Here is a 72,089-nt window from a genome sequence, read left to right as displayed (position 1 = left end):
GCAAAGTTGTTTGAAAATTAGTAAAACTCTGGAATTATACTTTAAATATGTTCTACTTCATGTGAAAATCGGGGTGTGGAGGCATGTTGAGCTGTTTATCTAACTTTCGTTAGTCAACCACTTTTCGAGATGAGCAACAAAAGATTTTTAAACAAATCGATCTTTACCTGTTGTTCTGTTTTGACAGATTTCTGCCACTATTTGCATTTGTCTCTTAATCTCTTTCTTTTTGAGTTCTTTTGATCAAAGAGCTTTTTAAAGAGTTTCTACAGTAGATAATTCTTTAATATATGTTTGATATATTTTAGAACTGAACCCAAGTGGATTTTTTATTTTGATTGTACTAATGCTGCTAATAAAGAATTGTGTGAAGTTTTGTATGAAGGAAGTTTTCAAGTGTAGGGAGAGAAGAATGATGTGATGAGATGAAGAATGGACAAAAGCTCAAGCCTGGGGATGCCCCTACACCCCAAGAAATATCCAAGAGGTACAAGCGTCAAAGCTTGGGGATTCCCAAGGCATCCCCTCTTCATCAACAAAGCAACATGTCATCTTTCTATGCGGTATATTTTTAATGCTACATACGCTATGTGTTGTGGAGCGTCTTTATTTTTGTTTTTAGTTTAGTTTAGTTTTGTTTGTTGTAGCATATGGTTGGATCCTGGCATATTTGTTTTGGAGAGAGACACGCTCCATTTTAATTGAATAGAACGCTCTAGTTTTCGCTGTTATTGTTCTGCGAGTGTTCTAGTTTTCTGGTACTGTGTTTAGCTCTTGTTCTTTCACTTGAATTTTGTTCAGAGCTTGTTGGTATTCTTTATTTATGTATGATTATCTTCGTGGTCCATATTGATTTTCATCTTTGAGAGTTATTTCAAATAAGTTGATTGGTGTTGGATACAAGTAAAATATTTCATGACTATAGTGATGCAAAAGGAAGCTTGTCTAGACTGTGGCATAGACTTTGGCATGTCATGTTGGATGTTATTCTTGTCATATGCTTAGTATTTATTGTTGTAGCATGGCTTGTCTCAAATAGCTAGAGTGCATAATATTCTATTGAAAGAATCATACGTTGTTTCCATCATAAACGCATAATATTGTGGTATTCTCCTTTGATGCTGATAGGGCTAAGGTGTCCGATCTTTCGATGAGATGGAGATAAATCGATTTGTTGGTGGAGTTCGTGCTTGACGATCCGACTACACGTGCAAAGCTCGTGCGCCAATGCAATCGCTAGGACAATCTCCGGGAGTTACTGATCTTGCGGGAGCACGATCAGCCTGACCAGCGAGGGTCTTAATTCCTACCTGAAATCGAGAACAAGTAAGAACTAATATTGCAATCAGAATATTGCGGATATAGATGAAAGCTTTATTGAAAAGATGGGATTCCGAATAGTCGGTCTTGTTCTGGGCGTTGGCCTCAAAAGAAGTACACGAAGTTGCAGCAATTGGCTAACTTTTAATCTAATCAAAATCCGAGTCTAAACGTGACGGCTATGGGGGTATTTAAAGGAGGAAAAGGTGGGGTTTCGGCCAACCATACGTATGGTGGTCGAACCAAACCCTAGAAGGCCTTTCCCCCTTCAATACGGACTCTAAAAAGTGGCTGACTTAATTCCTGCGAAAATGACATGGGCCTGGCCCAAAACTAAAGGTGACGCAGCACCATAACATGCTATGGACGAAATTATGAAGTGGGAAACTCTATATTTCGTCCATGTCTTCATCTCTTCTTATGGTGGCTTCAAAGTTCTGAAATCTCCACTTGCGGCGTCATCTTCAATCCTCAAACGCTTGCTGCCATCTCCTCCATGCGTGATCATGCTCCAATGCTTGTCCTCCTCATCCATGCTTGGTCCATCATTCCTAAGAGTAACAAACATATCTGATTTAGGCAGCATCATATTCTCATGTATGTGAGGAATAGTTCCAAGAAACGAAAGTACCTGATAGTTAAGTTGTTTGGCACGAGCTCGAGTGATTGGTCCTTGTAATTGTGTGGCTGTAGGTACAGCGGCTGTATCAAGAGATGGGATGTCCTCATCATGCCCCCCTTCTTGAATTGAAGTCGTCCTCGACGAAAGCTCCTCTTCTTCACCAAAGTAAGGCTTCAAATCTGCAATGTTAAATGTAGGACTAACCGGACCCAATTCTGCAGGAAGCTCAAGTTTATATGCATTATCATTTATTTTCTCTAACACCTTAAAAGGACCAGCAGCGCGGGGCATTAGTTTAGACTTGCGCAATTCAGGAAAACGATCTTTGCGCAAATGCAACCAAACAAGATCACCAACATCAAACACAACATGCTTTCTTCCTCTATCCCCAGCAATTTTATACTTAGCATTCATGCGTGCTATGTTGTCTTTAGTAGTCTCATGCAATTTTAGTATCAATTCAGCACGGTCTGTAGCATCCAAATTATTTTGCACAGAAGATGGTAAAGGCAACAAATCAATAGGTGCACGTGGTACAAAACCATAAACAATCTCAAATGGGCACATCTTAGTGGTAGAATGCAGCGAACGATTGTAAGCAAATTCAACATGAGGTAAACATTCTTCCCACAATTTTAAGTTCTTTTTCAAAACAGCCCATAGCATAGTAGACAAAGTTCTATTTACTACTTCAGTTTGTCCATCAGTTTGGGGATGACATGTAGTACTAAACAGCAATTTAGTCCCCAACTTAGCCCATAAACATCTCCAAAAGTGGCTAAGAAATTTAGTATCACGATCAGAAACAATAGTATTTGGCACACCATGTAAACGCACAATTTCGCGAAAGAATAAATCAGCAACATGTGTAGCATCATCAGTTTTGTGACATGGAATAAAGTGTGCCATCTTAGAAAACCTATCCACAACAACAAAGATACTATCCCTCCCCTTCTGTGTACGAGGCAAACCCAAAACGAAATCCATAGAAATATCCTCCCACGGTACACTAGGAACAGGAAGAGGCATATATAAACCATGTGGATTAAGTCGAGACTTAGCTTTTTGACATGTAGTGCAGCGTGCCACAAATCTCTCAACATCTCGACGCATACGTGGCCAAAAGAAGTGTGCAGCAAGTACATCCTCCGTCTTCTTCACACCGAAGTGACCCATCAATCCTCCTCCATGCGCCTCCTGTAACAACAAAAGACGAACGGAACCATCTGGGATGCATAGCTTGTTAGCACGGAACACAAATCCATCATTGAGGACGAATTTGTTCCATGTTCTACCATCTTTACAATTCAGCAACACATCTTTAAAATCAGCATCAAGCAAGTATTGTTCCTTTATGGTTTCTAATCCAAAAATCTTGTAGTCAAGTTGAGATAGCATAGTATAACGGCGCGACAAAGCATCAGCAATAATATTATCTTTACCCTTTTTGTGTTTGATAACATAAGGAAAAGACTCTATAAATTCAACCCACTTTGCATGGCGACGATTCAACTTAGCTTGACTACGAATATGCTTCAAAGATTCATGATCAGAATGTATAACAAATTCTTTAGGCCATAAATAATGTTGCCAAGTTTCTAATGTCCGAAACAGCGCATATAATTCTTTATCATAAGTAGAATAGTTCAGACTAGGCCCACTCAATTTTTCACTAAAATATGCAACAGGTTTGCCCTCTTGTAATAACACACCTCCCAAACCAATTCCACTAGCATCACATTCAAGCTCAAAAGTCTTATTGAAATCAGGAAGTTGGAGTAATGGAGCATGTGTTAACTTATCTTTCAGAATCATGAAGGCGTCTTGTTGTGCATCGCCCCACACAAAGGGCACATCCTTCTTTGTAAGCTCATTCAGCGGCGCAGCAATGGATCCAAAATCTTTCACAAAGCGCCTATAGAAGCCAGCGAGGCCAAGAAAACTCCTCACTTGTGTGACCGTCTTTGGCTGCGGCCAACTCTCAATTGCCTCAATCTTGGCTGGATCAACTTCAATTCCCTGCGCAGTAACAACATAGCCAAGAAACGCAACTCGATTGGTGCAAAAGGTGCACTTCTCAAGATTACCATACAAACGTGCATCACGTAACGCATTGAAAACAGCACGTAAATGATCCAAATGTTCCTCCAAAGATTTGCTATAAATCAGAATATCATCAAAGTATACCACCACAAAACGTCCAATAAAAGCACGTAAAACTTCGTTCATCAGTCTCATGAAAGTACTAGGAGCATTAGTTAAACCAAAGGGCATTACTAACCACTCATATAAGCCGAACTTAGTTTTAAACGCTGTTTTCCATTCATCTCCTAATTTCATACGAATCTGGTGGTAACCACTACGCAAATCAACTTTAGAGAACATAACAGAACCACTCAATTCATCAAGCATATCATCTAACCGAGGTATTGGATGACGGTATCGAATGGTAATATTATTAATAGTTCTACAATCAGTACACATGCGTGAAGAACCATCCTTCTTAGGTACCAAGATAATAGGAACAGCACATGGACTAAGAGACTCACGAATGTAACCTTTATCTTGGAGAACCTGAATTTGTCGCTGAATCTCTTTCGTCTCTTCAGGATTGGTACGGTATGGTGCACGGTTGGGCAGCGACGCTCCTGGAATCAAGTCAATCTGGTGTTCTATGCCACGGATAGGTGGTAGTCCAGGGGGAACATCTTGTGGAAACACATCAATGAATTCCTGCAAAAGGTTAGCAACCGCAGGTGGAAAAGAAGGAGGCATATCCTCAAATGAAAACAGAACCTCTTTGCAAATGATAGCATAGCATTGAGTAGTGTCCACATCAAGTTCAGCAATATCAGATTTGCTAGCAAGCAAACAAGGATTTTTCAAACGAATTTCAGTAGCATGGTTCGAATCAGATTTAGTATTAGTCTTATGTGGAACAAAATCTGCAGCAACAATCTGATTCTCACTCTTAAGTTTCTCCTCGTTTTTTACTCTACTAGCTCTAGCAAGATGATCTTTTAGTATTTGTTCAGGAGTCATAGGTTTGAGACCAATTTTCTTTCCATCATGCATAAGAGAATACTGATTAGTTTTACCATTATGAACAGATTCTCTATCAAATTGCCAAGGTCTACCAAGTAACAAAGAACAAGCTTGCATAGGTACAACATCACAATCCACAAAATTAGAATATGTACCAATAGTAAAATGCACACGTGTAGTTCTTGTTACCTTGAGCTTCCGAGAGCTCTCAAACCATTGAATGTAGTATGGATGTGTGCGCTGTCTTGTAGGGAGAGAAAGCTTCTCCACCATATCAACGCTAGCCAGATTATTGCAGCTCCCTCCATCAATGATGATCCTTATAGCTCGCTCTTTTACAACGCCTCTTGTTTGGAACAGATTGTGGCGTTGATCATGCTCAGCTTTGCTCAATTGCACGCTCAACACACGCTGTGCAACTAAGCTCCCGTACCGATCAGCAGTGTCGCCTTCCATTACCTCCATCTCTCTCTCAGAATCAGAGTTGGCACCATCACGTGCAGCAATAAGGGCCAATGTATCTTCATCAAAGTCACTTGCAGAATCATATTCTCCATCTTCTCGCACCAACATCACACGCTTGGTTCTGCATTCTCGCTCTATGTGACCAAATCCCAAGCATTTGCGACATTGAATGTCGCGCGTCTTCCCCGTGGAGGCCATGGAAGATGAACTCCGAGGAGGACCAGCCGATGGTGTTGGTGTAGTGGCAGGAGGTGCTCGTGATGCAGGCGCGGTGTACTTGGAGGTAGTAGGTGCTGGTGCAGTACCACGAGATTGTGGCGCTGATTGTCGCGGAGACCATGACGATGTACGACCTGCAGAAACATTAGCTCTTCTCCATGGTGGTTGGCGATCCTGCACTTCACGTTCAGCTTTGCAAGCAAGATGAAACAAGCGAGTAATAGTGTTGTACTCCTTATAATCTAAAATATGCTGAATCTCTTTATTCAAACCACCAAAGAAACGTGCAAGCATAGCCTCATTATCCTCTACAATGCCACAGCGAATCATGCCAGTTTGCAATTCTTGATAATAGTCTTCTACAGAATTTTTTCCTTGTTCTAAGCGAGACAATTTTTTCAGCAAATCACGTTGATAATGTGGAGGAACAAAACGAGTACGCATAGCAAGTTTTAACCCAACCCAGGTAGCAGGAATATTTGCGGCATGTGTTCTACAATATTCAGACCACCAAATAGATGCAAAATCTGTGAACTCACAAGTAGCAGCACTAACACGCAAGTGATCAGGGTATTTTAAACATGCAAAGCGTTGTTCTACTTCCAATTCCCATGTAAGATATGCATCAGGATTATATCTACCCTCAAATAGCGGAATATTCAGTTTCAGTTTAGCAATATGATCATCATCATTACGTACCGGCCGTGGAGGTGGTCGAGCATTGCGGTTCAGCTGCCGTGGACGACCAGGTGCAGGTTGTTGGACTTCTTCGCCGTCCAGTACGTTCTCATCTACCTGCTCGTCTGCGTCCCCTTCATAATCTTCGTAGCCTTCATCAGAAGGCGTGTCATGTGCGGCTGCAGCCGCAGGAGCGGTACCCGCAGGAACGTCCGCACGAGGAACGCGGCGTGCGCGGCGTTGCACGTTGGCGCGAGGCGGCGGTAACCGAGTCAAAAGCTCCTGGAACTTGGCGTCGAGCTTGGAGTTGAAAGCTGCCTCGAGGCCATCCAGCTTGTCCAGCGCGTCGGTGAGTTTGGCATCCACGTCACCAATACGCGCATCGGTGTCACGTGCATGCCCGCCCAAAAGGTGGGTGAAATGTGCATGCAACTGCTCAGACGTCATCTTGGCCGGGTCAACAGCGGTCGAATCAACTGGTCCTGACATGGTTAGTACAGAAAAAGCACAAATGTATATGCCTACAAACTACGGAATATGGTGGCTCACGCGCAATTCGTCAAGCAAAATACAAAGCTCTTACAAGTTCTTACCAAACAGGAGGAAGGCGATGTAACAACCAGCAAGGATCAGCGTCGCCAAAGATTGCCAAAGCGATTACCAGGTGTCGACACAGTGCACGTGGAGACAATATGTAGAGCTGTAGGAAGGCTAGTATGGTAGCAAAACAGCAATTGTCAAAACAGCAATGCAATATTGAAAGTATGCTCAACAACGGTACTGTGCTGGTCCTAGGCTAGACCGTACTAGAGACGCGAGCCTAGTTCACCAACGATGTCACGACGCGGCACACAAGCAACGAGCAGCTATGGAGTGATATATGGTGGTGGTTGGCTCCAAAAAGCACAAAGGAAAAGCTCAAAAGCAAGATATAAGTGAAGAACACAGGAATTTCCGGGTAATAAACTTAAACGTCAAAAATCTCAACCTTCCCGACGTTTTTTGGCAATTCTGTGAGTTCCGTAAGCCACACAACGACGAAGTGGTTGTGGCTGGATAGAACTTTTTCTCCCGGTGATTTTGACTGGTAAAACGTCGAAAACGGAGTTCGTATGCAAAAGTTATGGTCGGTCAAAGTTTGGGGTCGAAAACTGCCCAATTCGGACTAAAATCGACCTGACTAGTGGAAATCGGGTCAAACCCGACTGGGATGCGGATTTGACTTTTTTTTTTTTTTTTTTTTTGCGATTTTTTTTTTTCGCAACTTTTTTTTTTTTTTTTTTTGCTCTTCTACTCACAAACGGAAGGCGAAGATTATCTGGACACGACTATGGACACAATAATGGTGGTGCGTGTATACGGAAGTGTATGGTGATGGCGGAATTGTATGGCAGGTGTATATGACAATGGCGGAAGTATGTGGCAGGTGTATATGGCGATGATGGCGGTGATCTGCGTAACGTGCGAGTGGCGGCGGCGGCGTAACCAATATGACCAGAACTCGAAACTCTAAAGGAACTAGACGCTAAGACCAGCAACTCGACACGAAGATGCAGACACAAATTCAACTATGCAAAACTGAAAAGACAATGCAAGGCGTGGCAGGGGTTTATGGGACGATATGATCGAAACCCTAACTGTATTTTTGGCTTTTTCGTGGTTTAATGGGTATGATGGCAGATGCAATCTACACTAGGAAAACAGTAAAATCTCACCGAGCAACCTGAAATCTGATACCACTTGATAGGGCTAAGGTGTCCGATCTTTCGATGAGATGGGGATAAATCGATTTGTTGGTGGAGTTCGTGCTTGACGATCCGACTACACGTGCAAAGCTCGTGCGCCAATGCAATCGCTAGGACAATCTCCGGGAGTTACTGATCTTGCGGGAGCACGATCAGCCTGACCAGCGAGGGTCTTAATTCCTACCTGAAATCGAGAACAAGTAAGAACTAATATTGCAATCAGAATATTGCGGATATAGATGAAAGCTTTATTGAAAAGATGGGATTCCGAATAGTCGGTCTTGTTCTGGGCGTTGGCCTCAAAAGAAGTACACGAAGTTGCAGCAATTGGCTAACTTTTAATCTAATCAAAATCCGAGTCTAAACGTGATGGCTATGGGGGTATTTAAAGGAGGAAAAGGTGGGGTTTCGGCCAACCATACGTATGGTGGTCGAACCAAACCCTAGAAGGCCTTTCCCCCTTCAATACGGACTCTAAAAAGTGGCTGACTTAATTCCTGCGAAAATGACATGGGCCTGGCCCAAAACTAAAGGTGACGCAGCACCATAACATGCTATGGACGAAATTATGAAGTGGGAAACTCTATATTTCGTCCATGTCTTCATCTCTTCTTATGGTGGCTTCAAAGTTCTGAAATCTCCACTTGCGGCGTCATCTTCAATCCTCAAACGCTTGCTGCCATCTCCTCCATGCGTGATCATGCTCCAATGCTTGTCCTCCTCATCCATGCTTGGTCCATCATTCCTAAGAGTAACAAACATATCTGATTTAGGCAGCATCATATTCTCATGTATGTGAGGAATAGTTCCAAGAAACGAAAGTACCTGATAGTTAAGTTGTTTGGCACGAGCTCGAGTGATTGGTCCTTGTAATTGTGTGGCTGTAGGTACAGCGGCTGTATCAAGAGATGGGATGTCCTCATCAGATGCTTTATTTGGTTGACTTGGCACATGCTTATACCATGTTATGACTATAACCAGTCAACTAAAGCCTCTATGATCATTTAGTTTTTGACTTGTAATATCACTTTATGCTTTGATTGATAATGTTTTGTCGCTATGCACGATTATGGCCATTATTGCTCTCTTAGTTGGTCGCTCCCAATCTTTTGCTAGCCTTCGCCTGTACTGAGTGAACTCTACTCGTGCATCCAACTACTAATAACCAAAGTTTGCCAATTGTGTCCACCATATCTACCTACTAGCGTTATTGCTATTCCAAGTCTCTTCATCATGTCTTTATTTATCTTCCAAATTAAATTTTGGCATGAGAAAATTAGTCAGTAAAGCTCTCACGAACTTGATGGCACATTAACTTTCTTGCACTTAATAAACTTGATCATTGTGACTATCTTATGAATTTTATATGTTGCAAATTGTGAGTTGGGAGTTAGCTTTTCAATATTGCACTTATTCATATTTAGTTGATGTCATGTTCTTTTGCTTATGGATGCCTAGCAGTGCGAAATAAAATGGAAAGTTGTAAGTCCATGGAGTTTGTATATGAGTTAGAGAAAATCATGGGCCACTAATCTAAGCCATGCATCATTCATGGTGGAAATTTACAGAGAACCATAGTGAGCATTCTATGAAGCATTTTCAATAAAAAGCTATACCCATAGTAAATAAAAAATTGCTGAGATGCTTATTGTCTGTTTGTCTTGCAATTTTGGCATGGGATTGCTCTTACAAGAGTACTTCCATATCATTGGGAAAGAGGTACCCCGTTGGCGGTTCTCGATGATACAAGTATACTTACGATGACAAGAACTTATTTGGGATCTAAGTTGAGTATCATGAGGTTTAGGTACTCGTATTCAAGGGGCATGAGATTTTTAACTTGTGATTTGTCAATAATATAGGTCACATTTGCCATCACATTAACTTTAACCATTCAAGATGCTTATGATACACTACAAGAAAAGTTCTGATAGACAACGTCCCAAAATCGTCCGCTAAGGGGTATTTTTCGTTGCCTATGGGCCTAACCCCACGATATGGGTTCTGTTGTCAAAACTGCGTCAGGCAAAGTCCTATCACGTTTTTTTCGGTCCGTCGCGCTTGGGCGCCCTTCCGCCATGGAAAATCGGACCGTTGCAGAAGTGTTTCCGGGAGCCCGTTGACTGCTGACGTCATGCAAACTGACACATGGCAGACGCCGTTAACTGGCAGTTAACGGCGTTAACCGGCTGAAACCACGTGGTAGATGGTAGGCCCACACGAGGCCTGCCCAATGTTGAGGAAATCGCTTATCGGGGTCAACTCGGTCGACTAACGATTTGCGATTAATAGGCAAATCGGTCGATTAATCCTGCGATAAATTAGTTAATCAGGCGATAAATGAGTTTATAGGCTAATCGGTGACCACTGAATAGGGATTAATCGGGCGATGAATCGTTGAATCGGACGATTTTTTGAACAGTGGGCCTGCCACGTCTTAAGCGGGCCGGCCCATTAAGTTTGCGGGCCGGGCCAACTGACTTAGTTTGACCGGTCAACTATATAGCTGGGCTGGTCCATTAGTTACGTGGGCTGGGCCTAACCTCTCAGGTTGACTGGTCAAAACTTTAATGGGTCGGCCCACTAAGCATGTGGGCCGGGCCGAATGCACTCGTTTGACCGGTCAACATGCAAAAGGGCCGGCCCACAAGACATGTGGGACCCACTTTCCTGTTATCGGGCCGGCCCATTTACAAAGTGGGGTCCACCTTAAAGCAAGTGGGCCGGCCCAAGAAGTTATTGGGCCAGCCCAATTAGCATGTGGGTCCCACTTTCCTGCTATCGGGCCGGCCCATTTAGTACGTGGGGTCCACAATAGATCAAATGGGCTGGCCCAACAAGCCAGTGGGCCGGGCCAAAAACACAGGTGGGTCCCACTTTCCTGTTAAAGGCCCGGCACATTTAGTATGTGGGGTCCACCATATAGAAAGTGGGCCAGCCCAAGAAGATAGTGGGCCGGGCCAAAAACACAGGTGGGTCACATAGGTGGGTCCCACTTTCCTGTTAAAGGGCCGGCCCATTTAGTATGTGGGGTCCACCGTATAGCAAGTGGGCCGGCCCAACAAGATAGTGGGCCGAGCCAAAAACACAGGTGGGTCCCACTTTCCTGTTAAAGGGCCGACCCATTTAGTATGTGGGGTCCACCATATAGCAAGTGGGCCGGCCCAACAAGATGGTGGGCCGGGCCAAAAAGGCAGGTGGGTTCCACTATCCTGTTAAAGGGCCGGCCCATTTAGTGTGTGGGGTCCAGCACAAAAGCTTTTGGGCTGGCCCAACAAGTTAGTGGGCCGTCCCAATTAGTATGTGGGGTCCACGGTAAATCAGGTGGGCTGGCCCGACGAGTTAGCGGGCCGGCCCAATAAGCTTGTGGGGTCCACTTTTCTGTTACTGGGTCGGCCCAGTAGTGGGTGGGGTCCACCTTAAAGCAAGTGGGCTGGCCCAATAAGTAAGTGGGCCAGCCCGTTTAGTTGGTGTTTATATGCCGACATAATAGGCGCTTTAGGATTTTGCGGGCCGGCACATATGTGATTTCGCTTAATTGGGCCGTTTAAGTGATGGGAATTTGTGATTTAGATACTGAGAATATTTACGCAGCACATGATTTCTGTCGGATAGCCTCACTTACCACAAGCACCAAAGAAAAAATGCGCGAAAGAACTATAAAAACTAACTAAATATTACATCAGCTGCAAGGCTTTGAAAAAATATTACAGAACCCAGAGAAATTGAATGGTAATTAAACCTAGCAATACAATGAAGTGATCCAGCAATCTTTTAAGTTGTCCATGCAGCACCTATATCTGAAACAAAGACATTACAAGTCAAGACAGCAACAACAGAAATGCAAAGACACTACAATATTGTTTGCCAAAGAATTTGGAACTCATCATTTCGTCGTTATAACAAGATCATTGTAATGCACAAAATAAGCAAACAAAGAGTGCATGCCGCATACCAATAGCCAATATAACAGAGCATGTTAGAATGAAACAACAGACTTACTACTGTCGAGTCCCATGCAAACCAACATGTTCAGGGAGTACAAGATTGGCATGAACAACATAGTAGCAGTCTATAAATTTTGTAACAACGACTGAGCAAGATGAAGTTATGATGGCTACATCTACAGAGCAGGGAATGTAAACCAAAAATAGAAGTTACGATGGCAAAAGCTAAAGAGGAGGGAATGTGAACCAACATGTGCCAAGTGCAATTACATCATTTTGGTCGTGAACTAAATAATACTCCTGAACTTATAGTGAAGGGAATGCAAATCAAGATGTTTCGGGATATAAACTTGTAATGAGCAACACATAGAGAATAGTTAATGCTGGAGCTTAGGATGGACCAGATACAGAATATAGTGGGATCACGTGCAAACTTGTATAAGAGGGAATTCAAACCAATATGTTCAGCATTCCATATGTGAGGGTCATGCCAAGTCAGAGAAACAAGTCAATAATGCAGCTTTTGAAGAACAAGATGGCACGCAAAATTATTATCTAGTAGTATGACAAGTTTATTTGTACTACAGGCTAGATAGCAGAGTGATAGCATGCCAAACTAAGTCCTTACTTTGTTAGCTTTCAATGAACTAGATACAAAACAATGGCATCACCTGTAGTACAGGGAATGCAAGCCAACATGTTCATGGAGTATAAAATTGGCACAAACAACATAGTAGCAGGCCATAATTTTTGTAACAACGACTGAGCAAGATAAAGTTATGATGGCTAGATCTACAGAGCAGGGAATGTAAACCACATATAGAAGTTACGATGCCAAAAGCTATAGAGCAGGGAATGCGAACCAACATTTGCAATTACTTAAAATTGGCCATGAACTAAATAATAGCAGGTAGTTACTATAATAGCCAGGAATAAAACAGATAGGAGTTATAATGGTATCACTCATAAACTTGTAGATAAGGGAAACAAATCAATTTGTTTCGGGATATAAAGTTGTAATGAGCAACACATATAGGATAGTTAATGCTACGGCTTAGGATGGACCAGAAACGGAATATAGTGGGATCACCTGTGAACTTGTAGAAGAGGGAATGCACACCAATATGTTCACCATTCTATATGTGAGCGCCATGCCAATTAAGAGAAACAAGTTAATATTGCAGCTTTTGAAGAATCATATGGCAGACAAAATTATGATGGAAGTAGCTGCTGTGACGAGTTCAAATAAATTTGTACTGCAGGATGGAAGAGCGATAGCATGCAGGAACTAATAGCAGGCAGTTACTTTGTTAGCTTACGACGAAGTGGATAGAAATAACAATGGCATCACCTGTAGTACAGGGAATGCAAACCAACATGTTCAGGGAGAACAAGATTGGCATGAACAAAATAGTAGCAGCCTATAATTTTTGTAACGACGACTGAGCAAGATAGAAGTTATGATGGCTACATCTACAGAGCAGGGAATGCAAACCAAAAAGTTCAATCGCTTAAAGTTAGCAATGAACTAGAAAATAGCAAGGTGTTACGGTCATATCTAGGAATGAACTAAAAGAGCTTCAGACAAACAAGCATCTGAACCCAGAACATGGCGCTAAAACAAGGGACTTACATTAGGAGAAGCACTCTATGGGAGTCACAGCAGATCTTCCTGGGGTTGATAGATCCGGTGATGAAGTACGCTACATGTGCTACTTGGGGTTGGAGAGACGGCCATTACAATTCATGGTTACTCATCTCATCTACAAAAAACGTAACGACGCGTCGTTAGCACAAACAGGTTCCCCCAAGATTAAACAAGAACTTGCAGGCAAGCAATAGAAAAGAGACAGTAGAAGAGTTTAGATCATGCACGGCGCCGGTGAAGCAGATCCGGTTCATGCACAGCGGTGTCGGTGAGCAAGATCCGATGCGGTGGACGACGGATCCGGCGAAGCGGCTCCGGTGAGGTGGACGATACCGCAACTGAAGCGACTGCGGTAGACTGCTGGATGAGCATATGGTTTCGAGGTTCGGCGGGGATGATCCGGTCCGGTTGATGACGGCGTCGATGAAGCGGCTCCAGCAGGCAGCCGGATGACGAGGATCGCGAGGCCTCGGGTAGGCCTGGGAAGTCCGGCGGGGATGTTCCGGTGCGGTGGTCGTGGAGGTGGGAGAGAGACGGACTTGGGAAGTTCCGGTGGGTGGTCTGAGGAAAATGAATTTTTTTGGGAGGGTTTCCGGGCTAGGGAGGTGGTGATCCAAAAAATGACGGGTAGACCCCCCCACCAACCGACTTTGCTGCCATCTCCACAGGGTTAGAATGGGAATTTGGAAGCGTGTGAAATTTTTGTATTTTGTGGGCGGGAAGTTTTGCCGCTATGAGATTTTGAATTTGGCTACCGTCCAACTACAATGATAAAAAATTGTGAGACCGTACTAGTACCTCTGTTCAAGGCCGAGTGCAAAATCAAATCATCATCACCTTGAATATCGGTCACTACCATGATCATGATCTATCTCTGAAATTAGTGTATCCGCTAGATCTTGCAAAGTATAATGACAAAAAGAATTGTGAGACCGTACTAGTACTTCTCTTCTAGGCCAAGTGCAACATTAAATCATCATCACGTTGAAAATTTGTTACTACCATGATCATGATCTATCTCTGAAATTGTTGCATCTGTTGCAAAGTATAATGCTAAAATTTTGAGTGACCGTACTAGTACTTCTGTTCAAGCCCGAGTGCAACATCAAATCATCATCACGTTGAAAATTTGTTACCATGATCATGATCTACCTCTGAAAATGGGCGCATCCGCTAAAACTTGCAAAGTATAATGATACAAATTTGTGAGACCGTACTAGTACTTATGTTCAAGGTCGAGTGAAACATCAAATCATCATTACATTGAAAATTGTGTTACCATGATCATGATATTTCTCTGAATTTGGCGCATCCTGTAAATCTCGCAAAGGATAATGATAAAAAAATTGTGAGATTGTACTAGTTCTTATGTTCAAGGCCGAGTGCAAGATCAAATCATCATCACGTTGAAATTTGTTACAATGATCATGACATATCTCTAAAATTGGTGCATCCGCTAAATCTTGCACGTGGCGCATCTCGGTGCGGAGCAACAGGTTGGTGCTATCAAGGTTGAGGCGTCGGTAGCGTCATCGGGCTCTCCTCTCTTGATAGATCTTCTACATGGCGCGGCGCACCACCCGCCGAGAAGCAGTCACATGTGAGACCAAGGTGGAGACGTCCCCGGCATCCTCGAGGCGCGGCCGCCCTTCTACGAGCCAGCATCGACTCAAGGTATGAATCCATGTGGTGTCACGCCCCTTCTGCCAATGAAGTGGGTGCCTTAGATTTATTGTTCTTCTCTTATGATTATTTCGAGCCGAACATGTGTGCTCTTTCTCTGAATATATTGCTTGAAAAGCTTACCAAGTTACTTAAATTCACTTCGTTCTTTATCTTGCGTGCTAATATTGTTATTTTTGCTGATGGTGGTGCGCGCAAGGAGAATTATTTGTGGGTGTGTTGAGCTGTTAGGCATAAGTCGAAATCCTCAGCTAAACGAGGCCTCAGCTTAACACATAAAAAAGGTGTTCAATCTCGCCCAGAATGCCCTCTTCTTTCCTCTCCCTTTATTGGAACTTGTTTTGCAGACAAGGAAAGTTGCACGTGTAATGTGAGTAAAACCCTCTTAGCCAAAATCATCTACGAGCAAGATTTTCTGTATTCTAGATGCCCCAATTGACTCTCATCCCTAAAGTAGTTTTTTTATGTCAGTATAGACTTCTTTACTGGATGTATACTATCATACATGGCATGCATTTGCCTAATGAGCAGCATTGTATTGCTATTCTAGCCAACCTGATCGATCTGTCAAGCTTCAAGCACGAGATGCCATGTTTAATTTACTCCCTCGCTCTGATCCATATTTCTTGGTGTGAAATGAATGTGAATCGGAGGGAGTACTTTTCTTAGATAGTACTATATCATTTCAAAAGAAGTACTACTACGTCACAAATGCATCCAAAGAGTACTACATCACTAGACCACCACAGTTGTACTGGTAGAGTTTAATACTGAACTTCCAAAGGGATTAAGATTACACATATGAACTTTAAACATGACCAGGAGCATGAGGGCCAGCAGAAGGGGCGTTGACGTGGAACAAGTTAGGCAAGACGTAATTCTGGAGGAAGAGGCCATATGATGCGTGCTTGGCCTTGGTTGCAAGGCGGTGCTTCCCCCGATGTGCTTAGGCCTACACCCATCGCATGTTGGATCAGGTTGCGGATGTCCTTCTGGAGAATTTTGCCACATAATGGGCAAAATAGCTCCCCGCGCATGCAGAAACGAATTTCACCACCCTTCAGCCGCTTCAGAACATAGCGGCTTTTCTGGTCCCTGCGCACCTTGTTGTCGTCCATGTCATCAGAATACTCCTATGAATTATTAAGTACTACATAATCAGGTGTTTAATGACAGATCGAATAAATACTCCACTAACATAATCAAACCTCAGAAACCCTAAAATTAAATGTGTAGAACAAGTAAATGGCAGAAGAAATCATACTAAATCATGAGAAACCTTATGAACAACCATGAACATAAGCCACAACAATTGCAAGTCCACTAAGTATGAACACATAAATTGATTATATGACTACATGGCAGATTAGTCAAAATTAAACTAGAATCTGATCTTACGAATCGTAGAATCAATTACATCTACAAGAACAAGGTAGGATATCAAATCAATCAAGAACCAGGCTCGTGCAAACCATGTGAACAATAATATGACACAAAGAGGATTGGAAAAGTTTCGGTAAAAGAGCAGTACCTCCTCGTCATCACCCTCAACAACCTCCTGGAACTGAACGTTTGTGCCGAAATCGTCGAAGGGGTCGAGGTCCGCATCCAGCACCGGGCCTAGGAAGACCTCGCCGTGGTGGCCTGCAACGCTGTGCACATCTTCGGCGGGAGCAACAACGTTGGTATCCACCTTCTGCTCGACGTCCAGGACGCCCGTTTCGACCGAGGTCAAAGAATCAGACAAGCAGAGGAGACGAGCGGCCTGGGTGCCCGGTGAAGCCTCACCCGCCGTGACGGCCAGGACGCCCATTTCGACCGAGGTCGAAGAATCAGACAAGCAGAGGAGACGAGCGGCTTGGGTTCCCGGTGAAGCCTCACCCACCGCGAAGGCCACTACCGTAGAGCATCCTCTGCGCGGGCGACCGCCGATTGCTCCGCCTCGTATGCAATACCTGTCTTCATGCTGCTGCGGTTGGAAACGTGGAAGTCGATGCCTCAGAGGTGCGGTGAGTGGATGGGGGTTTTTCACAGTGTGGGGAGGCAAGTTGGGGGAGTGGAGAGGACGAGCTTGCGAGAGATGATGAGGCCGATTATTTTATAGCCTCTGACTCTCTGTATCCAGTAGTGGACGCGTGAAGTCGTGCATGTACTCGACTTTCCACTTTCTGGGAAACGTGTACGAAACCTTTTTTTTCTTGGACCATTTAACTTCATGTGGGGCTCATGTATACCAATACTTCCAAACGTCATAAGTAATTCAAAATCATTCAGAATAATATGAGACCTTAACATTTTAGTTTTTGTGTCAGATATTGTCTATGAAAAATAACATCCTTCAAAAAATAAATCCCCTATGCCAATCCGATCATGCCCATCTACTCCAACTAGGTTCCTCGAGTAATTTGTCACCTTACATTCTTAAAATGAACCAAATTTTGGCACAGGGGTGCATCATCACATGGGAAATGATGTTACCATTCTGTCTTCCCATTTTTGTTTGAATTTTTCAAAATTGTCATGCCCTAACGGAAAAAATGTACTCCTTCTAAGAAGCATGTATCAGAATGGCATTACCAAAACCTGGGGGTGGGGTGGGGGGGAGGGGGCACATGGTGGTGTGATGATACATCACATTTGGAGCACACAACACCATTTGGACCAACCAAAAAAAAAACTACCCTACACAAACCCTGGTCAAAACTAGTTTGACCAATATTACAAAAGTTGTACGGAGTACATAATTCAGAAACCGTCAGAAATATACGAAGCATTCAGGAGTCCCCAAAGTCAGTGACTTTGAGTCACTTACAACTGTGGTCCACATATCAGTCACCCAAAGTCATGGCAAAGTCACCGACAGACAAAACAAGCAGTGAACAGACAACTCCGTAGCACTGAAAAGACATCTCACTGAAAAGGCTAGTACTACCTTTTCTTCCGGGATAAGCAAAAATAGTTGATCGGTACTGACGAAATGCACCAGGTCCGCAATGTACTCCAGCTATAAGTGAAGCATGCCTACCACTGAAGAGGAAATTCAAGATTCCACCAGATCCCCATATCACTCTTTTGCATAAAACACGGACATATCTTTTGCACAATTCACCACTTGTTGGTCTAATCTATCACAGCTTCCATCAGTTGGTCATCTAATTAACGATTTAACGGATTAGAAAAATAAGCGGTGGAATTAGAAGTACTAGTAGCGAAATGTGCAAAATATACTGTCCTTCCCGAGGGGGTTTGTCCAGAAGAGGGCCGGATGACAATGTCCCGGGTGCATCCAGAAAGGAGAGGGGTAGTTTCTAATACATGTAAGAAATTATTTTACAAAAAGGTACATACTAAGTAGTACAACTATTAGTACAGTACTACTATTTCGAGGGAAAATGCCATGTCGTGCGACCTCTAATCAATGAGTAGAAGTTGTAGGTGCGCATAACATGCATTGCTGAAAGCTGGTTCCGCTGGAATTTGAGCTCAGCCCGGGCGGATTCTGCGAAGTTTGCCCGACGTCACTCATGTATCCCACCAAACTGCTCACTTCTTTCAATGTCTCTTCTCTTTCACTGTAGCTCTCCAACATCAGGTGCATCAACTTTTCTTGTGCCTTCTTCCTCTCGAGAAGGGCAAGGATGGCGATGTCAGCATATTCAAGGTTCAACCTTTGGAGCTCTACTTTATCCTGAAGAAGGAATTTGTACTTTATATCAGACTTGTCTTTTTCGAGGCACACAGTCTTGAGTATGCTGCTGGCTTTCTCCGCTGATGCAATGTTCCTCTCTTTCTGCTTATTCAGCTCGTTCTTCAACATGTCGCGCTCATTGCGAAGGCTGCAAATGAGCTCCACAAGAGTTTTTTGAATTCTTCTTCTTGGCAGCCAAATCGTCTCGGAGGCGATCACACTCTAAGCTGAGCTCCTTGTTTTTTTTCCATCAAGATGGCGACAGTGGTGTCGATAGTCGGTGCCGCTTCTTTCAGGGAGAAATCATCGGTAGCAAGTAAGCGCAAAGGAAGAAGAAGAAGATAACTACACAGTGCTTGGTGCTACCTCATTTCGCCGGGGTAGGGCCGGGTTGAAATCATCGGACGACGATGATTCCTTGGTCGTGGAAGTTGGTGCAGTACGGGCGTCGTTGGAACTTCCAACCCTTTAATATGTATAACCATAGAGACTCTTAAAGAGCTTGAGCCCGGGCAAGAAGAAACGAAAGTACATGGCGAAGGAAACTAACCCGGTGAGCACAGCACGGACGCGTTTCGGCGGCGGTGACGGCGAGCCCACTTGGTTTCTGGAACCGGCTCTCGAAATTTCGAGCCGGCGTTTTTTATCCGCGTACTTGACCGCCAACGACCTGAAGTTTGAACACATTAATTGCTGGAGGAGAGAGCGACGAAAGAAACGAAAGTACATGGCGAAGGAAACTAACCCGGTGAGCACAACACGGACGCATTTCGGTGGCGGCGGCGGCGACGGCGAGCCCACTTGGTTTCTGGAAGCGTCTCTCGAAATTTCGAGCCGGCGTTTTTTCTCCGCGTACTTGACCGCCAACGACCTGAATTTTGAAGGCATTGCTGGAGGAGAGAGCGACGAACAAATGTTTGTTTGAGCTGGAGAGAGGAAGAAAGTGAATGGAACGAGAGAGTTTAGCGTTTTGCCCTTATAGTCAGAGTCGCTAACTGACAAGGGATTAACTTGTCAATGCCTACGGGTTGTAGACTAGGGTTTTGTTGGAAGTAGAGGGCAAGTAGATCTCGAAGGTTTCAGCCGAAAAGTACTCGACGATTATGAAAACTAGGGTTTGAGAGACAATGATTCGATGCTTTCTTTGTCCCTCGACTCCCCCTTATATAGGAGGTGGAGCCGAGGGATTCGTGTTGTATAAGTTACAGAGTCCGGGAAGGTTTACAACTCATCCCGCAAGATTACAAACACCACCTCTATTACAATTCTAACTTTCCTTAATATTAACTTGGGCTTCCGAATCTTCATATTCTTCAGGTCGTGGGCCTTCAGTAAACCCAGGGTACTATCTTCGGTAGGCCCATTGGGGATGCCTATGTCAGTAGCCCCCGAGATTTTGCTTGAATCGCAGAGTCAGGGAAAATCTCCACTGTTTATTTTTACTCGACAACTTAAAACTTCTCTATATTTCTTTATATGAATTTATATATTGTACAAGGATAATGGTAGTTGGGGCTAGTTCATCTGACGGATCAGGTACTAGTTAACTGCTCTAGTGGCAATCCGCAAAAACCTACTTCAAGATCACGTCCCTGGACATGATCTCGGGATACTGGTGTAAACTTCGACAGGTGCCGCTTAAGGTTTTACCATTCTGTCGAGTCCCAGTCATATTTATCGGGTACCTAACGCATCCGTTAGGATTTTTCTTCGTATCTGCTGATACGGATAAAAGTAGCAAACCGACGTCAGAGACGGCGCCACGCCACACAGAACGGATCTGGGGTCTTACCTTCGCAAAGTTTTGCGGCATTCAGAAATTGTTCGCAACTTTGGCGTTCTGAGAATATATTGTCGAGTGCTTATTCGGCTGTTGGAATAGCACATTTTATTGAGTCAACAGATGACTTTATATTGCTCTCCCGATGGGAGTATATGTAGAGTTAGTTATAACTCGAAGTATACTCTTTTGCTCTTCTATCTTTCCTCTTCTTTTTTTTTTATAATTTCATCGGGCACGCGGACAGCGTTCCCGATGGGAGTAGCCCCCGAGGCTACAGCCAAGGACTTGTGCTTGGGTGTAGGCTCCACGCCTTATGCTGCTATATTTTCTTTCTCTCCCGAAGTTTTCAAATTTCTCGGGTGCGCGAACAGCGCTCCCGATGGGAGTAGCCCCCGAGGCTATGAGCAAATATTTGTATTTGATCATAGGCTCACGCCATTTCTATTTTGTCTTTCTTGATCTTTTCATTTTTTCAAAGTAGCCCCCGAGCATTTGATCAAAAACTTGTATTTGATCAAAGGCTCTCCAATATTTTTCCATGTCGCCTTTTGATGAAGCTGCTGAGTCGAATTTTTCTCCTGCTAAAGTGACGTTATTGCTGACGATAGCCACGATTGCAAGTCCGAAAATCGCGAGAAGTCTTCTCCCGCTGCCTTGCGGGCCCAAATTATCCATTATCTTGACACGTCGTGCAAGTGGGGGACACACGTCCTCCGCTTTTCCTGGCGCACGTACTGTAACTTCCCCAAGGTTAAAATACTTTTTTACCCCTGTTCCACATGGTTATCATCTGCCGCACACTTTTTCCATCCAACGGTCCGCCGCTTCGCCGCACCTCTATATAAGATCCCCTTCTTCTTCCTCGAGCACTTCCGCTCGCGCCGTTCTCCTGCTCTCCTCTGCAAAACTTCCTCCTGCGCCCCACAACTCCTTGAGCTCATCTTCTCCAAGCTGCATTCATGCGCCATTGTTAATGCCACCGCGTAGGTTGACCAGACACAGCATGCCGGAATCGTCGATGGCTGCCATAGATCTGGGAAGCGCGGAGTGGGAGAGGTCCAAGATCTCCACCCAGGACATCAACCTCTTGAAAAAACTGGGGATCAGCAAGAAGCCCAAGGCGCTGTGCTTCCCTAGTGAAGAAAGCTACCCAACCCCTCCAATGGGGTATCGGGTAAGTTTTATCGACCATCTCTCCGCGGCCTTTCTGCCCCCATTCATCCTTTCCTTCGAGGATTGCTTTTCGTTTATGGTCTGCAACTTCACCACCTCACGCCCAATTCTATCCTCCACATTTCCATTTTCATCACGCTCTGCGAGGCCTTCCTTGGCGTCCAGCCTAACTGGGCGCTATGGAAGCGCATTTTCTTTTGTCGCCGCAATGGCTCTCCCAATATCGCCTATAATATAGGCGGCGTTGTTATCTCCGTTCGCCCCGAAGTCAATTACTTTGACGTCAACTTCCCTGACTCAGTTCAAGGGTGGCGCAAGAAGTGGCTGTACATTCAGGAGGAGAACCATGGATGCGCTGAAGACAACATTCCTCCTTTCGACGGTGCCGAGAAAATCTATCACCGCCGCTCCTGGGATGCAGAGGCTACCGAGGAAGAAAAAATATCGACAGAGGCACTGATGACTCGCATCCACGAGTTGCAAAACACTCGCGGCAAAGAACTGTCAGGTATCCAAATCACAGCGTATTTCCTTAGAATCAGAGTGCAGCCCCTTGAGGCTCGCAAATACCCTCTCTGGAAGTATGCTGGCGACAAGGATGCGGATCGGTTGTCTGCGGATTTAGAGGTCAAGGACTTAGAAAAGCTTGTCCGCAAAATCTCCTCCATCAGCAAAAAAGATCCTGTCCCTTCTTCTTGTCGCGTAAAACCATTCAGCGCCACCAATGCGCTCCCCGAGGTAACCTTTTGTCGACTTTACTCATTTTGATTTGCCATCCTTTGCATATCTCTTTTGTTGACATCTCCCCTTGTTTTCATATAGAACCATCCAGATCTTGTCTCGCTTCCTCCCCTTCCTGAAGGTGGGGAAGTCGAAGAACGTGCTGTTGTCAATGAAGACAACCAAGATGCTCCTGTCCCTGCTAGTGAACCCACATATTCTCGAAAATATGCGGGTTCTTCTGAAAAGGAAGCTGAATCGGAGGGTACCACGTCGGCACAGTCTCCTCCTCCTGCTGTTTCTCCAAGGAACAAAAGGAAAAGGGCTGATGTCGAAGATTCCGGCACCTCAAAAGCCGAAGAAGCTGCTCCTTCACGTCAGAAGGCAGCTTATGATCCATACCTTGAGGCCCTCATCAGCTCGTAAGTCACCTTTTATTTCCCTTTATTTTTGTACTCGAAGATTTTTGTCTATCTTGCTTTTTATGCTGCCGCCATTTAATCTTAGTGATGACGAGGAAGAAGTACCAGCTTTTGATGCGACTGCTCGAACGAGTACGTCGCACACTCTGGTTGTTTCTGAGGTGCATGTTAAAGGAGAAGAATCTTCGCCTCCTCAACAAAACCTCGACGCTCCTACTCCTCCTTCAAGCCCCCTTGTCCCTTCACCAAAAAGGACAAGGGTTGAAACAATCACGGAGCCTACCCTGCAATTGGGTAGCTCCTCGAGTCCTCTTTTGGACGATGTAAGTCCGTAATTTCTTTCTTGTCATTATCTATATTTTCTTTATTTGCTCCTTTGTGCCGTCGTGTTTTTTCTCATACCTATGCCTCTTTTTTTTTCCTTTTTCCTTTTTTGACAGCCCATGATCAAAGAACTTATTCGCATCGGTGCCCAATTCATTGGGTATCGCGAGTACGCCAGCAAGACCAAAGGTAATGACTCCCTGCTTGCTTTTGTTCGTGGCTTCTTGCTCCTGTGTTATCGATATGTTGACTATTTTTGACTATTTTGGCAGAAAAACTTGCAGAGGCCAACAAACTTGCCGGAACGCTTGCTCAGAAATTAGAGCAAAGTGAGGCGGCTCGCAAGAAGGCCGAACTTGATGCTGGCAAAGCTAAAGCGGAGGCTGATAAAGCCAAGGCAGAAGCTGCTGGTGTCGAAGATCTGCAGAAAAGGCTTCATGCTGCCGAAACTTCTTTGAACGAGTACAAGGCCGCACAGGCTGCTCATGAAAAATCGATCATCAAGCGCCTGAACTCGCAGAATCGGCACTTTGTCGGTAAGTTTGTCGATCTATTCTGTCCTCTTTAGACTTACTTTTCTTTACTTGCTTGTCGACCAACATATATTTTCTTCGACAGGTAAAACAAACCAAGAATTTGAGCTTGAAGATCCCGACAATGATCCTCTTCTCGACGCACTCTCTGTCCTTGAGTTTCATGGAACAGAAACTCGTGAAGGTATTGAACAGGCTGACGCAGGATTGTCACGGCTGTTCCCCTACTTCTTCCCGAAGAAAACGGAACCCAAGACTTTTCTTGCTCTTGCCAAGGACTTCAATCCACCAGAAGATCTTGGACTGAAGATGCGCCAAGAAAACATGAAGATTGCTGTCAAAAGCACTGTCACCTCGGTCGCTGACAGCCAGCAAACTATCGACTGGACGAAAGTAGGCGACATAGAACAGATGGAGACCACAAAATGGCGATCGCTGATCAGGGCGGCAAAGCCCAACACGAAGAAGATCTTGGCCTATCTCGGGATCAAGCCAACTTCGACTCCTAGCTCGTCGAAGCCGGAGGTCTAGTTGAATGCCCCTTCTTTTTTTATTTTCTGTTTCTTTAGATCTTGTCGCCACAGCAGTTTTGGCGACAATAGTCGTAGTAATCCTTTTGAAGAACTCCTCCTGTAATATCCTTGTAAATTTCCTGAAGCTCAATGAAATTCTATTTTGCCTTATCATTGATACCGATACTTTCTTTTCCAGTTGATATTTGATAACTACTCCGCCAGTCCTTGTTCTGCCGATACTTCGCATGCTTCTTCCTTCTCGAAGAAAACCTTTGTCGATAATAGCCTTATCGAAGGTTCTTCAAGTAAACACTTGTCGCAAGATTTGCAAGAACTTCGGCAACAACTTCAATCCATGAAAAAACAAATGCTTGTGCTAATGGAACAGTCTCGAAGATCTTCGGAGAGGGAAAAAATTGCTCTTCAACAGGCTCAAGATGCCATTGCTGCAAAGGATGCCGCGGTTGCTGAGGCTACCGAAGCTTCTTCTCGAGAAAATTATATGCTTCAACTAATGAGTGACGCCATTCTGGACATGACAGGTATGCTTCCTATGTATAACCATACTTGATGTAATTCTTGCGATTTTCCCTTAATATTTCCTCTGCTGAACCAGGTTCTTTTTTGGATACTGCTGCCGAAGATCAACGCGTTGAAGCTCGAGCCAGTGTTCTACTCAGACTTGCTGCACAACATGGTTCTAACTTTTGGGTTACCCCTGAGCGTACCCGCCAAATTGTCAGGTTCCAAGATCGCGCGGCTCAGGTCCGTGATTTCCTCGACTTCTGTACAAAGACCTTGTTTTTAGTGTATGGAACCATGTTCCCGCGCAACAAGATGCCAGAAACTCTTCCTGCTTTGATGGAGAAATTTCGAGATGCTCCTCGAATCCATGGCTTTGTGCGAGCTCAACTCTCTGATGGCGCAAGATTTGCTACGATGATGATAAAGATTTGCTATCCAAAATTGCCCATGAATCAAATTGTTTCCAAGTGCCTGGCTAAGATGTCAAAAAAGAAGAGAAACATGGGCCAGATTGATGATCTTGTGACTCCTGTAGCCGAAGATATGATGGATGAACTTCCTCGGATGGATGCTGAGTTCTTTGTGAAGGGTAGCTATGCCGAGCATAGTACTCATCCTTCCAATGAGCGAATAACCATAGACCATGTGCTAGGTATCCGCTGAGGGTTTTTTCCTTTTTCTTGCTGTATTTTCTCCATTGATGCGTCTTTGTGTATTTGTAAACATGATCTATATTGTAAAGCTGCCAACTATATATATTTATATTTTGTCTGGTTTTGATCGTCAAGCCCCCGAGTGTCTTGGTGGCGACGTTCTATATTTTTGTTGCGAGGTTTTCAGGTCAAAGCAATAGAATTTTGATGAGTATACTATTTTTATGGGTGTTAGCCCCTGATTGTCTATTTGGCGAGGTATTCTGTACCAAGGCGAAATATTTTTGTAAGTCTAGTTTATCTATATTGTGTATATCTTGTAACCTTGAAGGCATTTAGCCCCCGAGCATGTCGAAAAACAAGAAGTATGTCTCCACTATCTTTATTATATTGCAGCACCGTGAGCCCGCCTCATTAAAAACCTTTCCAGCCCCACTCGGTGCCCTGAAAAGGAAAAGAGTGCGTCTGAAAACTCGCGGGCGTTTCAGTACATTGTATTTTTACAGAGTAGGACTATATTTCGACTCTAGGCGTAGAATCGCCTGAGCTGCGCCACGTTCTAGGGGTTTTTCTCGGGAACCCCTGTCTTCTTGTCCTTGATCCTGTATGCACCTCGTTCGATTACTTCTGTGACGATGTAAGGGCCTAGCCATGGCGACTCGAGCTTTTCAGTACTTTTTTGATTTAGCCGTAGGACCAAATCTCCCACCTGGAAAGATCTTGGCCTCAACCGTCGACTGTGGTAGTTTTTGAGGTCCTGCTGGTACTTGGTAACTCGTGAAAGTACTTCATCTCGAGCTTCATCGAGTGCATCTACGTCGTCCTCCAAAGCCTTTCTTGAAGTTTCCTCGTCATACTCTGTCACTCTTGGAGAATCATGCTCTATCTCAATTGGTAGTACTGCCTCAGCTCCGTGGACAAGGAAGAACGGAGTTTCTTGTGTCGCCGTATTTGGTGTTTTTCGGATGCTCCATAAAACACTTGGCAATTCTTCTGGCCAGGTATGTCGAGCCTTTTCAAGCGGTCCTAGCAAGCGCTTTTTGATACCGTTGCAGATGATGCCATTGGATTTCTTGACCTGGCCATTGGTTTGCGGGTGCCCAACTGACGCAAAGTGCAATTTAATGCCTACTTCTGCGCAGTACTCCTTGAATTCCTTGGACGTAAAGTTACTGCCATTGTCTGTGACGATGCTGTGAGGTACCCCAAACTGGAAAACGATGCCCTTTACGAATTTGACTGCTGATTCTCCATCTGGTGAATTTATCGGCTTTGCTTCTATCCACTTGGTGAACTTATCAGCAGCAACCAACATGTACTCGTATCCTCCTGGCGAAGCTTTATGCAATTTTCCCACCATATCGAGTCCCCATTGGGCAAACGGCCAAGACAATGGTATTGGCATCAGCTCTGCCGCCGGAGAGTGGGGTTTTGCGGCAAATCTTTGGCACGCATCGTAGGTTCGTACGATCTCTTTTGCGTCCTCAATCGTTGACAACCAGTAAAATCCAGCCCGAAAAACCTTAGCTGCGATAGCTCGACTGCTTGCGGGGTGACCGCATATTCCTTCGTGTACGTCTTTTAGGATTTTCCTTCCTTCTTCGGGTGTAACGCATCTTTGCAACACGCCCGAAATACTTCGCTTGTATAGTTCCCCTTTGACCACTGTGAAGGCTTTGGATCGTCGAATAACTCGCCTTGCTTCAACTGGATCTTCGGGTATTTCTTTCCTTAGGATATACGATATGTATGCTTGCATCCATGGAACTTCTACCATCATCACCAGCTCTTGGTCCTCTTCTTCGTCTGGAACTTCTTTGAGAGGCGCCGACGTTTTCTCCTCCCTCGTTTTCTTCTGCGCCTTCTTTGGCTTTGTGGATATCTCAGCTATTTCTTCCCAAAACACTCCTGGTGGTATTGCAAGGCACTGCGACCCGATGTTTGCAAGAACATCGGCTTCGTCGTTGCTTAGCCTGCTGATGTGATTTACTTCGCATCCATCAAACAGCTTCTCGAGTTCATTGTATACCTCCTTGTATGCCACCATACTATCGTTGATTGCGTCACATTGGTTCATAACCTGCTGAGCTACCAATTGTGAGTCGCCGAAGATCTTTAGTCGAGTTGCGCCGCAAGCTTTCGCCATCTTCATCCCGTGTATAAGGGCTTCATATTCTGCTTCATTGCTAGATGCGTTTGGGAACGTCATCCGTAGGACGTACTTTAATTTGTCGCCTTCAGGTGATATAAGTATCACCCCTGCACCAGCTCCTTCTACTCTCTTCGATCCATCGAAGTTCATGGTCCAGGTTCTCGATAAATCTGGGGGTCCTTTATTTTGTAGTTCCATCCACTCTGCAGTGAAATCTGGCAAAATTTGCGACTTGATTGCTTTTCTTTTTTCATACGTGATGTCCCGAGGAGAGAGTTATATTCCCCAAAGGGAGACACGTCTTGTGGCTTCTAGATTGTTCAGTATATGCGATAGAGGTGCTTCATTGACCACTATGATCGGGTGTGCCAAAAAATAGTGGCGCAATTTTCTTGCTGTCGTGAATACTCCATATGCTAATTTCTGGTACTGCGGGTACCGCTGTTTTGAAGGAGATAAGACTTCACTAATAAAATATACCGGCCTTTGCACTCCATGGAGTTTTCCTTCTTCTTCTCTTTCAACGACTAACACCGTGCTAACCACCTGGGGTGTGGCTGCGATGTATAGCAGGAGAGGTTCCTTCTCTTTCGGCGCCACCAGGATGGGTGGTGTCGAAATTGTACGCTTCAAATCCTCGAAGGCTCTATCAGCCTCTTCGTTCCACTGGAATTTCTCCCCTTGCTTGATTAGAGCATAGAACGGTAATGCTTTTTCTCCCAGCCTGGCGACAAATCTGCTTAAAGCTGTGACTCGCCCCGTTAGCTGCTGTATTTCTTTCAACTTTGCTGGCTTCCTCATTGTTACGATAGCTTGTATTTTATCGGGATTTGCTTCAATCCCTCTTGCCGAAACTAGAAATCCAAGAAGTTCTCCTGCTGGGACGCCAAAGGAACACTTCGTCGGGTTCAATTTGAGGCAGAATTTATCGAGGTTGTCGAAAGTTTCCTTCAAATCCTCGATTAGCATTGTCCCCTTCTTTGATGTTATGATGACATCATCGATGTACACTTGTACGTTTTTCCCAATCTGTGTCGCCAAGCACTTCTGCATCATCCTCTGGTAAGTTGCTCCCGCGTTATTCAGACCAAAGGGCATTGTTCTATAGCAAAACACGCCGTAAGGTGTGATGAACGCTGTTTTGACTTCATCTTCTTCTTTCAATCTGATCTGGTTATAACCAGAATATGCGTCCAAGAAGCAAAGACGTTCACATCCTGCCGTGGAGTCGATAATTTGGTCGATCCTCGGGAGGGGAAAGTGATCCTTTGGACAATGTTTGTTGAGACACGTAAAGTCGACGCACATGCGAAGGACTTTAGTGTTTTTCTTCGGCACCAACACTGGGTTTGCTACCCATGTGGCCTCCGTATGCAGCTCTTTTATAAAACCAGCTTCTCGTAGTCGATCTATTTCTGACAGCATAGCTTTGCGGTTTGGCTCCGAAAAACGCCGCAAAGGTTGTTTGATTGGTCTCGCTAGTGGATCCAAATTTAGGTGGTGCTCGGCAAGTTCCCTGGGTACTCCTGGCATGTTAGCTGGACACCATGCGAAGATTTTCCAGTTCTCACGGAGGAACTCGACGAGCGCGCTTTCCTATGCGAGGTCCATGTCGTTTGCGATGGATGTCGTCTTTTTCGGGTCTGTCGGGTGAATCTGCACCTCCTTAGAATTTTTCTCAGTGTTGAAAGTCGATTCTTTATTTGGCCTTCCAACATCTGGTAGCACGTCGTAGTCAGTCGTGAGTCTTGATGCCATATACTCTACTTGCATCCCGAAAGTTTCTGACAGTCGATGAAAATCCTTATCACACTTATCGGCTAGGGCAAAGCTTCCTTTGACTGTGATTGGTCCCTTAGGTCCAGGCATTCTCCACAACAGGTACGTGTAATGTGGTACCGCCATAAACCTAGCATATGCTGGTCGTCCCAACAAAGCGTGATACTGTGATGGGAAATCTACGACTTCAAACTCCAGCCTCTCGATTCTGTAGTTTTCTCGGGTCCCAAACTGAACATCGAGATTAATCTTCCCCAACGGGTAACTTGGCTTCTCTGGTGTGATACCGTGGAACCTCGTGTCTGTTGGTTTCAGGTTTGCTAAGGATATGTTCATCTTCCTTAATGTATCTGCATACATAAGGTTTAAACTACTGCCGCCGTCTATGAACACTCGAGATACGTCAAATCCTGCAATTACTGCTGGTAAGATGAGTGCTGATTTCCCTGGTCGAGGAACTTGCTGTGGATGATCCGCGATTGTGAAGCCAATATCTTGTCCTGGCCAATTAAGATACTCGACTGTTGGTGGAGGCATCTTCTCTGCCATGAACACCTGTCGCGAGATTACTTTCTGAGCTCTATTGGATGGCCTGCCTTTCTGAATCATCGAGACCGCTCCATTGGAATTTGGATCTACATAAGGCGGTGGTGCAGGTGCTGCCGCAATTCTGAGCTGGTGTCGATTATCGTCCGTAATTGCGGGAGGGGGTGGTAGGTGAATCTCACTCCTGGGTTCTCGAGGATTTCTATGTGCTGCCTGAGCATTGGCATGCCCTGCCCACCTTAGCATTGCCTGGAAATTTCGACAATCCTTCTGCAGATGTCCTGACTGTCTTTTTCCGTTGCTATCGAGGAAAAAATGCATCTGACACGGCCCGTTCATCATCTCTTCGGGAGACACGAAAGGCCTCTGGAACCTTGGCCCGCTATTTTGCCTATTATTTCGAGAGTCATCTCTATTGTCGCCTCGTTGCTCATTGCTTCTTTGGTAATCATCTCTGTTGTTTCCTCCGGCGCTTGCTCGGAAGCCAGCCGAGATTTGTCCTGGAGCATCATAGCTCGAGTACTGTCGAGGAAATCGTCGCCTTGGTTGATAATTTCGACCGCGGTCTTCCTCTGGTGACCTATGCCGTTTGTTGTGAACAGCATCTTCTCCATCTGCCCATCTGTTTGCTATTTCCATTAGTGCGGATACTGTCTTTGGATGCCTATGTCACTAACCGTGACGCGGGAAGGTTGGTCGTCGGCGTTTAATGGTCTCCCGCGTGGAAACCGAGGCGGCCACGAGGCAGCGGCTGGCCACGCGGCGTCGAGTCGCCTACGCCGCCGTAAATGAGGGTAGTTGCCTACCACCACCAGGTGACATGCACCTTTTGCATGTCACCGTGTGACATGCGGCCTAAATTCAAATTTAAACATTGCGAAAAAAATCATGCATCCGGTGACATGCCCATGGCATGCCACCGATGAAGAGTTCCGTGCCATGCACTCTGGCACTCTGCGCCGTCTTGGATCAGAAAATGAGCGAAGAATGAGGACGAGGCACTAGTTTAAATTTAGGATGAAGTTTAAGTTTTATTTTGGTTTAAATTAGATTAGAGGGAGTAGTACTCTTACTTTATTATATTAGTCGTACTTGTGTTAATGTAGTAGTATTATTATGGTGGTGTACTTGCGTTCATGTACTTGTTTCAGCTGTTTTGGTGAAGGAGACATGCATCACCTTTTTTGGTATGTATCTAGTCGTCCTGTAGCCCTTGTCAAATTCCTCTGATATACAGATGGGAGGGCTTGTTCACGCCATACTGATGGGAGCCCTTGTCAAATCGTAATCATAGCTTTAAGTTTCGAAACCAATGAAAAATATCCTGCTAGGTGCAAAATCTCAATGTGAAAATCTTAGTATATATTGTAGACTGCACAAAAATTAAGAAAATATGGCAGGTAAAATTATACTCCGTATTGAAATTGTGCACTAGTCCCTCCGTCTCACTACTTACGACGCATTTTTTTCCCGATATTACTTGATGCTTAAGGGGCGGGTGGTTGTGGTTCAGTTATCTCCCTAATTTGCACCTGCTTTCCCGTTTTCACTACTCGAAAGTCGAAACCTGGCCACATTAAAAACTGTTGGTCTATCCCGAGAAACGAGGAGGTTTAAGGAAACGAGGAGTCCAGCGCGTGCGGAAGGTGCTTTAATCGTGCGAGCATGCAGGGGCAAAATAAGGAAACTAGCGATTAGTTTCTCTCCTACCAGTCTTATACCTTAATAAATGGGCAAACTGAGCATGTTGTAGCTAATCCTTTTATTAATTAAGCAGCTATATTAGTCAATAAGATTGCCTTATGTTTTTCCTCAGTTTTCGCCAAGCCCTTATTTGTAACCCGCAGAAGGAGCTCAGACGGGAGGATTCCCGTTTAGTTGACCGTTCCGTGCTGACGTGTGGGGCTAGTAGAAAGGGACCGCGTGGGACATGACGAGACCGCGTTTGGTTGTACGTGAGCAGGAGCTGGGTTCTATCTCTCTCGGCGCGAATTGGCATTTTTAAGAGCACCTTTTCCCCCCTCTGTCTCTTTGTCTTTTTTAACCAAATTAGTATCAAATCTAGAGAAGCTTGCATTTCTGTCTTTCTTCAATTATTTGTGCCTTTTGGCCCTCGTTGTTTGCCCAATATGGCATCAAATCTAGTACTCCCTCTGGTCCATATGTATGTAGTTAAATCTAGAAGCAAATCTCCAGGGTAATGTACACAAATTCACAGTCATAGTAAATCGAGAAAACAAAGTAGGGCCAACAAAATATAGTAGAATAGGGATAGATAATAGGGATCCCTCCCTAGATAATAAGCTGCATACACAGCAGCCAACATAGTAACAGGTTCGAGGTTCTTCACAACACCATCATACTAACAACATAACAACAAGGGATCCCTAGCTAACAACAAAATAGAAGCTGCTTTGCAGCAGCAGCACACGTCCAGGACTCCGCCTACCCCATCTGCCTCTACCTCCACTTGTTGCTCCCCTTGGGAGCCTTGGGCTTGAGCGGAGGCATGAGCCCGGCGGAGATCTCCACCCGCTGGATGCTGCGGAGGTGCATGCCGAGCGCCATGTGCTTGGCGCGGAAGGAGTGGGGGTTCACCGACGCGACAACCTTGGGGTTGGTGTTGCCGATGTTCTCGGCATGCGTAAGGAGGCAGTTGAATTCAGTGCCGCCGAGCCTCCTAGTGCAGAAGGGGCATCTGTAGACACCCTTGGCGAAGTAGGAGACGTACTGGCCGACCTGCAGCCTCCGCAGCACCTGGCGAGTCTTGATGTCATGGTGCTCGTCATCGCTGCCGACGTCGCTGCCAGACAGCTGATCCATATCAAACAGGAACTATTAGTGAATGAGATGCAACGATGACTAACGTGCATGATAACAAAGTAAGGAAAAACAGAGCCAGCCTCAGTTAGAGTGGACACGATTATATGTCTACAGGGATGGTGTTAACGAACCAAAGCTCATGCACAACAGAATTGTACACAGCAATGGTTCGCTGAACCCACCCTGTAAAAATCTGTGCCCAACGATTCATCATAGGCAAAGAAACAGATTCCAGATCTGAATTTGAACAGATTCCAGAATATTTGCAAAATTAAACGGTTGAAATCTTTTGATTCGTGCATAAAATAACTGACTGAGATCCCATAAATTAACGGATTGAGATCCCATTATTACTTGCATAAATTAACCGAACGGCCGAACTCCAAATCTTAAACGAAATCAAGAAGGGATCAAAGCAAAATGGAATAAAATCGGCGCAAATATTAACCCAATACTCATCCAAATCTACAGATCGGCACTAATAGTAACTAGGGAACCAGCAAAAATAGGGTTCAAAGAGGAATGGGGAACAAAAAAGGGAGCAAACCATAGTTACCTCGTTCCATGGGTCGTCCATGCAGGTGTCGTAGGGGTTCGGAGGCGAGATGTACGGCACCTCCTCATAGGGGTCCCATCTCGGCGGGATCTGATACGTCCATTTTGCATCACTATTTTATATCATAATTTACTGTTATTCATTGATATATTTCATATTTAGAGGAGATACTTATGTTATTTCATCTATTTTGCATGTTTCATGATTATTGGAGGATCGCGCACCGGAGTCAGGATTCTGCTGGAAAAAACACCGTCAGAATGCAATATTTCGGAAGATCAACAATTGACGGAAATTATATGAAAAATCCTATTTTTCCAGAAGATGAAGGGAGCCAGAAGGGGAAGCCGAGGAGGGCCGCCATGGGCCTACCTCATAGGCCGGCGCGGGCCAAGGCCTGGCCGCGCCGCCTTGTGAGGAGGGGGCCCACAGCCCCCTCTGGCCTCCTCTCCTTCGCGTACATCTTCGTCCCAAAAACCTAAGCTCGAGGGGATAGTCGCGAAGAGTCACAGCCGCCTCTGCGGGGCGGAAAACACCAGAGAGAAAAGAGCTCTCCGGCAGGCTGAAATCTGCCGGGGAAATTCCCTCCCGGAGGGGGAAATCGACGCCATCGTCACCGTCATCGAGCTGGACATCATCTCCATCACCATCACCATCATCTCCATCATCATCACCGCCGTCTCCACCGCTGCACCTCGTCACCTCTGTAACAATTTGGGTTGGATCTTGATTGTTTGATTGGGGAAACTCTCCCGGTATTGATTTCTACTTGTTATTGATGCTATTGAGTGAAACCATTGAACCAAGGTTTATGTTCAGATTGTTATTCATCATCATATCACCTCTGATCATGTTCCATATAATGTCTCGTGAGTAGTTCATTTAGTTCTTGAGGACATGGGTGAAGTCTAAATGTTAGTAGTGAATCATGGTTGAGTAATATTCAATGTTATGATATTTAAGTTGTGGTGTTATTCTTCTAGTGTTGTCATGTGAACGTCGACTACATGATACTTCACCTTTATTGGCCTAGGGGAATACATCTTGTACTCGTTTGCCATTTGCGGGGTTGCCGAAGTGATAGAAACCTAAACCCCCGTTGGTATATCGATGCAGGAGGGATAGCAGGATCTCAGAGTTTAAGGCTATGGTTAGATTTATCTTAATTACTTTCTTGTAGTTGCGGATGCTTGCAAGGGGTATAATCACAAGTATGTATTAGTCCTAGGAAGGGCGGTGCATTAGCATAGGTTCACCCACACAACACTTATCAAAACAATGAAGATTAATCGGCTATATGAAGCGAAAGCACTAGACTAAATTCCCGTGTGTCCTCAAGAACGTTTGGTCATTATAAGTAAACAAACTGGCTTGTCCTTTGTGCTAAAAAGGATTGGGCCACTCGCTGCAATTGTTACTCTCGCATTTTACTTACTCGTACTTTATTCATCTGCTACATCAAAACCCCCTGAATACTTGTCTGTGAGCATTTACAGTGAATCCTTCATCGAAACTGCTTGTCAACATGTTCTGCTCCTCGTTGGGATCGACATTCTTACTTATCGAAAATACTACGATACACCCCCTATACTTGTGGGTCATCAAGACTATTTTCTGGCGCCGTTGCCGGGGAGTGAAGCGCTATTGGTAAGTGGAATTGGTAAGGGAAACTTTTACTGTTAGTGCTGATTTTATTCCCGCCTGCTGCTATAATTCATTATGGAGAGATCTTCTCTTGAATTTTTATTTGGAAAATCTACTACTACTGCAAAGGTAGTGGATGAGGCGCCAGGTGAGGAAGAAGTTCCATACAAAATACCTATGAAAATTATTGAACGTGTTGTGGATAACCGTTATACAGGGGATGGAACTGTCCATCCTGGAGATCATTTACTGTTCTTACATGAATTATGCGGTTTATTCAAGTGTGCAGGTATTGCTATGGATGAAGTGAGGAAGAAGTTATTCTCTATATCGCTGTCTGGTAAAGCGGCGCATTGGTATAAATTACTGGATAATGGGGATTCTCTTGAATGGAATGATATTGTGCCCCGATTTTATTCTAAGTTCTATCCTCCAAGTGAAATTCACAAAGACCGGAAACGCATATATAATTTTTGGCCTCATGATGGAGAGAGTATTGCCCAAGCGTGGGGGAGATTGAAGTCTTTAATGCTCAAATGCCCCATTCATGAGCTTCCTGGTAATATTATCATTGATAATTTCTATGCAAGACTTTCTTTTCAAGACAAGACCTTGCTGGATACTTCTTGTTCTGGATCATTTACACGCAACAAAGAAGAGTTTAAAAGGGACCTTCTTAATCGGATCCAGGAGAATACTGAAGGATGGGAGAACGACAAAGATAGAGAGTCAGGTATAAAATATGATTATAAATGCATTGAAGCTTTTATGGATACTGATAAATTTCGTAATATGAGTGCTACTTATGGTCTTGATTCTCAAGTTGCTGCAAATCTTTATAAAGCTTTTGCCTCTCATTATGAATTTCCTAAGAAGAACTTTGATAAGTATCATGAACCGTATAAAGATAAAATTGATTCATCTATAAATAAATGTGTTGTAGTTGAAACTGTTGATCATGTTATTCCTGAAGCTTATATTGAAAAAACTCCTTTCCCTGCTAAAATGAAGGAGTACTCTGTTATAAATAGTGCGGTTAATAAAAGTGAAAAGAAACCTATAGAACCTGAAGAGCAAATAAAAGTTGAACCTGCTGTTGCAATAGTTAAAGATCTTGTGACTGAAAATGTGGAGGATGGTCATATTATTTTCTGTGAAGATGCTTCTAATATTGTTTCACATCCTAATAAGTCTAGAAAGACTAGTGTTCCTATGCTATCTGTTAGAATTGGTGATCATTGTTATTATGGTTTATGCGATATTGGTGCAAGTATTAGTGCTATTCCTTATGAGCTCTACACGGAGATTATGCACAAAATTGGTTCTTGTGAACTTGAAGATATTTATGTGGTTATTCGGCTGGCTAATAGAGAAACTATCTCTCCAATTGGTATTGTTCGAGACGTGGAAGTTCTATGCGGTAAGATTAAATATCCTGCTGACTTTTTGGTACTTGGTTCTGCTGCTAGTAAGTATTGTCCTATCATTTTTGGTAGACCTTTTCTAAATACTTGTGGAGCTGTTATAGATTGCAAGAAAGAGAAAATTTTGACTAAATTTGCTGGTGAATCTGAGTTTAATTTCTCTAAATTTGCCAAAACTCCTTATAAAGCTGATTTGCCTAATAATGATTTTAGAGTTGAACAGTGTGCATCTATTGCTCTTGCTCCTAATAATCCTTTGCAGCAACATTTGGAGAATAGTGAGAGTGAAGTTTTTAGGGAAGAAAGAAATGAGCTTGATGAAATTTTCCTTCGTCAACCTATTCTTAAACATGACTTGCATGTAGAAGATCTAGGTACAACATTACCACCTAAGGAAGATCCTGTTTTTGATTTAAAACCATTGCCTGATAATCTTAAATATGCTCATATTGATGATAAGAAAATATATCCTGTTATTATTAGCTCTAAGCTTTCAGAGTTTGAAGAAGAAAGGTTATTGGAAATATTGAAGAAACACCGAGGAGCTATTGGCTACACTCTTGATGACTTGAAGTGGATTTCTCCCTCTATTTTCCAACATGCCATTAATATGGAAGATGATGCAAAGCCTGTTGTTGAACATCAGCGTCATCTAATTCCTAAGATGAAGGATGTGGTAAGAAATGATGTATTAAAACTTCTTGAAGCTGGTATTATATATCCTATTGCTGATAGTAGATGGGTTAGTCCTGTGCATTGTGTTCCTAAGAAAGGATGAATGACTGTTGTACCTAATGATAATGATGAGCTCATCCCTCAAAGAGTAGTTGTAGGGTATAGAATGTGCATTGATTATCGAAAAGTTAATAAGGTTACTAAGAAAGATCATTACCCCTTACCTTTTATTGATCAAATGTTAGAAAGGTTATCTAAAAATACTCATTTTTGCTTTCTTGATGGTTATTCTGGGTTTTCACAAATTGCTGTTAAAACTAAGGATCAAGAGAAAACCACTTTCACTTGTCCCTATGGAACCTATGCTTATAGACGCATGCCTTTTGGTTTATGTAATGCTCCTGCTACTTTTCAAAGATGCATGTCTGCTATTTTTCATGGCTTTTGCGAGAATATTGTGGAGGTATTCATGGATGATTTTTCTGTCTATGGGAATTCTTTTGACAATTGCTTGCGAAACCTCGATAAAGTTTTGCAGAGATGTGAAGAAACTAACCTTGTTCTTAATTGGGAGAAATGCCACTTTATGGTTAATGAAGGAATTGTATTGGGACATAAAATTTCCAAGAGAGGTATTGAAGTTGATCGAGCTAAAGTTGAAGCAATTGAGAAGATGCCCTATCCTAGGGATGTTAAAGGTATTCGTAGTGTTCTTGGTCATGCTGGGTTTTATAGGAGGTTTATTAAAGACTTTTCCAAGATTTCAAAACCTCTTACTAATCTTCTTCAAAAAGATGTACCTTTTGTTTTTGATAATGATTGTAAGGAAGCTTTTGAAACTCTAAAGAAAGCCTTAACAACTGCTCCTATAGTTGAACCTCCTGATTGGAACTTACATTTTGAAATTATGTGTGATGCTAGTGATTTTGCTGTAGGCGCTGTTCTTGGACAGCGAGTAGATAAAAATTTGAATGTTATTCATTGGCTAGTAAAACTCTTGATGTTGCTCAAAGAAATTATGCTACAACTGAAAAGGAATTGTTAGCTGTAGTCTTTGCTTGTGATAAGTTTAGATCTTATATTGTTGATTCAAAAGTTACAATTCATACTGATCATGCTGCAATCAGATACCCTATGCAAAAGAAAGATGCTAAGCCAAGGCTTATTAGATGGGTGCTTCTGTTGCAAGAATTTGATTTGCATATTGTAGATAGGAAAGGTGCTGATAATCCTGTTACTGATAATTTGTCTAGATTGGAAAATATTGTTTATGATCCTGTTCCTGTTAATGATAGTTTTCCAAATGAACAATTGGCTATAATAAAGGTGAGCTCGCGAGATAGCCCTTGGTATGCTGATTATGCTAACTTTATTGTTTCCAAGTACTTGCCTCCAACCTTTTCAAATTTGACAAAGGAGGAAATTCTTTTATGACTTGAGGCATTATTTCTGGGATGACCCACACTTATATAAAGAAGGAGTGGATGGTATTCTGTGAAGATGTGTTCCCGAATATGAACAACAAGAGATATTGAGTAAATTTCATGGTAGTGCTTATGGAGGACATCACGCCGGAGATAGAACCGCGCAAAAGGTTCTACAATCAGGTTTTTATTGGCCAACTCTCTTCAAGGATGCAAGGAAGTTTATTTTATCTTGTGATGAATGTCAAAGGGTTGGTAATATCTCCAGACGCAATGAAATGCCTATGAATTATACTCTTGTTATTGAACCATTTGATTGTTGGGGATTTGACTTCATGGGACCTTTTCCCTCTTCAGAAGGTAACACTCATATACTTGTCGCTGTTGATTATGTTACTAAATGGGTAGAAGCCATACCCACAAAAAGTGCTGATGGTGAGACCTCTTTAAGAATGCTTTTAGATATTATTTTTCCTCGATATGGAGTTCCTAGATATATTATGACTGATGGAGGTTCTCATTTTATTCATGGTGGTTTTAGAAAAACTCTTGCTAAATATGGTATTAATCATAGAATTGCTTCTGCTTATCATCCTCAAACTAGTGGGCAAGTAGAACTATCAAATAGAGAGATTAAATCTATCTTGCAAAAGACTGTTAATAAATCGAGAAAGAATTGGGCTAGTAAATTGAAGGAAGCACTATGGGCTTATAGAACTGCTTATAAAAATCCCATGGGTATGTCACCGTATAAAATGGTCTATGGAAAAGCTTGTCATTTACCTTTAGAACTAGAGCACAAAGCTTATTGGGCTGTAAGAGAACTAAATAAAGATCCTAAACTTGCCGGTAAGAAGAGATTGCTACAATTGAGTTCTCTAGATGAATGGAGAAGTGAAGCTTATGAAAATGCTAAACTCTTTAAAGAGAAAGTTAAGAAATGGCATGATAAAAGAATTATCAAAAGAGAATTCAATATTGGAGATAAAGTCCTATTGTATCGGTCTCGTCTCAGATTCTTTGCAGGGAAATTACTCTCAAAATGGGAAGGACCATATGTCGTTGAGGAGGTATATCGCTCAGGAGCGATTAAAATTAGTTCTCTCCAAGGCGATGCCACACAAGTGGTGAATGGACAAAGACTCAAGCATTATATCTCAGGTGGTTCTTATAATGAAGATGTTGATGTTATTTGAGTGGAAACTCCGGAAGCTTTCATCAAAGGACAAATTGACAGTCCGGCGGAGTTCGACTTTGAATAGGTAACAGTACTGGTAATAAAAAGTTCGTGTTTTACTTTCCAAACAATGTTTTTGCTGTTTTTGGAAAATATGAAAAATTACGAGATCGAAACGGAGTGGAGGAGACGCACGAGGGTGTGCCCCCATAGGCCGGCGTGGGCCCCAGCCTGGCCGCGCCGCCCTATGAGGTGGGTCCCTCGTGGCCCCTCTCCGACTCTGGTTCGACCTGGTACTTTCCTTTTGTCGTAAAAATTCCTGCTATATAATCCCCCGGACCCCTGGAGGTACGTATATCATTTTCTCGACGTGTTTTGTTTCGAGCTGTTTTCTGCCAGGATCTGCTTTGGATCTAGAGCCATCATGTCCTCGTCGGGAACTCCGAAGGATAGTTTTCTTGAGGACGTCGTCAACCCGTACATGAACGAGCTGAAGATGCACCCCAAGGAGTTGCTGCTCGTAGATGGGGAGTTGCAGATCAAAGATGTTCAGGGTCCTAAAGGAGAAGGAAGCTTGGAAGACAGGATGGAGAAGCTAGAGAAAAAGGTCTTCAACTACAAGAAGATGGCTGAGCGTGAGGTGGACATCTTCCACAAGATTGTGTCTGAACTTATTGATGGACACAAGAAGGAGACTTCAAAGCTGTGGGACGACATCCTCTCGCTTCACGACACCACCAACAAACTCCAAGCTCAACTCTATGATGTTCAGAATCAAAACTGTGAGTATGAAAACAGGTTTAAACACATAAGCCATGCTGCTAGTTTCAGGATTCCCGAGACCAAGATGTCGTTTGTTGATGGAGAGCCTCTTCCTTGGAAGTCTGATGATGGGAATTCATCACCACCACCGCCGAAGGAGTAATTCATCATCGGTATTGGCATCCCCTTGGTTTGTTCCAAGCTTGGGGGAGTGCCGCGGTATCACATCATCACTGTCAACACCCGGATTTTTAAGTCCGAATGCCTATTATGTCATACATCGCAATCCCAGGAATATTGTTGTTGCGAGGCATAATAGTTAAGTATCACAGTCATCATTCATTACAAACCATAAGTCTTACAAATTTGGAATCACATGATCCATATTACACGAATAGTTGATCTAGTGATCAACGAACAAACACAAGTTCATAGTTCAACATAGCGGAAGCGTAAGATACACGGACTCTCTAGTCCACAGGCCAACGCTTGACGTCGGAAGGCGCTTAGTTGTCGTAGGCGTCCTGCTGGTCGTCTCCTTGTTCATCTTCATACTCTGGCCATTTGACTAGCCAGGGACAAAGCTGTGAGTACTTTAAGTACTCGCAAACTAATACTAATGTAAGTGCTAGACATTCTAGTATGGTTTGCTAAGCTCTAGTTTATTTGCATAAAGCTAGTTTTAGTTCATAATATTTGAGAAAAGCTTATTCAAGTGCTAACTAACTCAAGTGGGAACATTAGTGTCATTCCCATCGTTCAAGTGGTGATTCCAATTCAATTCACCACAAGTCATTTCACCATCATCTTTTCAACATCATTTTCAAAGATATGACATCGGAAACTGTATGGCCCTTCCAACCGTCCGTAACCGTGGACGCGGCTATTCGAATAGGTTTATACTCTACAGAGGTTGCACACTTGTGCCACAACATTTGATTTCATCCGTCGGGATTACCCCGAATCATCGTAACACAGTACGCGGATCATCAACCATAACCTTTCACTTATAAATCCTAGTATGAGCACCTCTCCCCATGAGCTTGGCCTCCCAGTGAAGACCAACTGTCAACCTGGGAACTGCACAGGGCTTGGCCGTACAATTCACCTCAATTTCACATCATTTCTCAACAACGGAGGCAGCCTCAAGCGTAACCCCTATGACGTGTGTTCAGAGGGAACCCATACTAAGATACATAAACTTCCAGTTAAGCCCTACCCATAATCAGGTATTGTGGGGGTACTTAATAATTGGAAAGGTATCGCATTCAAACCAACATCATTGTTTATCAAAAATCACCATCTTCTCTTGGTCATATTCACCTTCAAAAATCATTCAATGGAATGTATCTTCATTCCAAGGTTTCAAATTCATTTCAACTTCACATTGTTCCCATCTAGAGTAGTCAAGTTTTATTTCATTATCACTAGCTCTAAATCATGAGGGGTGCTACCTTGCTTCGCTTGGAAGAGACTAACTCACTACTCTAGTAACCAACTTGTACTTTGACGAAGGTTAACTATAAAAGTAACTTATTGAGAAAACAAGTACCAACTTGTAATGTAAAAACTTGGGTTAGGCTTATGTAAGAAAAGGTAAGAATCATGGTGCCTTGCCCCAAGAGGGGCTTTGCACTTTGCAAGAATATTAGCTTGCCTTGGTAGTTCTCAAACTGTTCCTCCTCCTCCTCTGGGTAGCAACCTTCTTCTTCGGCGTACTCTCCGATGCTACCGTCTAAATTTGAATACGAGTATAATTACTCACTAATTCAATGGCTATTCCATACATCACATATAAACACTCAAACTATTCTATGCACACAAATAATTCAACTAGGGTGCATGGGTGGTGTTATTTGAATAGAATTCACTTCTTTGTTTTTAATATGTAAATGATAGTTTCCATAGGGTTCTTGAGAAATAATTTCCTCTCATTGAAATCTTCTTAAGATTTAATTTCTCAAACAATCATATATGAACTCATATTGACCTAAGTCAAATGTTCATCATCATCATTTGGGAAAATGCTTTAAATGAGGTAGATCACCTCATATCATTTAATATCACTACATATGGTTTAAATCTCAAGTAATTCATATAAGAGAGTTTGGACCAGAGGTACAAACATCCCATGAATTCATGTGAGACAAGTTTAAATGAAGTATAAGACTCCACATAATTTACTTTAATAGTTTTGGACAATATCAACTAGTTAAACTAGCCATATCATCCATTAATTAAACTATGGCATGATCATGCAAAGTGACCACACCATTTTATTGGATAAATAATTAGTGTAAGTCAAATGTGAGCTATTAGAGTTGGAATTAACTTAATATCTATTTTGGTTGATTTTTAATAATTATTTGAATAGGGAAAAGTCCCTGCCTTGTTATTTTTATCACATTAATTCTACAAAGAATCTGGTCATGGAACTAGTGGCATGTTGTAGATAATTTCTCTAGCTTTCCAACAATATAAAGTTCATCCAATTTGGTTTAGCCAATTTAAATCTATTGAATTTCAAGTGGCAGCAGTATTGAAATTCATTTGTAATTATTTAAACTGGATTTGAATTAACAGGCCGGCGGGAAAACTAAACGGGCTGAAAGATTTAAAAATGGCCCAAACCAACCCAGTCCAGCTAAACCACGGTCCGCAGTCGCGCGGCACGCTGATAGGGTGGGGTCCGCGCGTTAGTGACTCACTAAACCCGAATCGGTATGGGCGAGTGTGGTGCGTTGGATTAGATCGAGATCTAACGGACGTGGTTCATCATCCCGCCGGCGAGAGAGGAGTTCACCGGCGGCTCAGGTAGGGGGTCGGAGGGCTTACGGTGGCTCCAGCTAGGGTTGGCAATATGCTCGGTGAAGTGGTGGACGACGGCGAGGCGGCTGCTAGCAGTGGCGGAGCTCGAGGTGGTCTGGTTCGCCGTCGATTTCTGCAGGGCTTCCGCGGCGGTGATCTTGCAATTGGCCCTTCTCCGGCGTCAATCCGATGAAAGGTGAGGTGGTTGAGTGGCTGTGAGAGGTGGGGAGTCTGGTGGTGTGCTTGGATCAGCAAGGGGAGCTCTCCTTTTATAGCGTTGCTTGAGTGCTGCGGGGCAGGGTGGCGGTCGACCATGGCGCGGCGCTTCCGGTGGCTGGTCGAGCTAGGCGAGGGTGTAGCGGTGTTCTACGTGTCCAGGCGAGGCGAATGGCGGTGACAGCTTGGTCGGGGAGGTCCTGGTTGTGTCGCATTCCTTCCAGGTCTGTCGCGCCCGCGGCGGAGCAGGGTCTCCTTCTCCGGCGGCGGTGGGTGCGGGTCGTGGTCGAGGCGTTGTCTGGCGGCGTCCAGGTGTCGTGGTGATGCTCAAGGCGTCGAGAGCGGGTCCAGGGCCTGGGCGAGGTGGTGGCGCGGCGCGTGTACTGTGACGTCCGCGCGCATGTCCATGCGCGACGTCATCGGCATGGTGAGCGCATCCAGGGCGCGCGTCGTCCGGCGTGTGTCGTCATCCTCCTCGACAACGGCGAGTGTAGGCGGCGCTAGGGTGGTGTGCTAGTGCGGTTTTGCAAGGTGGCCACGGCCAGGGAAGAAGAAAGGGAGGGGGAGCTCGACGTGTGTGGCATGGCCAGCATGGCCATGCCCTAGCTTGCTCTCTCCTCTCCTTAGCATTACTATGCATCATTTAGGGTTTTAGGGGACCAGGGAACACAATGGTGTAGGTTAGGGTAGTTTAGATGGATTAGAATCACTATTTGCAATAGTTGCAAATAGTGCCCAATTTTGTAAATTGCAAAAATATCCAAATTTGAAAATATTCAAATGGTGAATCTATTTGAAATGTAAGTGTTTAAATAAGTTGTATTTGACCAGAGAGGATTTGAGGTGGTGGTGGAAAAATTAGAATTCAAGAATTGGCAAAAATGGCTAAGTGGAGAATGTTGCATATGTTAAAAAGTTGTGACTTTGGATGAGCCTTGCTCATGATCCAAGATGATTTTGGCATGGTGATCTTTACCAAAGTTGTTCACCTTGATGTTGACTTTGAAATGGCGCAAAGAGTTAGCAAGAGTTGGTTTGGAAAAATTGAATGGCAAGGGCTCAAAGTGGTGATCAGACTATAATTGTCAATTTTGACCATTATCATATGTGAGCTAGATTTGTGTTTGAATTTCATTTGAATTGGGATTCTTTGATTCCAAAAGTTGTAATAAGTGTTTAATAACATTATTCAACTAATGGTGAAGACCAAATAGGTCTAGGGTCAAAATTTATAAAAATGCCATAGGGCATATGTGAGGGTTTTTAGGGTTTTTCATTTTATGGATTTTCTTCCTCTTTGATTTATTTGGTTGGTGATCTTCATATGATCACATTAGGGTTTTAGAGCATATCAAATACAAGTAATAACAATCATCATGGCATATCAATCAAATGCACAAGTCCTATGCATGGTACTACATGCAAATTAAAAAGTTTTTGTTGGTTTGAAAATTTGCTTTCTGGAATTCTCTAACTTTCTTTTTATTGAAATTTGGGGTGTTACAAACCCTTCCCCTTACAAAAGATCTCGTCCCGAGATCGAAAAGAAAGTTAGGTACTAAAGAGATCTGGGTACTCCTTCTTCATGAAGTCTTCGCGTTCCCATGTGGCTTCATCCTCGGTATGATTGCTCCACTGTATCTTCAAAAACTTGATGCTTCGGGTGCGGGTGGTTCGGTAAGCTTCTTCCAGGATGCGAATCGGCACTTCGCGGTAAGTCAGATCCTTGTTGATATCCACCGATCGGTGATCGATGTTCTTGAACACTTCAGTCTTCTCCGGGACTTCAAGGCACTTCCGGAGGAGTGAGATGTGAAACACGTCGTGCACAGCCGACATCTCTTCTGGCAACTCCAGTTGGTAAGATACTTCACCTCGGCGGCTGAGGACTTTGAAAGGTCCGACATATCGGGGTGCAAGCTTTCCTTTCAGTTGGAATCTCTGCATTCCTTTCAAGGGGGATACCTTGAGATAGACGAAGTCTCCAATCTCGAAGGTCATCTCCCTACGTCTCTTGTCGGCGTAGCTCTTCTGTCTGGATTGCGCCGTCTTGAGGTACTCGCAGATCTTGTGTACTTTCTCTTCGGCTTCCCGAAGAACATCTGGGCCAAAAACTTGGCTTTCTCTGACTTCTGACCAGTTCAGGGGGGTACGGCACTTCCTTCCGTACAAGGCTTCAAAGGGGGCCATCTGTAGGCTGGCTTGATAGCTATTGTTGTAAGAGAATTCTGCGTAAGGTAGGCAGTCTTCCCACTTGGATCCGTATTCCAGTACGCATGCTCTAAGCATGTCCTCCAGTATTTGGTTTACTCTCTCGGCCGTCCGTCGCCCGAGGGTGATAGGCGGTGCTGAAATTCAGGCGAGTGCCTAGTCCTTCATGCACTTTCTGCCAGAACCTTGAGGTGAACTGTGATCCTCTATCTGACACTATCGATTTGGGGGTTCCGTGCAGGGCGACTATTCTGGAGATGTATAGTTCAGCTAACTTTGGGCCTTGATAAGTGGTTTTGACGGCGATGAAATGGGCGACTTTGGTCAATCTATCGACAACTACCCATATTGAATCATTGCCTTTGCTGGATTTGGGCAGTCCGGTGATAAAGTCCATTCCTACGGAGTCCCATTTCCATTATGGAATCTGGAGTGGTCGTAACATGATCCGGCGGGTCGTTGATGTTCGCCTTGACTCTCGACAGTATGTCACACTTGGCGATGTAACTACCGATCTCTCTCTTCATTCCATGCCACCAGAATTGTTCCTTTAGGTCTTGGTACATCTTGGTACCTCCGGGGTGGATTGAATAAAGGGTGTCATGGGCTTCTTGCAGGATGACTTGTTTCAAGTCAGAGTCCGATGGTACGCAGAGACGTTCTTTGTACCAAAGAACTCCGGCTTCGTCTACGGTGAATCCGGGGGCTTTTCCTGCGGCTATCTGCTTCTTGATTCCGTCAATGCTAGCGTTGTCCTTCTGGGCTTCCTTGATCTGACTAACCAAGGTGGGTTGCAGTTCTATGCTGGCTAGGAATCCTTCGCTAACAAGTTCAAGTCTGAACTGTTCAAACTCTTGATGCAAGCTGGGCTGTTCAGTTGCGAGCATGGAGTTCAACTGACACGGTAGTCGACTCAAAGCATCCGCTACCACATTGGCCTTGCCGGGGTGGTAGTGAATCTCCATGTCGTAATCCTTGATCAATTCGATCCATCGGCGTTGTCTCATGTTCAGTTCTTTCTGGGTGAATATATATTTGAGGCTCTTGTGATTGGAGTAGATCTCGCATCGATTACCCATGAGGTAATGATGCCAAACTTTCAAGGCTAAGACCATGGCTGCAAGCTCGAGGTCATGGGTTGGGTAGTTCTGTTCATGTTGCTTGAGCTGTCTTGAAAGGTAGGATACAACCTTGCCTTCTTCCATAAGCACGCATCCAAGTCCAGTCTTGGAGGCGTCGCAATATACGTCAAAGGGTTTTGCGATATCTGGCATGATCAGGATTGGGGCTGTTGTCAGTCTACTCTTGAGCTGTTGAAAGCTCTCTTCACATTTATCGGTCCACTCAAACTTTCTGTCTTTCTTCAGCAATTGGGTCATTGGTCGAGCGATGCTCGAAAAACCTTCTACAAATCTGCGGTAGTATCCGGCTAATCCAAGAAAATCGCGGACCTCGGTTTGTGTGGTTGGGGCTTGCCATTCCATAACAGTTTTGATTTTGGCGGGATCTACGGCAATTCCTCCTGCAGACAAGATGTGTCCCAGGAATCCAACTTCTTCCAACCAAAACTCACACTTGCTGAACTTGGCATACAACTTGTGCTGTCTAAGGGTTTCTAGGACAGTCTCCAAATGCTGTTCATGTTCCTCTTCGGACTTGGAGTAGACGAGAATGTCGTCGATGAACACAACGACAAACTTGTCCAAAAAGTTCATGAAGATCTTATTCATGAGATTCATGAAATAAGCGGGGGCATTGATCAGTCCAAACGACATGACGTTGTACTCATACAACCCATATCTGGTGGTAAAGGCAGTTTTTGGAATGTCGGTGGCTCGGATCTTCAGTTGGTGATATCCAGTTCTAAGATCTATCTTGGAGAAAACTCTGGATCCGGTGAGTTGATCGAACAAGTCTTCTATCTTGGGTAGAGGGTATTTGTTTTTGATGGTGACATCGTTAAGCTTACGATAATCCGTACATAAACGATTTGCACCATCCTTCTTGTCCACAAACAAGACGGGTGATCTCCAGGGGGATGCACTTGGTCTAATCAGACCTTTGGCCAACATATCATCTATTTGTTTCTTCAGCTCCACAAGCTCGGTTGCGTTCATGCTGTAGGCTCTCTGGGCTATGGGTCCAGTTCCGGGGATTAACTCGATGATAAACTCGATATCCCTATCCGGGGGCATACCAGGTAGATCATCCGGAAACACATCAGGGTAGTGACAAACGACCCTGATTTGATCCAGAGTTGGCTTGGATACACTTTGGTTGCAGGTGAATTTTCTGGGTAGTTTTTCAGAGACGTGCTCCACTACGATACCGGTGCTGCTAGTCATGGTTATGGCTTTCTTGGCACAGTCTATCAATCCATTGTGTTTTGACATCCAGTCCATTCCTAGGACAACTTCCAAACCTTTGGTTCCAAGTATGATTAGATTGGCATAGAAATCTACATCATGGATTTTGATTGGTACATTTTTGCAAAATTTTCTGGCTTTGGTGGTTGATCCGGGGATTTGAACTATCATAACATGCTTCAAGCTGAGGGGTTGAATTTTACTTGTTGATGCAAAGTCTTCGGTGACAAAAGAATGAGATGCTCCGGAATCAAACAACACTCTGGCAGGGATGTGGTTGACAGAAAACATACCCAGTACAACATCTGGTGCTTCCTGGGCTTCTTCAGCGTTCATGTGGTAGAGGCGGCCGTTGCGGTTATTGGGGTTGTTGGGGGCGAACTTCTTGCCGGTGGAGACACGGCGTTGCTGCTGAGCAGGTGCAGCGGTGTTGCCGGCGAGCTTGGCAAGACGCTTGGGACACTCGTTGGAGTAGTGCCCCACTACACTACACTCATAGCAAGTGATGGTCGTCTTGTCCTGCTTGTTCGCAACGGGAACGGCATTGCTTCCGGTTCTGGGAGCGGTGTTGGTGTTGTTGTTGTTGTTAGGGGCTCGGGGTGGAGCGCGGTTGTAGTTGTTGTTGTTGTAGCCTCCTGGCTTGGAGTTTCCTCCACTCCGGTTCTGATAACCGGGGCGCGAGTTCTGCATCTGTGGCTTGTTGTTTCTGGGAGTGAAACCTCCGCTTGAGCTAGGGTGAAACTTTTGGGGGTGGCTTGATCCACTCTGATTTGCCATGCGGCGCTTGTGGTTCTCATTGGATTGGTTTAACTTGCCCTCCATCTGGATGGCGGAGTCGACAAGGGCTTCAAGGTCGGCGAAGGGGATGTTGACGAGGACAGTCTCCATCTCATCATGCAGTCCGTTCAGGAATCTCTCCTTCCTCTTCTCAACGGTGTCGGTCTCATCAGGGGCATACCTCGACAGTGTGAGAAACTTGTCGCGGTATTCAACCACCGTCATGCGACCTTGTTTCAGTTCACGGAACTCATCCCTCATCTTCTTGATAAGACCCGGGGGTACATGGTACTTGCTGAACTTGAGTTTGAACTCCTCCCAAGTCATGAATTGGCCTCCGTTCATGGCACAGGTGCTTCTCCACCAAGCGCGGGCTGGTCCAGCGAGATAGTGAGTGGCGAACAAGACTTTCTCGTTGGCTTCCACTCCGGCTACCTCCAGATTGTTCTCCATAGTCTGGAGCCAATCGTCGGCGTCGAGGGGTTCCTCCATCTTGCTAAACACCGGGGGATTGGTGTTTTGGAAGTTCTTGAGCTTGGATCCGGGGTGGTCATGATTTCCATGGCCCTGGTTGGCGATGTTCTGCAAGGTGATGAGGTTGGCTTAGCGTTCGGCTCTTTCGGTTTCCCGGTCGGCAAGCATGGTTTGCAGCAGTTGCAACATCGCGTCGTTGGTGCGATTTGGAGGGGCCATCTGAAGATATAGAAGATCATGAGATAAGAGGGAACATTCTATGGTTCATTTTGGTTAAGTTTGAAAAACATTTGAAAACTTGTAATCTTTTCATGACAAACATAACATTGATTCCTTCATTCATTCAGCACATAGTACAAGCTAACACACATACTCCAATGGTTTTAAGAACCATTCTCATGCTACGATACAAGGGACGGGATACAACTCACAACTACTATAAGTGAGACTAGTGCAACTACTCCTCATCCTCGACATCGATCGGGACGTAGTCGTCGGGTCCCGCCTCCAGGAACTCGTAGTCTTCCTCCTCGGTGTTCTCGTCCTCCTCAAAGTCGTTGTCGTCGCTCAGGAAGGCGTCTCCTCCCTGAATGTCGATGCCTCCATCGTCATCCTCCAGCTGACGAATCTGATCCTCCTGGGCCTTGACAGTGGCCTCAAGTGACGCGATCCTGGCGCGAAGGCGCCGAATCGTAGCATCCTTCTTGGCACGCTGCTGGCGAAGGCTCTTGCGGTCGTTGTTGAGTAGCTTGATCGCCTCACCCTGCTCGGTGATGTGAGCATGGGTCTGGTTCGCGTAAGCGCGAGTGGCATCGAGGTCCCTCTGAGTCTGGTAGAGCATGAAGTCCAGGTGCTCAGCATGGTGCCTCAACTCCGGGTGCGGCTACAGCTCCATGGGCACTCCCGCAGCATCACGCCTCACAAGGTGGGCGTAGCGAGAGGCGAGGATGCGCACCACGTTCTGTCCACAGAGGCGCGCAAGTGCCTCCTGAAGACCATGTGCGAGTCCGTCGAGCCAGTTGCTCTCGCGGAAGGAGAAGAGGATCCTCTCCGAGGTGGGAGGCTCCATCTTGCCCCTCAAGTCGGCAGTGATCACCCACTGCAACTCTCCTCCGGGCGTGTCGTCCAGCTGAACCCCGTGGAACTCGGGGTGTGGGCGCCCAAGGAAGTCAGAGACGGCGTTGAGATCGTGCTCGAAGATCAAGCTCCCTCCGTTCCCAAGCTGATAAAACTTGGTGTTGATGGGTTCATTCGGCTCCATCTGAAAGAGAATTGGATGAGTAAGTTAGAGAGTGCAAAGTGTGGCAAAATTTTAAGTTGCTTCAAATAAGATAGAACATGATTCATCAAATTTTGGCAAAGTCTCAAAGACAAGAGTGTAGTAATTTTCACAAATATTTTTCTTTCATTTGATTTCAAAGTTAAGTTTTCAGAACGCCCATTCTAACTAAGGTCTTCTAAGGTCAAACAATGGCTCTGATACCAACTTGTCAACACCCGGATTTTTAAGTCCGAATGCCTATTATGTCATACATCGCAATCCCAGGAATATTGTTGTTGCGAGGCATAATAGTTAAGTATCACAGTCATCATTCATTACAAACCATAAGTCTTACAAATTTGGAATCACATGATCCATATTACACGAATAGTTGATCTAGTGATCAACGAACAAACACAAGTTCATAGTTCAACATAGCGGAAGCGTAAGATACGCGGACTCTCTAGTCCACAGGCCAACGCTTGACGTCGGAAGGCGCTTAGTTGTCGTAGGCGTCCTGCTGGTCGTCTCCTTGTTCATCTTCATACTCTGGCCATTTGAATAGCCAGGGACAAAGCCGTGAGTACTTTAAGTACTCGCAAACTAATACTAATGTAAGTGCTAGACATTCTAGTATGGTTTGCTAAGCTCTAGTTTATTTGCATAAAGCTAGTTTTAGTTCACAATATTTGAGAAAAGCTTATTCAAGTGCTAACTAACTCAAGTGGGAACATTAGTGTCATTCCCACCGTTCAAGTGGTGATTCCAATTCAATTCACCACAAGTCATTTCACCATCATCTTTTCAACATCATTTTCAAAGATATGACATCGGAAACTGTATGGCCCTTCCAACCGTCCGTAACCGTGGACGCGGCTATTCGAATAGGTTTACACTCTGCAGAGGTTGCACACTTGTGCCACAACATTTGATTTCATCCGTCGGGATTACCCCGAATCATCGTAACACAGTACGCGGATCATCAACCATAACCTTTCACTTATAAATCCTAGTATGAGCACCTATCCCCATGAGCTTGGCCTCCCAGTGAAGACCAACTGTCAACCTGGGAACTGCACAGGGCTTGGCCGTACAATTCACCTCAATTTCACATCATTTCTCAACAACGGAGGCAGCCTCAAGCGTAACCCCTATGACGTGTGTTCAGAGGGAACCCATACTAAGATACATAAACTTCCAGTTAAGCCCTACCCATAATCAGGTATTGTGGGGGTACTTAATAATTGGAAAGGTATCGCATTCAAACCAACATCATTGTTTATCAAAAATCACAATCTTCTCTTGGTCATATTCACCTTCAAAAATCATTCAAATGAATGTATCTTCATTCCAAGGTTTCAAATTCATTTCAACTTCACATTGTTCCCATCTAGAGTAGTCAAGTTTTATTTCATTAGCACTAGCTCTAAATCATGAGGGGTGCTACCTTGCTTTGCTTGGAAGAGACTACCTCACTACTCTAGTAACCAACTTGTACTTTGACCAAGGTTAACTATAAAAGTAACTTATTGAGAAAACAAGTACCAACTTGTAATGTAAAAACTTGGGTTAGGCTTATGTAAGAAAAGGTAAGAATCATGGTGCCTTGCCCCAAGAGGGGCTTTGCACTTTGCAAGAATATTAGCTTGCCTTGGTAGTTCTCAAACTGTTCCTCCTCCTCCTCTGGGTAGCAACCTTCTTCTTCGGCGTACTCTCCGGTGCTACCGTCTAAATTTGAATACGAGTATAATTACTCACTAATTCAATGGCTATTCCATACATCACATCTAAACACTCAAACTATTCTATGCACACAAATAATTCAACTAGGGTGCATGGGTGGTGTTATTTGAATAGAATTCACTTCTTTGTTTTTAATATGTAAATGATAGTTTCCATAGGGTTCTTGAGAAATAATTTCCTCTCATTGAAATCTTCTTAAGATTTAATTTCTCAAACAATCATATATGAACTCATATTGACCTAAGTCAAATGTTCATCATCATCATTTGGGAAAATGCTTTAAATGAGGTAGATCACCTCATATCATTTAATATCACTACATATGGTTTAAATCTCAAGTAATTCATATAAGAGAGTTTGGACCAGAGGTACAAACATCCCATGAATTCATGTGAGACAAGTTTAAATGAAGTATAAGACTCCACATAATTTACTTTAATAGTTTTGGACAATATCAACTAGTTAAACTAGCCATATCATCCATTAATTAAACTATGGCATGATCATGCAAAGTGACCACACCATTTTATTGCATAAACAATTAGTGTAAGTCAAATGTGAGCTATTAGAGTTGGAATTAACTTAATATCTATTTTGGTTGATTTTTAATAATTATTTGAATAGGGAAAAGTCCCTGCCTTGTTATTTTTATCACATTAATTCTACAAAGAATCTGGTCATGGGACCAGTGGCATGTTGTAGATAATTTATCTAGCTTTCCAACAATATAAAGTTCATCCAATTTGGTTTAGCCAATTTAAATCTATTGAATTTCAAAGTGGCAGCAGTATTGAATTTCATTTGTAATTATTTAAACTGGATTTGAATTAACAGGCCGGCGGGAAAACTAAACGGGCTGAAAGATTTAAAAACGGCCCAAACCAACCCAGTCCAGCCCAACCACGGTCCACAGACGCGCGGCGCACTGACAGGGTGGGGTCCGCGCGTCAGTGACTCACTAAACCCGAATCGGTATGGGCGAGTGTGGTGCGTTGGATTAGATCGAGATCTAACGGACGTGGTTCATCGTCCCGCCGGAGAGAGAGGAGTTCACCGGCGGCTCAGGTAGGGGGTCGGAGGGCTTACGGTGGCTCCAGCTAGGGTTGGCAATATGCTCGGTGAAGTGGTGGACGACGGCGAGGCGGCTGGTAGCAGTGGCGGAGCTCGAGGTGGTCTGGTTCGCCGTCAATTTCTGCAGGGCTTCTGCGGCGGCGATCTTGCAATTGGCCCTTCTCCGGCATCAATCCGATGAACGGTGAGGTGGTTGAGTGGCTGTGAGAGGTGGGGAGTCTGGTGGTGTGCTTGGATCAGCAAGGGGAGCTCTCCTTTTATAGCGTTGCTTGAGTGCTACGGGGCAGGGTGGTGGTCGACCATGGCGCGGCGCTTTCGGTGGCTGGTCGAGCTAGGCGTGGGTGTAGCAGTGTTCTACGTGTCCAGGCGAGGCGAATGGCGGCGACAGCTTGGTCGGGGAGGGCCTGGTTGTGTCGCATTCCTTCCAGGTCTGTCGCGCCCGCGGCGGAGCAGGGTCTCCTTCTCCGGCGGCGGTGGGTGCGGGTTGTGGTCGAGGCATTGTCTGGCAGCTTCCAGGTGTCGTGGTGATGCTCAAGGCGTCGAGAGCGGGTCCAGGGCGAGGGCGAGGTGGTGCGCGGCGCGTGTACTGTGACGTCCGCGCGCATGTCCATGCGCGACGTCATCGGCATGGTGAGCGCGTCCAGGGCGCGCCTCATCCGGCGTGTGTCGTCGTCCTCCTCGACAACGGCGAGTGTAGGCGGCGCTAGGGTGGTGTGCTGGTGCGGTTTGGCAAGGTGGCCACGGCCAGGGAAGAAGAAAGGGAGGGGGGAGCTCGACGTGTGTGGCATGGCCAGCATGGCCATGCCCTAGCTTGCTCTCTCCTCTCCTTAGCACTAGTAAGTTTGCACGTGCAACGCACGTCTACACAATATGCGTTCATCACAGATGACAATCTCGATTTGGAACGGTGGCTCGTGCACGTCCATTCTTTGATTTTCATGTGTTTTTTTTAGGTGGATGCCAAGTCTAAAAAAGAGATTCTTGTTCGTACATTCTCGATAAAGAAATTAAAGGCCGCTTGCTCGATGATGTTCCAAATAAGAAGGTTACATATATGCGACTCCATTGTAACATACAAAAATCTTTATGAATGGCTAGAAAAAGGCGGTTCGTATTCGAAACATGACATACGCCAATTTAGGTTTGATTTGTGATTTTCCAGTAAATGGCATCATTGTAATTTCTTGCATCGCAGCAAATAAAATCTTAGATATATATAATGGATATCTTGAAGTTATGACCAACTGCTTCATATAGAAATGCATATCATGTAGCAACCATTGATATAAATCATTAAATTATCCTTTTATGAATTACCACAACATGCATGATGCACACATCCATTTTATGGCAGCCAATTACTTTCCAGGAACTCAAATATCTATGTTCAAAATATCTGAACACAATCTGCAAATATATATCTCATATATTTACTCACATACAGTTTTTGGACTGATCTATTAAATTTGTTTACAGTAATTCATCACATGTTTTTAATGCTTCCGAGAAACACATGATAAGCCTATATGGACAATTCTTATTCAAATTGGTCATACAAGACATGATGGTCTTGCGCTGGTTTGAACACTTGCATATGTAATGCTTCTGAGTAAAATAATGGTGCACTGATTTGAGTAAAAACTTTGGAGAACAGAGGGTGGCATACTCCACAATTTGTTACCATATCCATTAAGCTAAACAGGAGGTCACAAGTGGCATAAAAACATCAAACATTTACTGTCATTTCACATAACACTTTGTTTATGTATCTTGTGTAAATTGTTAGCACTATCTCTTATGCTTGCAAGAGATAAGATTCATGGTAAATGAACAAATAAAATCTCAGGGCATCGAAAAATAAACAACTTCCTGGACTAACCGTTGAAAGGTAACAGAAAAAACCTACGACAATTAATCATGCACAGTAGATGATATCAGTAAGCACTTTCCAAACCTCAATGGCACAGATAAAATCAGGTGAGATACTTTGTGTTCACTGCATATCCAATACTATCAAAGTTGAAGTTGAAATGACTAACTGAAATAGAGAAATAAAGCATAACTATTATATAAAAAACTTAGACCTGGATTTATGTTTGAAACAGAATGATACTATAAGTCCCAAACCTTAATGAATATATACATAATCAAGCCTCAAATTATGCACATGGAACAGTTGAGTAGAAGAGATATGTCACCAGTAGCACCGATTTTCTCCTCAATCTCCTTCTGTGTCTTGTGTACTTGTCTGCCACCACAAGTCTACTACGCTCCCCTCATCTCTTCTACTCTCCACTGCAATGCACGTGCCATCACCACCTGCCACGAGTCTCTGCGCTCTCACTACGAAAGCTAAAAAGAACACGAAGATGTGTCCAAATAAGCGAAATCAGTTGGTGAGATCGCTAGTCTAAGAAATGCAGTAGTAATCGAGAATAACCAAAGGGAGTGCTATTTCTCTGGTGGTACTCTTCCACGTAATCTAAGAGCCAAGTTTTCTTCAACATCCGTTATTATCTTCATGCATAGAAAGCTGGTAGAATTCAAATAATGATTTAAAATGTTAGTCAAAACCGAATGGTATGTACTGCAGGCAAAATTTAGGCAACAACAAAGCTCTCCAATACACTAATAGTGGAGGTTGGGCGGATTTTAATTTCTCAGGTAATGCACATGGAAGAGGAACTGAAAACAAAAAACACATGACATAATTACCTATAACATGCAGGTGTAATCCAAGCTTATCCTTGTCATTAGCAATTCCCTGATATTGTGAAATTTCTTACGATATTCTACCTAGTCAGCTGACAATAGAAACCAGACTGCAAATTATGATTTAAAACGAACAATCGCAGATTAACCATACAATATATACATTCACCGAGACTTAAATCTGTAGTTGGATCACACTTGTTATGGGAAACATAATGCCTCAATGTATAAAAGAACAATCTACCAATCTCTGAAATGATATTACTGAAAATCTCCAGATATCAGTTGCATGGAGTATTCATCTGCTGAACCAGGGATAACTCTGCAGTGTTAAGGTAACCACTAACATCATCTATCTCATATCATCAACTTGCATAATCTGAGTTTGTCATTTACAAAATAAATATCATCAGACTTGTACCAAAGACAGCATCGCATGCTAAGAAAATTCATACAACCGTGCTTGCCATCTCCAATTCAAAGGTACACATTCATACTCTCCGATACCTGTGCGCTATGTAGGACCGCAACAGCCGCCTCCGGCACTCATTCTTGCATGCCCCGTAGAAGCGTAGACAACCTAGCGCATTGAGAGTTTGAGACAAAAAAAGGAAATTATTGTGAGGAAAATGTAAGGATTACTCCATTGCGAGGTCTGGCAGGATGTTCTCATGGCGGCCCGTCCTAGAGGCTGACGTGCGCAAAGAACACAGACCTGGCAGTAAAATAAACCTCTGTCAGCTACCTCCTCCCTTCCAAATTACACAAAAAAAACAAGGGGTACAAGAAATCATGTTACAAGATAGTGTTAAAACAAATTTAATATTTAAACTATTCAGCTTTGTGCTGTTGTTTTTTTAGAAGGTTGGGTTAGCCCGCTGATATGAGGCGATGTACAATTTAGCTCGAGGTCACTGTCTTCCAAACAGTACTACAAACAGAAACATGATTGAATGAAGCAGGAGCTTTTCATGGAAGCATATCAAGCGGCAACTATTTATGGTCAAACAATACTACAAACAGTACTAAGAAATTACCAGTTCAAAAGTTCGAATGGGTGAAGAAAAGGGAATGAGTTGAGAAGCATAGCAGGCTGCAGATTTTCATTGAAGCACACGCCTAGACTAATCTTGGTGCAATCATCTTAGCGGTACATCCTAAAATAGCTCCACTGGCTCAAGATTGCAAAATAAATAGGGACACAAGCACATCAGAGGATGGAGGAACACGTACCCATAAGCAAAATCAACCCACTCCAGAGCTCATCGTTGCCATGGCCGATGAACCCCTCTATCGACTCCCTCACAGACGTAGCCTTGGAGCAGAGAAAATTTGGACTATGAAGGTGATAGACCACCACTTCTTCTCAGTCGTCACTTCTAGCCAATCAATCATCTCCTTCCCAATTCTACCACTTTTCCGTCTCCAACGAACATAAGAATGGTCTGTAATTTTTTTTTTGTTTCTTCAGTCATTTCATCAAACAGGTTGTGTGCATAAGCCTGGAACAAAAGGAGGCAAAAAAATGTTTGCATCTCAACTCCGGTTGCTGCAGCACAAGGAGAAAGAGAAAAGCAATCAAGAGGAGGAAGGAACTCACATATCTGGTTGTTGAACATGAGTGCCTTGTGCAGCGTGAGGATTTACTTGTCTAGAAACCTGGCGCTGACGAGAAATTTGGGCAGAATCAACCTGGCTGCTGCTCACCCGTGAGGCACATCCAGCGCGAGTTTGGTCCCCCAGTCCTCCCTCCCCAGAGGTGGTGGCACAAGGGAAGTCTCCGCCTCCGCGGACGAGGCACATGCGGCGGCGCGGAGGAGGCCTGTGGGTAGATGACAATGAAGGCGGCGGAAGGCGGGTGGAACGCGGCAGCGGGATTCTTCGACCTGGGGACTGCCGTGAAAAAGGCCGATTTAGCGTAACCGTTTCCGCTTGTTCCATAATTTAGGGGATGTGGAAGTCTGCAGCGATATTTTTTTTCCAGAGATCACAGCGGGGCGGAATTTGTGGATGGGGAGAGTAGATCATTTTAGGCCGTGTGATATGAGTGAATGAAGGGTTGAGATTCAATTTTCCAACGGCACTTCGTGCCTTTATAAGTAGTAGAGATTACTATGCATCATTTAGGGTTTTAGGGGACCAGGGAACACAATGGTGTAGGTTAGGGTAGTTTAGATGGATTAGAATCACTATTTGCAATAGTTGCAAATAGTGCCCGATTTTGTAAATTGCAAAAATATCCAAATTTGAAAATATTCAAATGGTGAATCTATTTGAAATGTAAGTGTTTAAATAAGTTGTATTTGACCAGAGAGGATTTGAGGTGGTGGTGGAAAAATTAGAATTCAAGAATTGGCAAAAATGGCTAAGTGGAGAATGTTGCATATGTTAAAAAGTTGTGACTTTGGATGAGCCTTGCTCATGATTCAAGATGATTTTGGCATGGTGATCTTTACCAAAGTTTTTCACCTTGATGTTGACTTTGAAATGGTGCAAAGAGTTAGCAAGAGTTGGTTTGAAAAAATTGAATGGAAAGGGCTCAAAGTGGTGATCAGACTATAATTGTCAATTTTGACCATTATCATATGTGAGCTAGATTTGTGTTTGAATTTCATTTGAATTGGGATTCTTTGATTCCAAAAGTTGTAATAAGTGTTTAATAACATTATTCAACTAATGGTGAAGACAAAATAGGTCTAGGGTCAAAATTTATAAAAATGCCATAGGGCATATGTGAGGGTTTTTAGGGTTTTTCATTTTATGGATTTTCTTCCTCTTTGATTTATTTGGTTGGTGATCTTCATATGATCACATTAGGGTTTTAGAGCATATCAAATACAAGTAATAACAATCATCATGGCATATCAATCAAATGCACAAGTCCTATGCATGGTACTACATGCAAATTAAAAAGTTTTTGTTGGTTTGATAATTTGCTTTCTGGAATTCTCTAACTTTCTTTTTATTGAAATTTGGGGTGTTACAATCACTATCTTTTACTTTTTATTATCAAGTAGTGTCATATCATGAGTAGGGAAGTTATCATATAAGATGGGTTGCGGTGTGGGAGTATCTCTCCCTAGTTGGTTGTCTATGTATCCCTTGGTGTGAATTATCGTTATAGAATATTAATGAGAAGTCTTATCATTTACATATTGCACATCTTATTTTAGTTTGCAATTTCTATTATATGAGTGATCTTGTTATTAGTATTGGTATCACTTTGGGAGCATTGAGTAAATCTATTTGGTTTTGGCAAACTTAGCATTGGTCAATAGCAACAACACTTTGAGGTTTAAGTAGAAAAGAGAAATACATGTAGATATGTTGTTTCATTGTCTTTCTTTCTTGTTAGCTCCTTAGCTTATTATTCTGAAGTTAAAATTGTTTGTGCTTACAAGGAAGATGCATGATTGTTTCCATCACATATATATTTATTTGTTTCCCTCAACTCTTATACTTGCTAATCAACCTTGCTAGCCAAAAACCTGTGCTGAGAGGGAATGCTTCTCGTACATCCAAACCTTAACCCCAACCTATGCCATTTGTGTCCACCATAACTACCTACTACATGGTATTTCCTGCCATTCCAAGTAAATACTTCGTGTGCTACCTTTAAACAATTCAAAATTTACTATCTCTTATTTGTGTCAATGTTTTATAGCTCATGAGGAAGTATGTGGTGTTTTATCTTTCAATCTTGTTGGGCAACTTTCAGCAATGGACTAGTGGCTTCATCCGCTTATCCAATAATTTTGCAAAAAGAGCTGGCAATGGGGTTCCCAGCCCCGATTAATTAACCTTCATAATTTTACAAATAGACACTCCTCCATGGTATGTGATTGTTGGACGGCACCCGAGGATTCGGTTAGCCATGGCTTGAGAAAGCAAAGGAGGGGAGGAGTGTCATCTAAATAAAACTAAAATAAAAAGGCACTCCTTCATGGTATGAGATTGTTGGCAGGCACCCGAGGATTCGGTTAGCCATGGTTTGTGAAAGCAAAGGTTGGGAGGAGTGCCAACCAAAAATAAAACCTTATGGGAGCCGCTCTTCGAGAGTTCGTCTGGCAAGGGGGTTAGAGTACCCGCTACCATTCGTTGACAACAACAAACACCTCTCAAAATGTTACTTTCATTCTCTTTACATGATTTCAAAACTTAAAAAGCTCCAGCAGATGATTTAATCCCTGCTTCCCTCTGCGAAGGGCCTGTCTTTTACTTTATGTTGAGTCAGTAAACCTATTTCCCTCCATCTTAAGCAAGCATTTGAGTTGTTGTGATCAAATCATCTATATTGTGATTTACTTCATCATGTCTTTTACTCTTCCTTGTTTAGTACAGGTTTTATCCGAATGAATATAGCTTTGAAAGTTATCAATGATTATGAGGAGATTATTATGATTGAGTATGCAAGTTGTGCCATATAAACTTTAACATGAGAGCGCTGCTCGATAGATAAGTACAATCTGTTAATTGTTCTCTGACCAAGAACGAAGTTTGCCATTGCCAATTATGATTTCTTATGCACCTTTATTTGTGATTACCTTCTACTTGTTTCAAGTTGAATTATATGAGGAAGTTGTTCACTAGAATGTCTTGTGTGAATTAATATGATGCTTCTTGTCCGTATTTTATTTATCGACTCTTCACTCCATAAACATGTGGTCCTGTTTACCGAGTTCAGTTTCGCTTGGGGACAAGCGAAGTCTAAGCTTGGGGGGAGTTGATACGTCCATTTTGCATCACTATTTTATATCATAATTTACTGTTATTCATTGATATATTTCATATTTAGAGGAGATACTTATGTTATTTCATCTATTTTGCATGTTTCATGATTATTGGAGGATCGCGCACCGGAGTCAGGATTCAGCTGGAAAAAGCGCCGTCAGAATGCAATATTTCGGAAGATCAACAATTGACGGAAATTATATGAAAAATCCTATTTTTCTAGAAGACGAAGGGAGCCAGAAGGGGAAGCCGAGGAGGGCCACCATGGGCCCACCTCATAGGCCGGCGCGGGCCAAGGCCTGGCCGCGCCGCCTTGTGAGGAGGGGGCCCACAGCCCCCTCTGGCCTCCTCTCCTTCGCGTACATCTTCGTCCCGAAAACCTAAGCTCGAGGGGATAGTCGCGAAGAGTCACAGCCGCCTCTGCGGGGCGGAAAACACCAGAGAGAAAAGAGCTCTCCGCCAGGCTGAAATATGCCGGGAAAATTCCCTCCCGGAGGGGGAAATCGACGCCATCGTCACCGTCATCGAGCTGGACATCATCTCCATCACCATCACCATCATCTCCATCATCATCACCGCCGTCTCCACCGCTGCACCTCGTCACCGCTGTAACAATTTGGGTTGGATCTTGATTGTTTGATAGGGGAAACTCTCCCGGTATTGATTTCTACTTGTTATTGATGCTATTGAGTGAAACCATTGAACCAAGGTTTATGTTCAGATTGTTATTCATCATCATATCACCTCTGATCTTGTTCCATATGATGTCTCGTGAGTAGTTCGTTTAGTTCTTGAGGACATGGGTGAAGTCTAAATGTTAGTAGTGAATCATGGTTGAGTAATATTCAATGTTATGATATTTAAGTTGTGGTGTTATTCTTCTAGTGGTGTCATATGAACGTCGACTACATGATACTTCACCTTTATGGGCCTAGGGGAATACATCTTGTACTCGTTTGCCAATTGCGGGGTTGCCGGAGTGACAGAAACCTAAACCCCCGTTGGTATATCGATGCAGGAGGGATAGCAGGATCTCAAAGTTTAAGGCTGTGGTTAGATTTATCTTAATTACTTTCTTGTAGTTGCGGATGCTTGCAAGGGGTATAATCACAAGTATGTATTAGTCCTAGGAAGGGCGGTGCATTAGCATAGGTTCACCCACACAACACTTATCAAAACAATGAAGATTAATCGGCTATATGAAGCGAAAGCACTAGACTGAATTCCCGTGTGTCCTCAAGAACGTTTGGTCATTATAAGTAAACAAACCGGCTTGTCCTTTGTGCTAAAAAGGATTGGGCCACTCGCTGCAATTGTTACTCTCGCATTTTACTTACTTGTACTTTATTCATCTGCTACATCAAAACCCCCTGAATACTTGTCTGTGAGCATTTACAGTGGATCCTTCATCGAAACTGCTTGTCAACACCTTCTGCTCCTCGTTGGGATCGACATTCTTACTTATAGAAAATACTACGATACACCCCCTATACTTGTGGGTCATCAGGATCCGACCGCCACCGGCGGTGGCGATGGCCATTGAGGGGACGGCGTCGAAGAGGGAGGCGTCGCGCTTGGAGCCGACGACGTCATGGACGATGGGATTCGCATTCTCCTTGTCCATCTCACCGGCAGAGATGGAGAGGGTTTTTTGCTTTGGAGAAGATGATGGGACGTGAGAGGAGGCGTTGAATGAGATAGTGAGAGTTACAGAGAGAGTGCGAGGAGGCGTCTATAAAGGCGGGGGTGGTTAATGCAACCCGCGTCCTACGCGTCCACCATTGATCGTCTGCACGTCTTGGGCTTCTGCAACGCGACACGCGTCCACGATTGCAAGTCTTCGACTTCTGCACTGCGACCCACGTCTACGCGTCAACAATTGCACGTCTTCCACTTCTGCACCGCAACACGCGTACTCGAGTCTAACCCTGGAAAATTAGCATTTTTTGTGTGCTCAGTTTTCCCCTTGAGTACTAATACTGGCTAGTGCAATATACTCAGTTTCACCTCAAGTGGATGGTCAACAGAGAGTCAACAAATGGGATTAACTAGTTAAATGAGTCAACAAATGGGATTATCAAGCTTACTTATTTGTTTTCACGTGTTAAACTTGTCTAAATCTTGGTCAAACCTAGGATTTGATGAAGATTCAAATGGGCAGAAAATAAAAAAAACAGAAAAATGAAAAACCAAAGCACATAGTCTTGTTATGTCATATAGTAAGCATTACAGTTGATAAACAAGGTCTAGACATATTCAAACCATACAAATCATGTATCTACCCTCTAACCCCTAAACTATGTCTTATGAAGTCAAGCATGAAGATAAGTGGTTTTGGGTTTCAAACATGAAAATTTCAAGAACATCCCAAAAGCTGCTTCATTTTAGAGTGACTAAGAAGGATCCAGGCTTACCTTTTCATTTTCATGTTTTAAACTTGTTTAAATCTTGGTCAATCCTAGTATTTGACCAAGATTAAAATGGGCATCAAAATTTAAAAAAATCAGAAAAATGAAAAACCAATGCACATAGTTTTCTTATGTCATATAGTAAGCATTCAAGTTGATAAACAAGGTCTATACATATTCAAACCAGACAAATCATGTATCTATACCCCTAACCCCTAAACTCTGTCTTATGTAGTCAAGCATGAAGAGAGAAGTGGTTTTGGGTTTCAAACATGGAAATTCAAAAACCTCCCAAAAGCTTCATTTTAGAGTGACTAAGAAGGATCCAAGCTTACCTTTGCATTTTCATATTTTAAACTTGTTTAAATCATTGTCAAACCTAGGATTTGACCAAGATACAAATGGGCACAAAATTAAAAAAATCAGAAAAATGAAAAACAAAAGCACATAGTCTTCTTGTGTCATATCGTAAGCATTCAAGTTGATAAACAAGGTCTAGATATATCCAAACCAGACAAATCATGTATCTACCCCATGTCGATCTTATGAAGTCTAGCATGAAGAGAAGTCGTTTTGGGTTTCAAACATGGAAATTTCATGAACATCCCAAAAGCTTCATTTTAGAGTGACTAAGAAGGATCAAGGCTTACCTTTACATTCTCATGTTTTAAACTTGTTTAAATCCTGGTCAAATCAAGGATTTGACCAAGATTCATATGGGCATAAAATAAAAAAATAGAAAAATGCAAAACCAAAGCACATAGTCTTCTTATGTCATATAGTAAACATTAACGTTGATAAACAAGGTCTAGACATATTCAAACTAGACAAATCATGTATCTACCCCCTAACCCCTAAACTCTGTCTTATGAAGTCAAGCATGAAGAGAAGTGCATAGTTTGCGTTTCAAACATGGAAATTTCAAAAAACTCCCAGAAACTTCATTTTAGAGTGACTAAGAAGGATACATTCTTCCCTTTTCATTTTCATGTTTATACTTGTTTAAATCTTGGTCAAACCTAGGATTTTACAAGATTCGAATGTGCATCAAAATTCCAAAAAAATCAGAAAAATGAAAAAACAAAGCACATAGTTTTCTTATGTCATATAGTAAGCATCAAAGTTGATAAACAAGGCCTAGACATATTCAAACAATAAAAATCATGTATCTACCCCTACCCCTAAACTTTGTCTTATGTAGTTAAGCATGAAGAGCAGTGGTTTTGGGTTTCAAACATGGAAAATTCAAAAACCTCCCAAAGGCTTTATTTTAGAGTGACTAAGAAGGATCCATGCTTACCTTTTCATTTTCATATTTTAAACTTATTTAAATCATTGTCAAACCTAGCATTTGACCAAGATTCAAATGGGCATAAAATTAAAAAAGATCAAAAAAATGGAAAACAAAAGCACATAGTCTTCTTATGTCATATATATAGTAAGCATTCAAAAGTTGATAAACAAGGTCTAGACATATTCAAATAATACAAATCATGTATCTACCCCTAACCCTAAACTCTGTCTTATGAAGTCAAGCATGAAGACAAGTGGTTTTTGGTTTCAAACACGGGAATTTCAAAAACCTCCCAAAAGCATCATTTTAGAGTGACTAATTAAGAAGGATCCAGGCTTACCTTTTCATTTTCATGTTTTAAACTTGTTTAAATCATGGTCAAACCTAGGATTTGACCAATATTCAAATGGGCATAAAATAAAAAATAAAAAACCAAAGCACATAGTCTTCTTATGTCATATAGTAATCATTCAAGTTCATAAACAAGGTCTAGACATATTCAAACCAGACAAATCATATACCCCCTAACCCTAAACTCTATCTCATGTATGAAGTCAAGCATGAAGAGAAGTGTGGTTTTGGGTTTCAAACATGTAAATTTCAAAAACCTCCCAAAAGCTTCATTTTAATTAGACTTACTTATTAATTAAGAAGGATCCAGGATTAATTACCGTTTCATTGTCATGTTTTAAACTTGTTTAAATCTTGGTCAAACCTGGGATTTGACCAAGATTCAAATGGGCATAAAAATTCAGAAAAAAAAACGAAAGAATGAAAAATCAAAGCACATAGCCTTCATATGTCATATAGTAAGCATTCAAATTGATAAACAAGGTCTAGACATATTCAAACCAGAAAAATCATGTATCTACCCCTAAGCCCTAACCCTAAACTCTGTCTTATGAAGTCAAGCATGAAGAGAAGTGGTTTTGGGTTTCAAACATGGAAATTTCAAAAACCTCCCAAAAGCTTCATTTTAGAGCGACTAAGAAGGATCGATGCTTACCTTTTCATTGTCATGTTTTTAACTTATTTGAATCTTGGTCAAATCCTAGGTTTGACCAAGATTTAAACAAGTTTAAAACAAGAAAATGAAACGGGAAGTCTGTATCCTTCTTAGTCACTCTAAAATGAAGCTTTTGGGATGTTCTTGAAATTTCCATGGTTGACTTCATAAGACGGAGTTTAGGGTTAGGGTAGACATATACATGATTTGTCTGGTTTGATTATGTCTAGACCTTATTTATCAACTTTAATGCTTACTATATGACATAAGAAAACTATTTGCTTTTGTTTTTCATTTTTCTGTTTTTTTATTTTGATGCCCATTTGAATCTTGTCAAATCCTAGGTTTGACCAAGATAATTTAAATCTTATATTTACTAATTGAAGACTCCCAACGAGACACCATGTTAATCCTAGAGGTTAAACAATATACTCCATCCGATTAGTTTTACCCTACGTGTTCAGCCGTTAGTTAATCAGCTCCACCTTACATGAAGCGTGACTGCTTTCTCCATGTTTCCGTGTAAAAAAAACCATTGTCTCTAATCGATGTGGCCTCCTCCATACGTGCGGAACAAGTTGGACAGCCGCCTCCTCGATCTGGACGGGACAAGATCGGCGGCCGACTCCTTTGCGGCGGCTGTACCGATCCTCCAACCTCCCGCGGAGCGACACCCGAAAGTTGCAGCAGAGGCGACCAATGTCAAGATCGTGAAGCCGATAGATGCAGCGTCGTCTGGATAGCCCACTACTCGGATGACAAAAAAAGGTTGAAGAAGAGCCGGCCAATTGCAAGATCGTGCATCCATCTGCTGTAAATTCGAAGAAGATCCGGCCAATTCCATGACATGTCGCAGCGCTGGATTTCGCTTTGGGAGTAGTCATCTGATCTCAGGTAAGAATTTAAATTTCCCTTTTCAATCTGTTTTTTAGTAGCTCTACCACTATTGATGAATTGCCTCACCTGCAGTTGCCTCCACTGACGGTTAAATCTGGGACCATCAGATGTCTTGGATGGTGGAAGCAATTAGTTGTGAGCCGGTTACTGATTTTTCACATGACTACTCTTCCGGTTATTTTAGCAAAATTGATCTGGATTCTTAGAAAAGAATTTACATACATACTAGCTCTACAAGAGGAATTCTTTTTTATATGTGCTACGCAATTCTTTCAGAGCCAATGAAGAGTGTTTTCAAGGTGTATATGCATTCAAAACATGGTTCTGTAATTGATCACGGGAAACACTATGGTACAACTGGACCATATAAAATAGGATTCAGTTAGACTACATGGACAGTTAACCATTTACTCTTATATACCACAACCTTACGTGATTACATATAGACCATATAAGTAGATTCGACTATATTTGTTTTTCATGTGCATAATTTATCTCTCTAGGTGAGCAATCTGTTTCTATAAAGAAGCCCTACATAGATAATTCTGCTCATCGTGAGAGGAAATTAATACTGATGCTACAGTACATGGTTAATGATAATGATAGCAACAGAAGCCTTACCTCAGGTGTAAACATCGAGATTCTTACTGTTGTTTTCTCATGGTGCTTTTCTTCTTCAGCAAAGCATTTACGCATTTCCCACAATGCTTTATGTTTTCATTATTTATTTCTGATATCTCGACTACTTAGTTTGGTTTGTAAAGATTGATATTAGCTCGATTTATCGAAACTGTATGCAGTTGTTAACACAAAATTTTGTAGTAAAAAGCTGAAGCCATATCTACTGAATGTATTTGCACAATTTAAGTCTTTTATTCTTACAATTCACATTATGGTATTTTCGTTTGCACTACAATGGTCTACTTTAACTATTATTTCGTGTGACTCACTTATCTTTAGTTCGGAAAGTTTATGCATCAGCTATGCTCTAAGGCATCACAAAACAAATAAAGCTATTAATTAAGTTGTGGAAACCACAATTCTACTACTTATGTATGTTGTCAAACCAAGTGACCTGTTTTTGCATTGATCTGGAAAAGCAAACACATCAGGAATCATGCGGACATATATATTTATGTATATCAATGAATTGATCGGATCCCCGCCTTGCAACAAGTGGTGATACACATCCGGAGCTATGCATGTTAATATCCTCTTGTATTATGATTATATTGGTACTTTTTTCTCTTGCTAATCATGTGCGCACACTGGATCAAATGTATATATGTTAGCCATGAAATATTAACTCCATGTCCAAAATTACTATTTCTTTCTTGGCATGAAACATTGATAATCGGTCATGCATAAAAGTAATAATAGCAGCCATTTAGATATAAGCTATTTTGCAGAGATTTTTAATTCAAAAGGAGGTGCCTATTGCTGCTCATATTTTCGATATCTACTTATAGTTTTTTTCCTCAGAGTTACAAATAATAAGCCAGGTAACACATATGACCCATATGCTATTTGTTTCTAAAGTTACTATCAGGTTTTCTGTTATCATATATAGATGTGTTGATACAAACTTCTCTTACTCTTAGAGCACTAAAATTTTCCCTTTCTCGCTCGCTTAGCCTAATTGAGATTGAAACTTTTATTTTTATATGTAACCAAACTAATATCGGTGCAACACCTTACAGCGATTTGTTTGTCATTTCCCCATACAAAACTAATATCCTTGGTTCTTCTAAAGCACTCAGGGATATTCTTACTGTTGTCCAATGATCATCACATGAATCATTCGGGTATATGCTCCTAACTCTTTAGAGCACACTACATCTGATTTTGTACATATTATTCGTGATCTAAAATCACTCATGTGTGTTTACTCATCAAGTGTCAAATACACTCAAGTCTTGATCACTCTAAAATGAAGTTTTGGGAGGTTTTTGAAATTTCCATGTTTGAAACCCAAAACCACTTCTCTTCATGCTTGACTTCATAAGACAGAGTATGTGATTTGGTTTTTCATTTTTCTGTTTTTTTTCTTCCCTTTTGAATCATGGTCAAATCCTAGGTTTGACCAAGATTTAGACAAGTTTAACACGTGAAAACGAATAAGTAAGCCTGGATCCTTCTTAGTCACTCCAAAATGTACCAATTGATAGATGTGTTAACTTTGCTTCATGAAAAAATAATGTCATGTAAATAAGTTAACTTGGATTTCCTACCCTTGAATCCATAGAAAACTTTTTTCTAATGCACTATAATAATCAATCGAGTTTTTACACCAGCAGGTGTTGGGGGGATGACCCCCGGTATGCCAAAGGCATGCCAAACCGAATGGTTTGAGCCATCAAGATACCGGTTTAATGTTTATACCAGAGCATAAAGATAAGTGTTTGGCTAAGTAAAGCCAGGCCGGAATCCCCACGAGGGGTATACCGGAACCGGATGAAGAAGACACCGGGCTACCGGTAAGAAGAGCATGTCGGCAAGACTAGTCAAAGATTCTCTTCAGAGCTAGAGGACAAGGATGAGCTAAGCAAAGTAGCTTTAAACGAATCCTTGGCGCCAAAGAGGAGGATGACGCTGAAAGAAGCCGGAGGACGTCAGCCTCCCTGATTAAAGAAGACCCCGGCGTCATATATGATTAAAGTAGCTTTGTAAAGTAGTTTGTCCAGTCAAAGATGCCATTAGGGTTTCTTGCCCTGTAAGCCACCCTCTCCTCTATATAAGGAGAGGGGGCATAGCCCATACGGGCACGATTACCTGACGGACGATCAACTAGTAGAGGCCTACCCTGTAGACGAAGGACCTTGTAGCCAGAAACTTGTATCATGTTGAGATCAATGAAGATAGTGATCTAGAGCAGAGTTCTTCCTTGTGTGTTTCTTCTTGTATCCCTGCCTTTGGCTGAGTGATGCGTGTGGTTGGCACGTCCGTTGGGAACCCCAAGAGGAAGGTGTGATGCGCACAGCGGCAAGTTTCCCTCAGTAAGAAACCAAGGTTTAATCGGACCAGTAGGAGTCAAGAAGCACGTTGAAGGTTGATGGCGGCGGGATGTACTGCGGCGCAACACCAGGGATTCCGGCGCCAACGTGGAACCTGCACAACACAACCAAAGTACTTTGCCCCAACGAAACAGTGAGGTTGTCAATCTCACCGGCTTGCTGTAACAAAGGATTAACCGTATTGTGTGGAAGATAATTGTTTGCAGAAAACAGTAGAACAAGTATTGCAGTAGATTGTATTTCAGTAAAGAGAATTGGACCGGGGTCCACAGTTCACTAGAGGTGTCTCTCCCATAAGACAAGCAACATGTTGGGTGAACAAATTACAGTTGGGCAATTGACAAATAGAGAGGGCATGACCATGCACATACATATCATGATGAGTATAGTGAGATTTAATTGGGCATTACGACAAAGTACATAGACCGCCATCCAACTGCATCTATGCCTAAAAAGTCCACCTTCAGGTTATCATCCGAACCCCCTCCAGTATTAAGTTGCAAAGCAACAGACAATTGCATTAAGTATGGTGCGTAATGTAATCAACAACTACATCCTTAGACATAGCATCAATGTTTTATCCCTAGTGGCAACAGCACAACACAACCTTAGAACTTTCGTCACTTGTCCCTGTGTCAATGCGAGGCATGAACCCACTATCGAGCATAAGTACTCCCTCTTGGAGTTACAAGCATCTACTTGGCCAGAGCATCTACTAGTAACGGAAAGCATGCAAGATCATAAACAACACGTAGATATAACTTTGATAATCAACATAACAAGTATTCTCTATTCATCGGATCCCAACAAACGCAACATATAGAATTACTGATAGATGATCTTGATCATGTTAGGCAGCTCACAAGATCCGACAATGATAGCACAATGGGGAGAAGACAACCATCTAGCTACTGCTATGGACCCATAGTCCAGGGGTAGACTACTCACACATCACACCGGAGGCGACCATGGCGGCGTAGAGTCCTCCGGGAGATGATTCCCCTCTCCGGCAGGGTGCCGGAGGCGATCTCCTGGATCCCCCGAGATGGGATCGGTGTTGGCGGCGTCTCTGGAAGGTTTTCCGTATCGTGGCTCTCGATGCGGGGGTTTCGTCACGGAGGCTTTAAGTAGGCGGAAGGGCAAGTCAAGAGGCGGCACGGGGGGCCCACACCATAGGCCGGCGCGGCCAGGGGTGGGGCCGCGCCGCCCTAGGGTTTGGCCACCCCGTGGCCCCTCTTCGTCTCGTCTTCGGACTTCTGGAAGCTTCGAGGAAAAATAGGCCCCTGGGCTTTGATTTCGTCCAATTCCGAGAATATTTCCTTACTAGGATTTCTGAAACCAAAAACAGCAGAAAACAGAATCGGCACTTCGGCATCTTGTTAATAGGTTAGTTCCAAAAAATGCACGAATATGACATAAAGTGTGCATAAAACATGTAGATAACATCAATAATGTGGCATGGAACATAAGAAATTATCGATACGTCAGAGACGTATCAGCATCCCCAAGCTTAGTTCTGCTCGTCCCGAGCAGGTAAAACGATAACACAGATAATTTCTGGAGTGACATGCCATCATAATCTTGATCATACTATTTGTAAAGCATATGTAGTGAATGCAGCGATCAAAACAATGTATATGACATGAGTAAACAAGTGAATCATAAAGCAAAGACTTTTCATGAATAGCACTTCAAGACAAGCATCAATAAGTCTTGCATAAGAGTTAACTCATAAAGCAATAATTCAAAGTAAAGGTATTGAAGCAACACAAAAGAAGATTAAGTTTCAGCGGTTGCTTTCAACTTGTAACATGTATATCTCATGGATAATTGTCAACATAGAGTAATATAATAAGTGCAATATGCAAGTATGTAGGAATCAATGCACAGTTCACACAAGTGTTTGCTTCTTGAGGTGGAGAGAAATAGGTGAACTGACTCAACATTGAAAGTAAAAGAATGGTCCTCCATAGAGGAAAAGCATCGATTGCTATATTTGTGCTAGAGCTTTGATTTTGAAAACATGAAACAATTTTGTCAACGGTAGTAATAAAGCATATGCATCATGTAAATTATATCTTATAAGTTGCAAGCCTCATGCATAGTGTACTAATAGTGCCCGCACCTTGTCCTAATTAGCTTGGACTACCTGGATTATCACCGCAATACATATGCTTTAACCAAGTATCACAAAGGGGTACCTCTATGCCACCTGTACAAAGGTCTAAGGAGAAAGCTCGCATTTGGATTTCTCGCTTTTGATTATTCTCAACTTAGACATCCATACCGGGACAACATAGACAACAGATAATGGACTCCTCTTTTAATGCTTTAAGCATTCAACAACAATTAATTCTTTTCTCATTAGAGATTTGAGGATGTTTGTCCAAAACTGAAACTTCCACCATGGATCATGGCTTTAGTTAGCGG

At 43.1% G+C, this 72,089-nt stretch overlaps 2 long non-coding RNA genes across 4 annotated transcripts; one reads left to right on the top strand and one right to left on the bottom strand.

The window, feature by feature from the left end:
- Positions 1 to 55,227: 55,227 nt before the first annotated feature.
- Positions 55,228 to 58,213, bottom strand: LOC127323156 (uncharacterized). Of its 3 annotated transcripts, none has more exons than XR_007865425.2 (4): positions 57,910 to 58,213; positions 57,543 to 57,811; positions 55,725 to 57,024; positions 55,228 to 55,635 (listed from the first exon to the last, which is right to left on the bottom strand). It is a non-coding gene; the product is annotated as an uncharacterized lncRNA (long non-coding RNA). The 3 variants fall into 3 exon arrangements; XR_007865424.2 differs by lacking the exon at positions 55,228 to 55,635 and having other exon boundaries at positions 55,642 to 56,130; positions 56,313 to 57,024; XR_007865423.2 differs by lacking the exon at positions 55,228 to 55,635 and having other exon boundaries at positions 55,642 to 57,024.
- An 8,085-nt stretch (positions 58,214 to 66,298) lies between these two features.
- LOC127323158 (uncharacterized) lies at positions 66,299 to 66,946 on the top strand. Its single transcript, XR_007865426.2, has 2 exons — positions 66,299 to 66,642; positions 66,718 to 66,946. It is a non-coding gene; the product is annotated as an uncharacterized lncRNA (long non-coding RNA).
- The last annotated feature ends 5,143 nt before the right edge of the window (positions 66,947 to 72,089 follow it).

The sequence above is a fragment of the Lolium perenne genome, chromosome 6, assembly GCF_019359855.2.
Source record: "Lolium perenne isolate Kyuss_39 chromosome 6, Kyuss_2.0, whole genome shotgun sequence".
NCBI classification, from domain to species: domain Eukaryota; kingdom Viridiplantae; phylum Streptophyta; class Magnoliopsida; order Poales; family Poaceae; genus Lolium; species Lolium perenne.
The sequence above is the reverse complement of the archived record's forward strand: the minus strand, read 5'-3'. Positions and strand labels throughout refer to the sequence as shown.